We start from the raw sequence: 70,372 nt of genomic DNA on the forward strand, positions 1-70,372 counted from the left end.
GTTTCAAAGGTGATGGCTTCTGGCTCTTTCGGGTAATTAAACTGAGTTTCTCCTCTAAAGAGGTTGTACTGCAGATTAAGAAAATGGCATATTAGAAACTAATAATAAGGCAAAATTATGAACAGCTACTTTTTGTGTCTGAGGTAGGCTTTAAGGCAAAGCTGGGGACTGAGATACCCAAGCTGGCTGGCACAGCAAGTTTGCATGCATCCTGCCAACCCTCTTCCCATGCAAAATGGGGTGGCTGTGCCCCAGCTGCCTCCTGGCAGCAACGCACAACCAGTAGTAACTGCTAAAACCTGTCAAGATGTCACCTGCAAAAGCGTTATCCGGCTTAGCTAAAACTGTGCCAAGGACCAGCTAACATATACTGAGTATGGAAAACTCTGTTGCTGCTTCTTTGCCGTTTACTGCTGTAAATGTAGCCCTTGGGTGTTTGGTATCCGACATGGTCTCTGCAGCTGTGGTGCTCCAGAGAATAATGCCTAATCGATCAAGCACTTGCCTGCTTTTCCTTCTGGCCATCAGATCCTTGCATCAGATCATCCTAGATTGGCTGTCACTTTACAATATTGTAAAATTATTGTATAAACTAACTGAATTGCTGCCAGTAAGATGAAAAGTATACTGATAATTAATGACAGGGTGATGTTGAAGTGCCTCCTTACCTTGTGGTAACGAGCCACCAGTTTCCCCTCTGGGTCAAAGACGACATCGGTGTTGTACTGATAGTGACCATCACTGGGGCAGCCGGGATCACTGGAATTACAGGGCTTCTTGTCCCCAATATTTGCAACAACATAGATGGAGTTATTCTTGGCCATGCAGCTGAGTCGTTCCTGCACTGGTGCTGGGGCAAATCTAAAGCATTTTTGGTGAAATTAAAAAAAAAAGGGAAAAAAATTATGAGTTTAAGTTCCGATGTGGACAAAACACAACCAAAATTACTATTCCACTAACTGCATATCCCTAGGTACAGGAAAAGGGATTGATAGATCAAATCATAGTTTCTGTTCATTTTCTTCTCTGTTCATAGAATCATTTTAAACTGCTAATCTCTTTTAGCTTTAAAAATGGTTTCCCTGCATTCTTCTTTCTTGTACACTTAAAAATTTTATTTTCTGTGTGGGTATAATTCCCAGCTAACACACATACAAACACATGGACGGTTTCAGAAAACAAGGGAGTCAATAAATCAGTACACAGACATAAACTTGGAATAACTTAAAAAAAAACCAAAACATTTTCAGGTACATCTAAGCCTTGGTTTCAAAAGACCTCTTTAGCCTTTTTAAGACTCTTCACCCTGTTTAAGGAACCTGCTCATAAGCCTTTAGTAAAAAGTGGCCACAGCATTTTCAGAGCTGAGAACTCCTGAAATCTATATTCATAAGTCTTCAAAAGAGAAGAATATGAAAGTTTATGTTAAAGAAGAACTTGGTCCTCTTGGTATCCCCTTCCGACACACAGTCAGAGCAACCCTCTGTAATGCAGCAGACTGTGCAAGTGGCTGGATTTCTAAAAGGTACTTCTTTCAGATCTAGAGAAATATTTTGTGCAATTTCATTTAGAAAACACCCAGCCACATGAACTGAGGACTGAATCACTTTATCTAATCTATGCATCTGACATGATAATAGAGTTATAGAAGATTTTCACAATTGATTTGAAGTGATAAAGTTTTACGTGTTTTAAAAATAATTATTTTGCCTAGAATTTCCTCGTTTTCCTCCTTTTGCAGTTTGGAAAAGTGAGACTATCTCAATGCTTTTTACCTTGCGTATTCCCATTACCATCTAATTAAGAGTTCTTTTTGATGCATTTCATTTCTGTGCTACTTAGGATTTTTAAAAGATGAATAAAAAATCTGCAGTTCTTAGACATTTATTACTAGCAGCTCATGAGACACTAGACTGAAACCACCTAAATCACTGCAGAAGGAATCACCTTGTGGGGTCAGTGCAGGGAATCCAGTTCACTGATGGATCAGGGATATCCTCCAGGTAGGGGTAGATGGATTCTCTTGTGAAACGCCAGCCATAAATGCCATCTTCAGGAGTCACAATGATGTGGGCACCCTGACAAAACAGGCTCCATTAAGAATTCATGCATCAACAGATACCCAGGAGGGTCATCAGGAGCAGAAAACACTCAGTAACAATGCTCACAATACACCTGGTACCTGCTGGGCAGCTTCCTTGATGGCCCCTTCCAAGACATCCATGTTTTTGTTCATGAGGGCCAAAGCATTATCAGGAGAAACAGGCTCATCCGTGGCATCTGGTAGGATGACGGTGTGCTCATAGACCGCTGCGATGAAGGTGTCAGAGGCCAGGGTCTGCAGGACACCAAGTGCCAGCACCACGGTGTGCAGAAGAGGCTGGGAAGGGAGCATGGCTGGTGCCTTGCAGCTCCTGAATCAGGCAGGGGAAATATAAACCAGATAGAAAGAGGAGGAGCAAAGACTAACAAGTTTGCTTTGGAAATAACCTTCTGTTGAGTAATCTGAGAAGGTACAATATAGTCCTGCCAACAATCAGGACATTTAGTTACAGTAAGAAGAAAAAGAAACATTCCTGGGAAGTTAATCTCTTTTCCAGTTTGAAATGCTGTAAAAAAAAGGTGAACAAAAGGCTAAGAGGGCACATCTGAAGGCATGCTGATCTACGAGGCGCTCTGTCTAAGGAGCATTTGCACACTCTGTTTTTACATCCCTCTCCAAGCTTACAAACCCATCCCAGGGCAGGTCCAGACTCCCCTGGTTAGGGCACACTACTCCATATAACCTTACTGCATGTGGCTGCCATTGGTTAAAAATTCAGCCAGTGCTGAAGGTAGAGCACCCGTGTGAGGTACAGCCCACATGCTTCTGAGTGTAGCTGGCTCATGTACACTGATGAGACATGTGGTCCTGTGACGCCTCTTGTCTTTGGCCAATGACTTATTACAGTTGTAACAGGCGCCCCGGGAATATCTTTCCTCCCAGGCTCACACTGCAACACAAACCAACCCTTGAACTGCACTGATCTCTCTGCCTAGAGCTAATATACTTGCTTGTTCTATGAGAAAGAATTAAATAAGACAGATGATTTTTTGTTTACTATTTTTGTTACAAAAGGCGTTTTTTGCACCATAAGACATTTAAAATTAATCATACAAGGCAGTTTTTTTCTCATGCAAAGCAATTTTTGTATAATATTTTGGAAATAGAATATTACTACTGTAGTTTCAGGTGCTTAATTAAAAAAAACCTTTGTTAGAAATTATAGTATGTCTGTGAGGGTAAAGGAACACAACTTGGCTAATCATTTACCACTCAGCAAGAAACGAAGGAAAATATTCTTCATCCCGACAATCTTCCTTTAAACTGTGAAGTCTTATTTTTGTCCGTCAATACCAAGGCCTCCTCAGGAGAAAACGGCACTTCAGTATTGTCTGACAAGACCATGTTGTGCTCATAGATGGCTGCAACATAGCTGTCCAAGGCACAGGCCTCCAGAGCAGACAGCACCTAAAGCACAGCAGAGGCACAAGCTTTCAGAAGCCCCATGTCTGGTGTCTGGAAGTCATCCAAGAGGAAGATGGGGGCAAGCAAAGACAAGGGCCTTTAAAATGGACAGTCTTGCACAAAACCTGGGAATTCCCCAGAGTATCAGAAAGCCGACACCGGGAGATGTAATCATCCTGCCTGGAAAGTCTCAAAACAAAAAAAGCAAGAAAGCTGCCAGCATTGAGCAATTCTGCCTTACACCGCTGACTGAGAAGTCACCACTGTGCTGCAGCTGAAGAAACATCTCGCTTGCCAGATTTACAAACGATTCAGGTGTGGCATTGCTATAGTAACACAGTTCAAGGCAAGCCTGGGTCACAGCAGGAAAACAAGTCAGAGTTTGGGAAATCTCGGGAAAGACCAGCATGGACACACTCCTGGCCAAACTCAAGAGTGTGGGGTGGAGGACAGCCCTGAGCTCAGTGTTGCTGCATGGGCACTACCTGTGCCACCCCAGCTCAGGGCTGCTCTGACTTAAGAGTTATGAAGCTTTTGGGGGCTGGTCCGCATCACAGGGGGCTTCCCACATCACAGGGGGCTGCCAGGCAAGCTGTTTGTCTGAGAAGACCTGCCAGCACACAGCTCAGTAACTGAGCTCTGAATATCTCTGGTCTTCCAAGGTCTTTTTTGGAAGAGCATCCTGATTGGGAGCCATGATTTCTAAATTTTGCTTATTGCAACCTGATTTCTTACTGCTACAGATCACTCCAGTGGAAATCTTGAAGCTAAGGCTGCACATGCACAAAAATCACTTGTACCTGGTTGTCAAAGTTGCCTACCTTCTTCAGCTCTGACTCAGCTGTCAGGTAATGAAACACTTTTTTGCTGCACTTCCCTTGCAGAAGTATTTATTGTTATCAGTGGTTACACGCAGCCTTGTCTTCATACAGACTGAGTTGGTATGTAGATAATGGGTAGACTTGCACTGGATAACTTTCTGTATGCTTGACTCACTTCACACAACAACGCATTTCACAACAATACATGTTATGCAATCTTATAGCAAAAATAATTCAGTGCCATAATGGCTTATGCCGGTCTTCTGTAGGAAAACACACAATGTACAAATATACCTAAACCAAACCTCAACGGCCTTGAACCAAATCCTGAATTCAAAATACCATATCCAGGGTTGGGATCATATGCTACTTGCACACACATTCCCTCAGCCAGCGACTGGTATCAGCAGTGAACAAACCTGAAGGAGACACCTCTCAGCTCTGAGACTGGCCACACGCTCCCCCTGAATCACTTCTGCGTTGCAAGATGAGACCTTCTTGTGTGCCATAGCCTCCCTTAAATCCAGATCCTTTCCGTGGGAGAGAGTTGTGGTATCACCCACCAGGTTCCCAGGGGACAAGTACAGTGTCTGTGCTGAGTTTGTAGCCATGGGAGGAGGATCGCACCACATGATCGCTGACTGGAATGACGTCAGTCTGTTGTCAGATAGTGACTCCAACAGTGAACAAGCTTTTAAGAGAAGATGCCTCTAGCAGCAGTGATGTTGAGCTTCTGTGAGTCAGAGTCAGGCTGTGGCTTTTGATAAACATGTCATTATGTTAGACATGATACTATGTTATGTCACATATGAGTACCTATTAGTACCTATTTACATTTGAAAACAGAAAATGTCATATGGTGCACAGAACTGACAATCAGTACTGGAGTTTGGATAGTATTTGTACTCTCAAAGTCTCAGCAGCTCCGTAACAGAAGTACACAGGACTGAGGACCTTGAGAGCACTATGCTAAAACCAGGAATGGTGCCAGTGTGAGGGAAAGGAAGTAGAAATTAGACTAATAGGGGTCTCTGACAATTCTTAAAGACACAGCCACAGAAGATGCACATATTTATACACTCATATGCTGAAGAAAGGTCACTGGGGTCCAGCACCAGCAGCAACAAAGCACAGGTCACTGGGGGATAAGAGGAATCAAAGATATGAGCAGTGCCTTCTCACCAGGAGCAGCTGGTCTTAAGTAGAAGTCTAAACTCCCTAACCCCTAGTGCTGCAGGGCAGCACTATCTGGCATTATCATAAAGGAGAAAAGGACAAGGCTTATTTCACATATGTTGGTGTTATATGACCAGAAGGAAATAAAGAAGATGGAAGGAAGGAACTGGCAAGCAGAATACTTTGGGGCTTCAATTCCAAGTTTTGGCTCAATTGAGATTTCAAATAAATGTTCATGTTGAGTTCTGACCAAGAAGCGGTAGCGGGTTTTGTTTCGGGTTGGCTCTTTGATTGGAGTCCTTGCTCAGCCTCCATGACACACTATTCTGTGCTGCTATGTGCCACACAACATGCACCAATGGCATAAAGGCAATAAAACCAAAGCAACACACATAGGAAAAAAAAAAGTGTAAGTGGGGTAAAAGAGCTGACTTGCATAGGCCAGCATAAGTAGATGTATTTCAGAGACAAAGCATTACCAAGATTTTTCATACAGAGCATCCACAAATCACATCTTTCACTATTTTATTTACTCATAATAATCTGCAATTATAAAATATGCAATGCTCTATTTTAATAAGAATGTATCCTCTGGTCTACAATACAGATTTTCTGAGAGCTAGAAAAATAAAAATCCAGAAAACAGAGAGAGAAACACAACTGCTGTTTTCTACTAATAAAAGATTAGTAATCTTTTGATACAGAAGCAGATACTTCTCAATAAATGGTAGCAATCACATAATACTGCTGCATTATTACTAAACAAAGCACATTGAGAAGAAGCTTGTGCAACTGGAAATAAGAAACATAATTAGGATTGTTTCAGTAGAAGATGCTGTATCTCATTTTGACATAAGATTAACAGTGTACAGCTTCAGTTATGGTAAAATCATGGGAAGGGTGGTTGCTGTGGGTCCTTTGCGTACCACCGTCCAAAAAGCGTCACAGTGACGACTGGTTTTGTTGGTCTCGTCTTACTTACGAAGCGCCCATCATTCAATACCTGATCGAAAAAGGTAAGAGAAGGACATGATTAGATGATTAGAGGAGTACCCATATGAACATGATGAGAGCTCAGAAAGATGTGACAAAACAGGAAGAAGCTACGTCAGATCCTATCCGTTACTGAAACTAATGACTTCATTAAAAGGTAATTAATAGACCAGATTATTCATTATGAGCAAGTTCACTTTAGCTGTTTTGAGACAGTTTATTCTGTTACTATCCCACAGAGAACCTAGCATGACACATCTCCAGGATGTCCCAATACCTCAAACTCCCCAGGAGCCAGCTGCACCTCGCTGTACAAGACTTCTGGAAAGACATAGTTGGTGCCAAACGTGCCGCTGAGGGAGATCATCTCAAACTCAGTCTGCGCAGTCTCCACCGGCTGCCCGCATGTGTTCAGGTCTGTGCTCTTGCACTTGAGCAGCGTGCAGATCTGCAGGGAAGAGAAGACAACAACATATGTAGGAAGACAGAAACATGCCTGTAGGAAAGCCTTGTGTCATCAAAGTTAGTGTATGTCAGAGTAGGTGACAGCCACTAGATCTCTTCCACAATCTTTAAGTAACTCCTTGTTAGTTGTAGCTTATTTTTTCACCCCTTGATCTGACTGGGGGTGTTCCAGACCTGCATTGCCTTAGTAGTTAGAAATCAACTGTTTCTGGCGTAAGTGCTGCCAGAGTACCTTATTTCATCCCTGAAGCCCAGTCCTGTCACTTCCACTAATTCTTCCAATTGCCAGTTCTTTTGTTTGAAGGGTTGCTTTCCCACGGGTCTCTGTAAGATGAGTTTGTGAATGGAAATTTTAGGCAAATGAAGCAAAGTCCTCCTCATGGGTATGTTGTGCAACTGCACACATAGGTCCTCTTACTGGTATTTGTACATGTTGCTAAGGAATATTCATTAGATGGATTGGTAGCCCACGGGAAATCTGAACTTGATTTTCTCCATCCAACTCCTGGTGAATATATGTCAAGGTGATGAAGTTAGCGTCCCCTGTTACAGTTTTGTGTTAGTAGTTGCAGCACATAGAGGAAAAGAGGAATGACAATATTTTCCTTTTGTCCTTAGAATTAAGTGTCCAGCTGCTAAATGTTTACGGACATCATGAAGAAATACAAAATAGGACTAGCACTCCTCTGCAGATTCAAAGGATGTTGGCTGTTTTTGCTAACAGGTGATGGAGGAGTCTTTTTATTTGTATCAGATATTGGAGAAGAGAAGAATTACATTTGCAAACATCAGAAGTATTATTAATCAGCAAATATGCTATTGTGTTGAAATGCAAATAAGCAGAGATATAAAGAATAAATTTATGTCAGTATGTTCTGAGGCAATGAAAAAAATACTGAGGAAAAAAGGAAGAGTAGAAATTCTTGTCTTCTCTAGAAAATTCGGTATTTGTAGAGACCATCTGGCAGCTGACACAATAACTCAAATTTTCTGAGTCAGTTCACCAAGAAGTGAATTTGTTCAGTCTGCCTTCTTAAATGTATTAGATGAGCTGTTTGCTGGTTAAGACCTCCCCCCATGTCCTGGAGTCTGTACCACTTGATATGCAAAGGCTCTGTTGACAGACAGAAATAAGTAACTAAAAAAAGAATAGTCTGCTGGTGCAGTAACTTAATTATGAAGGCAAAGAAGGTTTTCTAATATGGCTTTAAGAAAATTCAACCAAGATGTAACACACTGTCTTCCCAAATATTTGATTAAAAGAGAGGAAGAGTGGACATTTCCTGTCAAAGTCACATGCCATTTCAGTACACTTCATTGCTATGATTTCAGTAACGACAAAAAAATAACATCTCTGTGACTCTCAATTACCAGAGCGTCTCATAAAGATAGACATGATCAACTGATTTTTTAACAGCACATGTTTGATGAAGACTACAGAGGAGATTCAGAACCCTTACCAGAGATGGTCACAAAAGAGGACCTAAATTTAGCAAATGTTGCACACCTTAAAAAAATAGTGGGCACACAAGACCTCTCCACTGCATTTGTTGGATTTACAGGTAAGCAAGCTTGGATGCTTTAGCAAGTAATTTGCATTGCTGACAAATAGGACACCAGGACTCCAGAATATAAGAAAGTCATTGCCTTTTTTCCCCACAGGACTGAAGGTTCCTCTGTGAAAAGAAGCTTCCCAAAACAAGTACCCACCTCCAAAGAACCATTACCTGAAGATAGTATTGTCCTTCAACAACATGAAGCCCGTCAAAAGCACCCAGCACATAAACTTCATCTTCTTGTTTCCCTGCCATCTCATAGCTCAAGTGACAGCAGAGGTCTTTCTGGCAAACAGTGAGACTCCCTTCATGCTTAGTGAGCTCAGTGAAAGTGAACCGATCGTGGAAGATGAGTCCTTCGAAATCATGGTCATCTGGTGAGAATCTTTTGACACTTGAAGCGTATAAGCTCCAGTTGACAGCAGGTGGGGAGGCAGGAGAAAGATGAGGGTGTGAATCAAGTTCAGCAATGAGGAGATGACCATCCTCAGTTTTCATATTGTAGTAGTATTTTCTGGCTCTGTCTGGTGCATAAATACCGCTCCCTGAAGAAACAACAATGGTCAGTCCAAAATTACTAAATCCAATCCATTCATATTGTCCTTTTAGTGGTCTCTACTGCTAGATTATCCACAATTTTATAAATATTACAGAAATTTTAGTCTCATGAAATGTGACCATTAGCAGCTCAGTACATATAGCTCATGCTTCAGCAAAAAAATAGCATTTATTTTCCCAGGTGAGGTCTGCTCAGTGTAGCCAAAAGCAGAGTATATTATGTTACGGTTGTGTTTATGGCCTCCCCAGTTCTCTTTTCTCCTGTATCCAATGGAGTTCCTTGAGAATTCCTTTATTCTCAGCTAATTGTTGTAAAAGGACCATCCACCAATTAAGATCATCCAAACCACAACACAAGCAAGTATCACAGGCCCGTCCTGGTGAACACAGAAGGAGATGGCAACTGTCCAGCCCTGTTTACACTGATTCCTTCCCATATGGGGAATTCACACCTGACCAGTGGCAAGCAACAGAGGGGAATCAAAGATCTGTCATACTCATCACTGCCAATGAGCCATATAAAACACACATAAAACAGTAGCCTGTCAGCCATTTCAAATGAAAAACCCCAAGCCAATGCTGTGCTTTCATCTAGAAAATTAGTGCTACACTCTTAAAAGAAAATGTAGACTTCTTAGCAATGTTACTGCAACATGCTTTTACCATGTTTCCACAACTGTATTAAATAAAGCTGTAAATAAGCCTTTCATTTGGCCAGAAAAAATGGAGCCATGTACATGGTTTACAAGTACAGTTACAGTTTGGCATTCGATCACAGGCTTAGAGGTGGAGAGGAAAAGAGCCTAAGTTTCAGAAGTTTCCACACAGGTAGAAGCAACAGTAACTTACTACTCATTTAGAGGCATTAAAAGAAAGAAAGGAAAATTCTAAGAAGATAGGGAGAAGAGAAGAAAACACCACAAGTTTTGCTGTGCCTTCTGTGGTACCGCTAAGTTTGTCAGGTTTAAAATTTGGTGACTAGACTCTTCACCTTCCAGATAAACACATTATATTCCTCTGCAAAATCACCCTGCAGAACAAGGAGTGAAGATTCATGGTTATACAGACTTTTCAGACAGAGCAGGAATTAATTACCTGTCATAGACTTGCTGGTGCGGTGTGTATTGGCAGCTAGGAAGTTGACACCCATGCCCATAGCCCAGGCAGAGTGAAACTCAACCGCAGTCAGAAAGGGCAGGACGTTCATCCAAGCCGTCGGGAAAAGAACGGTGTCCACCTGCAACTCACTCACCAGGACCACAGCAGGCTCGTGGAAAAGGACATCGAAGCAAGTGAAAATGCCAAACCTCCCAAAAGGGGTTTCAAAGGTGATGGCTTCTGGCTCTTTTGGGTAATTAAACTGAGTTTCTGACATGAATAGATTATACTGTAGCAGGAGGAAGAAAAGAGAAACCAGTTAAAGGCACGTACCACAATATCCTGGAGTAATTCCCTAAAATTTTTCAGAATGACAAGAGATATTTTTAAGCTGTGTTCAAAGCCTTCACATTTAGGAAGTCAGGCTAAAATTATATCATCACCATAGTGCTCAAAAGGTGGATATGGGGAGACACATACTGCCCTAGGTTCTTAGGGACATGGTTTAGTGCTAGAGTTAGGTTAGGTTATGGTTGGACTCAATGAACCTGAGGGTCTCTTCCAACTGAAATGATTCTATGCTTCTAGCAAGTTGGCTGCTTTCCTGCCTACAATCCACAGGTCTGTTGGTGTCATCCACCTGCAACTCCCACAACAATAATTTCCAGTCTCTCCACCCAGTTTATAATTCTGGTGACCCGAAAGACACACAGAAGAGAATAATGAAGAGGAGCATGGAGGGTCTGGTGCCAAGAGAAAAGACTGGTGACCTTGGTGTGGAGATGCACAGGAGTGTAAGCCCACAGCACCAGCAGGAAGCACGAGACAGTAGAGGGTGACCACAGAGCAGAGAAGAAAACAAAGGCAGTGCTGATGGGAAAAGGCAGATGATCTTGGCCAACAGAAGTTTGCAAGAAGTTTGCAACATTCTCAGCTTTACAACATTTTCATTCTCCCTTCACATTCACCTTTACTAAGAGTCCTTTAATCTCCAGGTGGCCTGGACAATAAACACATGTCACTGAGCCAAAAAGTAGGTTCAAGTTTGCTGAACTTGTAACTCGGTGCCTGGGCCATGCCAAGTTGATGCACAGGGGACCAGCCTGCCCGGTATCAGTGTCCACCTCACCCAGTTTGCTCACAAATAAAAGTCTCAGCATAATCTCTGAAGAACTAGGTGAAATACTGGGGACAATGTGCATTAAATAAACAACTGACTTAATTCTAGCCACATCGACATACTATCCAGCACATGACCTGCAAACAACTTTGATGAACCTTGCTGGTAGGTACATAAAATTGAAAGAATATACTTTAATTGGGTACAAATGTTTCAATGCCCTCATTTTATACCCAGCATGGGTTTATCCAGGTAATTCCCATTATGCAAAAACTGTGCTGAAATATGATCAGAAAAAAAAAAGGGGGGGGGAGGAGCTTATCTTCCTTAAACCAGACTATTCATGAAAGACAAGATACAGACGAATATTTTAAAATCCTGGAATATGAAGGTTTAGTCTGGTGAAAAGCTGGAGTTGAAAACTAGAGCTGCTAAAGCAGCAGAGTTTCCAGTAATAGGGAGCTATTGAACAATGAAATGAGGAAGTCAACCAAAAACATAAGCTGCTAAATTGGACCTGTGGAATCATTTTTTTATTCCAGTCTATTTTGAGAACTAAAATGCAAATTTGGGGTCAACACTTCACAGCAACATAGATATTCTTTAAAATTTTAAATAGAAGCAAAAATCTGCCGTGGGACAATGACTGGCATTTAATTCTCTTGCCAAATGGAGACATTTTGGAAGTAGTGGAAAAAAAGCTCCTGACTTTCCAAGGTCACTTCACCTTGTGGTAACGAGCCACCAGTTTCCCCTCTGGGTCAAAGACGACATCGGTGTTGTACTGATAGCGACCGTCTCTGGGGCAACGGGGATCACTGGAGTTACATGGCTTCTTGTCCCCGATGTTTGCAACGACATAGATGGAGTTATTCCTGGCCATGCAGCTGAGCCGTTCCTGCACTGGTGCTGGGGCAAATCTAATGTATTTTAGAGAAAAGAAAAAAGAAAAATACTAACAAAGCTGCGCTGTCAGTGGTGTTGATCACTGGAGTGCCATCCTGCAGTCATGGCAGGGCAAGCAGGTACACAAGGTGGCTGCAGGACACACTGTGGCCACTTCCCACACACTGGGGCAGGTCCTGGAGCCTTCCCATCAGCCTTTGGAGGGACACACTGCCCCTGGGCTGCCTGCCAGCAACCCTTGCCTCCCAGAATGTGCTCTGCAGCAAACAGATAATCCTGGGAAATGGCAGGAGAGAAACTGTACCCATATCAGGCCAAAAAGAGAGCAGATATTCCCTGCGTGAGGTGGTGGTGCATATGGCTTTGCAAGGTGTGCAGGGGCCACACAGGAGGACCATCATGCAGGATACATATGCAGTGCCAAGAAACAGAGCATGCCAGCTTGTGATGGCAGGCGTTATATTCCCACTAGCTACTAATGAGAACCCTGATCTAGAGCAGTGGAGAGACACACACAGAACACCTTCACAGAAACTGTGTGAAGAACTGGAATAAAGACCTGCTTAGACATGCTGCCAGCCCACATACACTGAAAGTCTCTGTATTGTAGCTACTCAGGACTCAGTAAAATGTCACACATTCTGCACTTCTCCGCATTCTGAATCTTCAAGACCATTGAGGAATTACATCCTCACTGATACAATAACACACTTTAAGAACCTCATGATTGAGGAGATGGAGCCGTGGTGAAAAAGGCAGACCACAGCTGTAGTTCTGTGGCTGAGCACTTACTGCATGCTGCATGGACCTAAAGTCCAGCACTTTAGGTTAGCTTGTCCCTGCTGGAACATGATGCTTGAATGACAGATCATGTTCTACAGCACAGAGACTACAGCAATTCAGACTTTATCTTAACTGTGAAAAATTAAGATTAAAAGTTTGGACTTTGACTACTGACCTCATCAATTCTGTTACTAGCTTCTCAGAAACCAGTTCTTGACTGTCCACAAAAATGGTATGTGTGCTTTTGTTTGAACACAGCACTTGTAAAAACAAAACAAAACAAACAAATAAAAACTAGTGTTAAGAGTTTGCAATCAGTTCTATTCAAAATTGTGTGAAAAAACTGAAAGCATGAGAAGCAGCATATTCTGACACCAAAGCTTTTCCAAGTGCATAAAAAGATGTCTCCTCTACATTCAGTAACACAAATTCTGTATATTGGTTGAATTTCTCCTTAATTAAAAAAAAATAATTAACAAGGTGGACTCCCTTGTCAATCAGTCATGGACATGCTATATATTTTATTACACAACTTGCCTTGATCTGCAACTTTAATTGAAACTTACCCTCATGTCAAAAGCATTAGTAGTTCTTAAACATTTATTAGGAGCAACTCATGACTCCTTAAGACATGAGACTGAAACCACCTAAATCACTGCAGAAGGAATCACCTTGTGGGGTCAGTGCAGGGAATCCAGTTCACTGATGGATCAGGGATATCCTCCAGGTAGGGGTAGATGGATTCTCTTGTGAAACGCCAGCCATAAATGCCATCTTCAGGAGTCACAATGATGTGGGCACCCTGACAAAACAGGCTGCATTAAGAATTCATGCATCAACAGATACCCAGGAGGGTCATCAGAAGCAGAAAACACTCAGTAACAATGCTCACAATACACCTGGTACCTGCTGGGCAGCTTCCTTGATGGCTCCTTCCAAGACATCCATGTTTTTGTTCATGAGGGCCAAAGCATTGTCAGGAGAAACAGGCTTGTAAGTGGCATCTGGTAGGATGACGGCGTGCTCATAGACCGCTGCAATGAAGGTGTCGGAGGCCAGGGTCTGAAGGGCAGCAAGTGCCAGCACGGCACCGTGCAGGAGAGGCTGGGAGGGGAGCATGGCTGGTGCCTTGCAGCTCCTGCAGTGCTCTGAGTCAGGGACAAATGGTGCAAAAGGATCATGCATAGAAAAGTGGGTCAAAGTTTAACTTTGAAGTAAGAAGGAAGTGTTGATCTGTTAAAACATTACTTCGGAATCAGGAGTTGCTGGTGACATAAAGGAAAGTTTAACAGTACACAGTAGAGATGTCGCAACTCAGTGAGACTAAAAAGCTGAGAGATGCCAAGAGTAATTGTGCCAGTGGAAAAATAAACAAATGGCTAGAAAGAATGGCCCAATTTTTTGTTATTTTACTTTTCTATTGACTGATTGCAATAGATTTTTGCTATTAATATTTTGGCTCAGCTCTGATACTTAAAGTGACAGGTGGATGTGTAACCCCTTGAACTAATCACTGAAGTATGAGTGGCAAAACTGAGGGTCTTAAAAACCGTTTGCTTTATTCTGGTGTCTTCATATTCACCAGTTCCTATGCTATCTGCCATTATGTGCATCTTCCTTGCCAGAGTTTTTTAAGACCAAAATCATTACATTAGCATCTCACTGCACTCAGATTTAATACACTTAACACACCAGCAACATAACAGATCCTTGCATTTATACCAGGGGTTCTCCCTGTCACTTCTGTTTAGCTGTACATCACATTCCAATAGCCTTCCACCAGAAAATATATATTTGGAGGAAATAACTTCCTCTGAAATCAGGCAGGTAAGCCAACAGCGGAGCCATTAGCTGAGTACCTCATTGCGCAGCTGCCACTTGCCTTAAGCAAAGGGCAGGCAAGGTCACCAAGTGCAGCAACATCCCTGCTCCTCTGCTCACCCTTCCTGTTCCGGGGAACATGCTGTGTTTTGAGAAGCCTTCATTTTTAATATTTTAGTTCAGTTTGAATGCATCTTTCTGCTTTTGACATCCTGATATTTGCAGTATTCTCATTTGGAAAAGATTTTCTGAATAGTGGGAAGCAGAACAGGCTGCCTACCCTCAGCCTACAACAGACTGTCACTGCAGAGCTTACTCTACAATATCTCAACAGAAATGTTGTGGGTGGATACAAGCACCAGAGAGCTCCCTGCAAGAGTAGTGCTGACCAAGCATTTCAACCATTAGGAAGATTGATTTACATCTGGTAACGTTCACCTCTGTAAGTACTTCTCTACATACATACATCTCTACTTCTCTAGGTACACCATGCTCATTTAGGAGCCTTAAATATAAACCTTTAGGAGGCTGCAATAGAGATTTCAGTGATAACTGAAGTAAAGTAGCTTAGAAGCCTTTTCCCCTGCCCTGTTTTTCTTATCAAATGAAATACGGCTTGAGTCACCTTAACTGAGGTTAGGGGAGGGAGGAAGCAGTAAATGCTTCCATTTAGCAACAACTAGAAAAATGGCCCAGAAATAGGACTACAATGGCAGGGCTGACCAAAAATATTACAAGCGCAGGGGCTGAGCACTGCCCCACAAAGTTCAAGTCATGCTGTCAGGACAGGGGGTCTCCTGTACTATGATGGGATAGAGGGATCCCTGTCTGCCTCTTTTCCAGCTGGCACAACTGCGTGCAGAGCTGGGCATTCACCCAGGAACAAGAAACTAACTCCAGTTAAACGAACCAGCGTGCTGGATAAAACTTAGTGAAACTACAGCGGTCTGGGATATTCATGGCTGTGGGAAATGGAAGAGGAAGCTTATCCTAGAGCTCTCTCTGCTTTTCACAGCTCCATCCTCCCAGTCCACTGTCCCCACTCTCCTCCTGCACTCTCCCTGGCAGAGGACAGGGGTTATCTGAGGACTTACTTTTGTGAAACAGGATGCAATTTGATGCTAAATCAGCTTCGCTGTAGAGGTAAGTCCGTCTCCAGATTGTGGTCCTGCTCCTTTCCTTGTGCTACGAGGGGCCGCATGGAAAACTACTTATTCAAAGGGCTAATCTTGCACGGAGAAGCCTGTGTGAAGAGTCACACCTGCAACCATGCAAAGCAGTGAGGACAGGCAGTCAGGGGTGAGGAAATCAGAAGCCAGTCATTTTTAGCAACAGCACATACTTATGTTGTTTAGCTGTAACACGACACCATGTCCTAGGGCACAGGTATAATTGTAGAGATACAGTACTTTTTCTCCACAAACAAGTGAAGTATTTCCCATTTCTTCTATCATACGAATAGTAGAGCATTACAATTTAATACATTTACAGACTAAAATTTTGTGTTTACAACGTTGATTTTGTTTAAAACCAACATATTTTGCATTCCACAAGTCTATTCTTTTATTGTATCGGTCAGATTAGATGTGAACAGTGCTTTTATTTCTAAACAAACATGCAGAACAAGCAACAGAATTAACGGTACGTAAAAATCTTAGCAGCACCACCCAAAGTAATGCAGTCCACTTGCTTAGAAAGTACAGTCTGCAGTGCCTGTACCTGCACACATGTAAGGGCATTCAATCTCAAGCTGTTCGCCAGCCTTTCCCAACACTTACCTGTACAGTCCAGACTCTCCTTTGCATCAGCATGAGTAACCATTTCACGGGGAGACAGATACGCTCCGGAAAAATTGCTCATTTTGAGATTTTTTTTTATGGATCCACCTGACTGCTTGAAAAAGGTGGCACAATTTCCTCAATAGTTTTGTGAAAAGGAAATTTTCTGCACCCTGAAACTGTGGACAGAAAGATTCAAATAGTCTCCCTCAACTATAAGTTAGGGGATGGCATGACAACACATTACACTGCATGATGAGTTGAGTAACTGTTCTTGAAGTAACAGTGTTTTGAGGCATGCTTTCTTTTTCAAAATAAAGAACTTAATAAAGAACTTAAAATTCAACCATCAGCCTTCAAAGGTTCTGTTAATCTCTGGTTTAGAAAAGGGTGTATTCTAAGACGGGGTAGAAGAGTGTTCTAATACTGTACCAGAAATATTAAAAATTGGCTGGCCATATCCCACTGCAACATGCCTGAATCCTACAGCACAAAAGTCAGAGGAATTTATTTTCAGTTGTCCCGAGGGAAATCAAGGTCAAGCCTATGACAATCAAAAGCTATGCTATAAAAACACATACAGAATTGCCTAGCAGAATAATTTATTTTTGCTGCAAAATCAAGTCAACAAATCGATACAATGACTATATTGTTAGATAAAGCACCTTGAGAAAAAGAATGTCATTATAATTATGGGTTTAACATTAATTAACATGAATTAACATTATGACTAATTATGATTAGTGCTGTAGAAACAAGCACATGAGATCTTAAAGGATCTGCAGTGAACTCATGGTGAAGCTTGCTGTGTGTGTGGAGGGTCCTTTTCATACCATCTCCCAAAGAGCGTTACACTTAAAACTGGCTTTGAGGTATTACTCCAACTTATCAGACGTGCATCAGTTAGCACCTAGTTATAGAAAAATAAAATAAATAGAAACATCAGCAAAGCAGTACTGTTGTATGACAAACACAAAGTTACATAATCATTAATGCTGACCTCACTGGTAGATGTAGCAGCTCACTTGGAGCTACCACAAAGTCTGAGAAAAACTACATTTCTGTCTTAAGCAAGATATTGTTCTAGGGAATTTGAAGGGACAGGGAAGAAGGGAATCAGCAAACTGTACCTGCTGCATGAATGCAACCAGGAAAATCAGGTAGAAATAAAGCTACCCTGAACTCATACCAGCTACTGAAATACAGGACACTGAGAACTCCCAACTTGCTCCTGTGTCTTGCAGTGGTTTCTCGACACTTGTCTTACGAGTCTGACAACTCACAAGTGTGTCCCATTACCTCAAACTCCCCCAGGGCCAGCTGCACTCTGCTGTACAAGACTTCCGGAAAGAGATAGTTGGTGCCAAACATGCCACTGAAGGAAATAATCTCAAACTTGGTCTGCGCGGTCTCCACCGGCTGCCCTTGCACTTGAGCAGTGTGCAGATCTGTGGAGAGGAAGACACTGAAAGGCAGAATACTGCTAAGCTTTCAACAATCAAGAGCTGGATTTGATGGTAAGAAAAGCTGTCATCATGAAGAAATTATCCAGTATATCTACTCATTTATTTGTGCCAAGAGAATTTATAGGTGGCACTCGAAACTTTGTAAAAATAGAGTTCTTTGACAGCATCACAGCAAAGCACTGTATCTGTTTGTACACGTGTTTACAAGTTACTTGTACATTCATGCATAATATGTATACATTTGGTCACAGATGTGGAATAGTTTGAGACCTGTGTAAGTTACTTCAGCTCTGGCTGAGTTTCCTAAAAAACTGAAGCCATGCTTATTTGCCTACTCTAGTGGGAATACTCTAAATATACAGAGAAAAGATATAAAGATATGGCACACCAAAAAAAGCCTAACAGTGAAATTTAAGAGAACTAATACACTGTCCAGCCATGCAAATACAAGGGTTGTATCTGTATTTAGTTTCTTCATTTTGTTAGATAAGCACATGTAGGAGAATCACATCAGCACAACGACACAATCCACTGAGTAGGAAACAGTTCTCTGTTGTGACAAGAGCATCCCTATGAAGACAGGGAGAACTCTGATCCTCTCTCCCTTTTGTAGACATATATGGAAACCTCCTTGAAGTGTCATAGCACAGAATCAACTCAGGATCTTGACTTTCAGCATTTATAACATAGACAGAGAAGCACAACCAACACTCGTAATGAAGTTAAAATACATAATGAAGAAAACAAATCTTTTCAGAGGGACCTAAAAAAACGCCTCCTTTTAAACCCCTTCAGTCAAAAATGAGACAAATGCAAATGGGCTGCAAAGAGAGTCTTGCAGCCTTCCCACTGTCCAGATAAGAAGAGAAAAACTTTACCTGCAAATAATACTCTCCTTCAACGACATGTAGCCCATCAAAGGCAACCAAAACATAAATGTCGTCTTTCTGCACCTCTGCCATCTTGTAACTCAGATGGCAACAGAGGTCCTGCTGGCAAATGGTACAATTTCCCTCAGGTTCAGCGAGCTCCGTGAAGGAGAAGAGATCATGGTAAATGACCCCACTGAAATTGTGGCCATTTGATGGAAGTTGTTGGATCCTGCTGGCATACAATTTCCAATTAACAGCAGCAGGATAGTCATGGGTGTGAACTCAGTTCTGTCAACAAAAGATGACCATTTTCTGTTTTTGTATTATAATAATATGCTCTTGGACCACCTGGGGCATAAATACCGCTCCCTGCAAACACATAACACCAGAAAGCTTTTAATCTGAAAGCAAGTGCATCATATAAGTAAGCAGTCTTAACTAATTAAACACGTGCCAAATTTTATTCTAATGTTTACCGGCTTGTTTTGAACCTAAATTAAATCTTCATGGACTATAATCCTAACCTAATGCTTTTTGCATTCAATGTAAAGTAGATCAAACTCTGATGTTTCATGTATTCTAAGTGACGAGATTAGCATGCTAATTATATGTATTTATATATTATTTAAGTGCCTGAAGCTATAGATTCCTCATTGGGTTTAGTTGCATCAGAAATCAGTATTTCTGATTAAAATGAATGGTAACACTGTCAAGTCAAAAAAATCTGTAAGGAAAATATATTACCAAAAGTCACATCTTTATACAAGCCCTCTAAATAAATACATAAGCCTTTAAATCCCAGAGTAAAACCTAACCTTAAAGAATATGAATTGTGTAACACAGGGTCACCAATGACTAAGAACTAAAGGAACAGCCCATATTTGCTTTTATTTGGAAGGCAAAGTTTAGGACCACATTTTAGCAACACCAGTAAGTTCCTCTCACTTCTGCAAGCAAATATCCACAAAACCTGTGCTTGACTGCTCAGGAAAACTATACAGTAAAAATATAGAGTGCAAAGAAAAGTTGCCACAAGGTCTCCAAGCCAGAAGCAATGCTTGCAGGACTCACAAGACCATTTATCAGAGTTAGGTTTCCACCTAGTGGGGAAAAAAAAGTTTGCGCCTTCACATGACCAAAACATTGATAAACACTAGGGTCAGAAGATGAAGAATCACATCCATAAACTCTCAGGACTGATCATTTAACAAGTAGAGGTGGTATAGTCAACTTAAGCATTTCTGAATTCTTGTATATCACATTTTGATTTCCTTTTTATCTGTAAAAGTTCTCTTGTCCTAACCCTGTTGACTTCTGTATGCATGCCTAAAGCTGACAGGAATTTCTGCTCAGGTCAACTGCACTACATAGCTATACGTGTTGCCCACATGAAGAAGACCAATTAGAGCAATATCACATTACCTGTCATATCTAAAGTGGAGTTGCATGTATTTGCTGAAAGAAAGTTGACACCCATTCCCATGGCCCATGCTGAGTAAAACTGGACTGCCGACAACAGTGGAAGGGTGTTAACTCAAGCAGTTGGGAACAGAATGGTGTCAACCTGAAATGTGCTTGCCAAGATTACAGCTGGGTCATGATAGAGTATGCCTGCACAAGTGAAAATGCCAAAGTAGCCAAAGGATGTACTGAAAGTCACAAATTCTGGATCCTTGGGGTAATTAAACCCCAAGTGAAGTCAAGCACAAATATCCATGGTTCTGATTTATACCAGTAAGGAGGATTTGGTTTTAGTTAGCAAGAGTTTAGGACATGAATGTTACTTCCTATTGAGAAGCAGTAAAAACAGAGGGTTTATTGAGTTTTAATTAATTTCCTTAAATTACTGGCTATTAAATTCAGAATAGCAGGAATTGAGATATCTTAAGGCAGTGGCTTTTACCTGCCCTCTGACACCTACTGTATAATGACTCTATGGCCAAATACATGTAAGCCTGGGAAGCAGCTTCTGTTTCATATCTTTAATCATCTGAGCATCATGCACTTCCTGAACACTATAAAATCCTCTTACCTTGTGATAACGAGCCACCAGTTTCCCTTTTGAGTCAAAGACCACATTGGTATTGTACTGATAGCGGCCATCACTTGGGCACCTTGGATCACTGGAATTACAGGGCTTCATGTCTCCCATATTTGCAACCACATAGATGGAGTTATTCCTTGCCAGACAGCTCAGTCTTTCCAGCAGAGGTGAGGGACCAAACCTAAACAACAGGGAAGGAAGGAAGGAAGAAAGGAAAGGAAACATCAAAACCAGTCAATCCATAGAAATGCCGGCACTAAGAATACAGATTACAAGAATCATAGGTTTAAGTTAGTCATATCTGATACAAGACTATCCTTTTCTGTTATTCAACAAACGGCAGTAGTTTTGTGCTCCAAAGATTAATGTGCTGAAACTATGGCTACACCTCACACTAACTGAGAAAGGAACACAGGGGTTTCCTTGCAGTCAAAGTGAACCTTTGCACCTTCAGGTATTCCTTCTGCTGTCAGCATGTGGCACAGCACTGATGTAACACTGACATATGGGCTAATCTCAGCTTTCTGCTTCAGCTCTTGACAGAATAAAAAAAGCTACCAGTCATGATTTAAAAACTCATATTTGAAATTGTGCAGTATTGCCTTTCAGTAATAGCTGTTATTTTTTTCACAAATATTCCTAATTCTCCTGTATCTTAAACATTCTTTACAACATGCATGGAATACATTACTGAAATGTAGATTTTTTAAAGTTTTTGTTTTTCTTTTAAACAAATCTCAACCTTTATAAGTACACTAACTAAAATCAAAGCAGTAACAGTGAGAAAAAAATGACAGAGGAAAATGATGAAGGAAATTGTCTGAAGCTATTTATGACAACTACATGATTTTTAACCTGCCTTCACTTCACCGCAGTTGTTCCAAGACATTTAAAACTATCAAAAACCACTCCTAAAGGTTCTCGTCTTTCCCATCAGACTCTTACCCCCTGCACAGCAGGAATGCTACCTTCCAGGATCTACACATGGAATCCAGTCCACCTGTGAGTCTGGGATATCCTCAAGATAAGGATATATTGTTTCCCTTGTGAGGACCCAGCCGTAAATGCCATCTTCAGGAGTTACAATTATATGAGCACCCTGGTATCAACATACAAAACCAAAACACATCATCAAGAAAATGAATAACTTGCAAAATAACTTTGAATAACTTTGCAAAATTAACATCTCTAATTCTGTCATTAATACCTGTCTGGCTGCCTCTTTGATAACCACTTCCAAAATGGCCATATTTTTTCCATCAACACCAAGGCATCCTCAGGAGAAACTGGCACTTCAGTGTCCTCGGACAAGACCATGTTGTGCTCATAGATGGCTGCAACATAGCTGTCCAAGGCACAGGCCTCCAGAGCAGACAGCACCTAAAGCGCAGCAGAGGCACAAGCTTTCAGAAGCCCCATGTCTGGTGTCCGGATGTCACCCAAGAGGAAGATGGGGGCAAGCAAAGACAGGGGCCTTTAAAAGGAACAGTCTTGCATAAAACCCGGGAATTCCCCAAAGTATCCAAAAGCTGACACCAGAAGATGTAATCACCCTGCCCAGAAAGTCTTGAAACATCAAAGGCAAGAGAGCTGCCAGCATTGAGTAATTCTGCCTTACACCACTGACTCAGAAGTCACCACTGCGCTGCAGCTGCCGAAGAAACACTTCACCTGGCAGATCTGCAAACGATTCAGGCATGGCATTGCTGTAGTAACACAAAGCTGGCTTGTTTTTCTGCTGTGTCCTGGGCACTGCCTGTGCCACCCCAGCTCAGGGCTGCTTCAATCTAACCAAGTGTAGTTTGGCTGTACCTGCTACAGTCCCTGCTCACCACAGCTTCACTGTACAACTGTGTTGGTAACAGTAGATGGGGATTTAGACCTGGCACCACACGAGACAAGTACAGCACTAGACAGGAGGTTGTTAAGTTTCCCATAGGAGATCCCACTGCTCTGTTTTAATCCTGGTTCCAGAAAACATGGATAATCAAGGCTGGAGAACATGCAAATTGATTTGAACAACAAACCTGGAAGCAAAGATTCCTCTTCAGGATTCTTTCACCTCCATTGGGTATGAAAAAGAATGAAGAGGAAAGATGTGTTGCCAGAAAGCTAGAGTGGTTAGTTAAGCCTATCTACTTTCTGCTGGAGGTCTGGTGAAGTTCATGCATTGGAGGACAGCTCATTAATTGCAATGACATTTGTGCTGGTAATCCCAGCCCCTTCAAGTCCCAACAGCAAAAGTAAAGTAAGTGAACAAGTCATTCCACAAAGAGCTAATTAAGTCTCACATCCACAGATCTGCATCTTGTGCACCTTGTATCTACCTCCAGACCTTTTAGCTCCTTCTCACCTGGCTCAGCATTGGCACTGGCATTTTGTAATAGGTTGAGCTGTACATTCCCAGTTTCAGGAAAGTCTAACACCAGATACAAAAGGAAAGAGAGCTATTGCCAGGACATTCCCAGGGGAAGCCTGCCCTTTGGTACCCTGATGCTTCACAGTTTCGCTGGCTACAAGAGCAGTTCTTGCTAGTTCCCCAAAAAGAGCTCTGGCAGAGAAAGAAGTATTTCTCATGTAAATTCCAGTAGCTACTCACAAAAGAAATAGTTTGGAAATTGTTAGGGCTAGACCATTTTTCTTAGGGAAAAATGGGTTCCACAGAGAATCCCTCCTAGGACCTTGTTCTGGGCTAAATTGAAAGACTTTCAACAAAACCGAGGTCAAGAAGTGAGCATGAGTTTGCCAGGCATGCCTTTGTCTCAGTTCTCCTTGAGGGATTTGTTTGCTGAGCATCTGGAGAAGGTGAGGAGATTATTTTTTATTTCCCATTGTTGGAAAATAGTAGCCCTAGACTTTTGATAAATCTACTGTTGCAATGGCAATTAGTACAAACATTCCAGCTGGCATTTATTAGTAAAACAGATCTCACACACACACAAAGCTGAGTCCTAATATACAATACAAACATACATATGTCTGTGCATGTATGTATACACACATACACACACAACGCCAAGTCTCCTCCAGGGCTGACGAAGTCTTCTCTTCATTAACTTGGCCTCTTGTTTTCAGGCACTTTCAAGATAATACAAGTGCTGGTAAACACAAAGATCTTTAGACTCTTGTTGTCTAAGAAAATTCACAGAACTTAGGAAAAAAAAGTTTCTTTACTGAAAACAATTTTGTGCTTAATGCTGTCATTTCAAATTCTGTTTTGAACATTTTATGTCATTGAAGTATTACAAGATAAGGTACTTTCTTTTAAAAACATGGAAAATTATAGTAGCAAAATAGTAGCTCTACCCAAGAATAATGCACAGCAGGTTCACATATAGAAACCAGACGTTTGAAAACATACCTCTTCACATACAGTGGTGCACTGTACATGGAACACAATTAAACGGGCTGACATCTGAGAGTTACTCATCACTTCAGCCAATCCACATGAGGTCTCCCCAAAAGAAAGGCAGTCAGTGTTTAGTGTTTCAAAACACACAGCTACAATTAAACCACAGCTGGCTATTCACTACAGGATCACATATTCCAGCTCTGTTAATAATCATGGAACAGAACCATAGAATTGTTCTGGTTGGAAAAGACCTTTAAGATCATCAAGTCCAACTGTTAACCTAATACTGCCAAGTCCATCTCTAAACCATGCTCCTAAGAACCTCATCTACATGTCTTTTAAACACCTCCAGGGATGATGACTGAAGTCCACTCATCTCAGCACTAGGTTAAACCACAATAGTAAAAAGAGAATTGAAAGTATTCCTGGCTATGTTTCATTGCCCATCAGATGACTTCTTTCTTCATTATTACCAGGAGGATTTCGCAGGCTGGAACTGGAACTGTTTGCACAAAGAAAGGAACAGGAAGGAAGAAACCAGTTTAATATTCTCTAGATACTTCTATGCAATACCGACATTATAGCACGTAAAGCCACACATTATGTGGAAAGAACTGTGTGGACCACTGGATTTGGTACCCCACTGTTGCACAGAACCACGTAGTATTGCTTCCATACCTATCATTTCACAGAAAATTTTGGTTTGGAAGCGACATTTAAAGGTCATCTTGTCCAATCCCTTGCAGTAAGCATAGACATCTTAGAATCATAGTATCATAGAATAATTTTGGTTGCAAAACCAAAAGATCAGCATGTCCAGCTGTTAACCTACCACTGTAACTCAACCATGTCCCTAAGCAGCTTATCTATGAGTCTTTTAAACACCTCCAGGGATGGTCATTCAACCAGATCTTCAACTAGATCAAGTTGCTCAAAGTCCTGTCAAACCTGACCTTCAATGTTTCCAGGGATCCTGTTCCAGTGTTTCCCCACCCTCATTGTAAAAATTTTCATCCTTATGTCTAGTCTGAATCTCCCTTCTTTTAGTTTAAAACCATTACTCCTTGTTCCATCACAACAGGCCCTGCTAGAAGTCTGTCCTTATCTTTCTTATAAGCCCCCTTTAAGTACTGAAAGGCCACAATAAAATCTCCCTGCAGACTTCTCCAGGCTGAACAACCCCAACTCTCTCAGCCTGACCTTACAGGAGAGGTTTTCCAGGCTTCTGATCATTTTTGTGGCCTTCCTCTGGAGCCTCTCCAACAGGTCCATGTCTTTCCCCTACTGACAGCTCCAGAGATGGATGCAGGTGGGGTCTCATCAGAGCAGAGCAGAGCAGAGGGACAGAATCACCTCCCTTGACCTGCTGGCTACAATCCTTTAGATGCAGCCCAAGATAAGATTTGCCTTCTGGGCTGCAAGTGCCCATTGCCAGCTCATGTCCAATCTTTTATCCACCAGTACCCCAAAGTCCTTCTCCACAGGGTTACTCTCAATCCCTTCATGCCCCAGCCTGTATTGATACTGTGGGTTGCCCTGACTCAGGCGCAGGACCTTGCACTTGGCCTTGTTGAACCTCATGAGGTTTGCATGGGCCCACTTTTCAAGCTTGTCCAGGTCCCTCTGGATGGCATCCCGTCCCTCAGGTGTGTCAACCACACCACTCAGCTTCATGTCATCTGCAAACTTGCTGAGGGTGCACTCATCCCACTGTCTATGTCACTGGTGAAGATATCAAACAACACTGGTCCCAATACAGAACCCTGAGGGATACTGCTTGTTACTGATCTCCATCTGGACATCGAGACATTGACCACTACCTTCTGGATGCAACCACCCAGCCAATTCCAGCTCACAGACACCCTCCTGGAGGAATCATCAGTAAGGCTTGCTCATTAATGCCACAGCCCTCTTGCTTGTACAAAACAGGCACTGCCTGGTTTAGGTCTCTGTTTAGGCCAGCAGGGCTTTAGGAAAGCATACAGACAAAGTATTTAAGCTGTAGTTTTACTGCTTATCTTGTCATTCATTATCAGGTTGATAGTGAGGAAAAAATGGAAGCACAGCTTTCAAAGGTTTGGCTTTATATGGCTGCAAGTAAAATAAATAAAAAATATCTCAGCATACCTTCTCCTTGTTGCCTCAGTGATATAGAATACTGCAGTAACAAGACCCTTTGAAGAAACAGTCAGTTACAATTGTTATAATAAGGTTATGCAAAAGCTCATAATTGCAATAGATATAAAAAGCAAAAAATGTGTAATTACTTACAGTTAACAGTGCCCATCCTCCTTGGATGGCTGAGGCCCATTCAAAACCCAGCTTTTCAGTTAGAAATCCTCCCAGAGTTGGACCTGTAAATGCCCTGCAAAAAATCAAAATGAGGTATTGGCATCCCAAACAAAAAAGATAACATATCATATTCTCAGACAACTTTTTTATTGTGTTTTGTTGCCTCCTTCCTCTGATTCTCTCTCATCTGTCAAAGAGATTGTCTTCTACAGACCTAACTTTCCTATAATCCACAATAAGTACTAATTCTTTGTTTGTCATGGCCCCAGTAATTCTTTGTTTGTCATGGCCCCAGTAAACCTGTCTAGTTACCTCTTCAGCCACAAACAGGATCCATATCAGAAAGCTGAATGCACTTTTTTCTGTATCTGGAATGGCTTAGAGGTCCCATTTAGGACCATGTTCTAACAGGACATCTACACCAATCAATTCTACCATAAAAGAAACAGACTCTCATCCCTCAAAATGTAAACCTTCCAAATGTCAAGGCAAAATACTGATGGATATAGACAGATGGGAAGGCACACTGTGACAGACGTGGTCACTGCGAGGTTGAGCTGTATGTAACTGCCCTGCACCTTCATGCCTGCCTAAGAAGGCCATGAAAGGTTATGTAACTGCTGTCACTTTATAAAACATTTTACATTATAAGCTACCTCACTACAGAAAGGGACAAAACTGCATAAAACCAGAGAGATTTCCTGGAAGCAAGTCACATAATAAAACCATGTTTGATAACAGCATAAAACTGTGGTTTGGTAACTTCATAAAACCTATATCTGTACTGAACTCTACACCAAATAAACAGGACAGCTAGAACATCAATTAGCTTGGAAAAATGGTGCAAATTCACACCACTGAAACCCCCCTGAAGGCACAGAGGACTCCAGAGACAGATAAAAAAATCCTGGAAATGAATGTCAATAGGGGAACTCTGTAACTTCACACTGAGTGACAACTCTGAAGCTTCACTCAGCTAGTAGTACCTTTCACTTATTTCTGTGATGACCACTGGATAATAAACACAAATACACTCTGCTAAGCTATGCAAACACAAACTCTAAATAATGGCTGTGGCTGAAAGAGAAGATTCTACCTTAAGCTGTCCCAGACAAAAGGAGGAAATGTGAAAAATGAAAAAGGGAAAAGAGAATTAGTCAGGAGCAGATACCATGTGGGTAGACTTAGCTTAATAAATATATTAGGGTCCACCTCTCTCTATATTAAGCTTTTAATATTTCAGTCTCAACAAAAATAATCACACAGAAGTGCATGCTAACATCCACTTAATCACTGCAGCTTTTGATATGCAGGGCTATATCACAGTATCACAGTATGTTTGGGATTGGAAGGGACCTCAAAAGATCATCTAATCCAATCCCCCTGCTGGAGCAGGAACACCTAGGTGAGGTCGCACAGGAACATGTCCAGGCGGGTTTTGAACGTCTCCAGAGAAGGAGACTCCACAACCTCCCTGGGCAGCCTGTTCCAGTGCTCTGTCACCCTCACTGAGAAGAAGTTTTTTCTCAAATTTAAGTGGAACCTCTTGTGTTCCAGCTTGATCCCATTACCCCTTGTCCTATCATTGTTGGCCACCGAGAAGAGCCTGGCTCCATCCTCATGGCACTCACCCTTTATATATTTATAAACATTAATGAGGTCCCCCCTTAGTCTCCTCTTCTCCAAACTAAAGAGACCCAGCTCCCTCAGCCTTTCTTCATAAGGGAGGTGCTCCACTCCCTTAATCATCTTGGTTGCCCTACGCTGGACCCCCTCCAGCAGTTCCCTGTCCTTCTTGAACTGAGGGGCCCAGAACTGGACACAATATTCCAGATGTGGTCTCACCAGGGCGGAGTAGAGGGGAAGGAGGACCTCTCTCGATCTACTAGCCACTCCCCTTCTAATACACCCCAGGATGCCATTGGCCTTCCTGGCCACAAGGGCACAGTGCTGGCTCATGGTCATCCTGTTGTCCACCAGGACCCCCAGGTCCCTTTCCCCTACACTGCTAATATGTAATTTCCCAACCTATACTGGAACCTGGGGTTGTTCCTGCCCAGATGCAGGACTCTACACTTTCCCTTGTTAAATTTCATCAGGTTATATTTCAAGGAAGACAAGTTCAGAGTCCGTTCCTTTGTTGGGTAAAAAGCTTTGCTAAAATATGTCCATGAAGCACCTGTTTAGCAAGAACCTCTTGAATCAAGGTCAACACAAGGGCTGCAATGCAAGACTTCTGGTCATAACGCAGCAAGATTTCATGTGGCAATAGCGCAAAACAACCAGACACTCCTAGCTTACAAATACGTGGCCATGTACCTACCCAAGGGACCACGTGGCATTGAAGAGCCCAGACACCAGCCCCAGCAGACTCAGACCTTCTTCAAATCCATTCTCACTGCAAAAAGACAGACCAGTTAGGGTAGTATAATAAAATATTGTGTTTCAGCCTATAGCCTTCCCTATAGAGAGTTTTTTACCCTCCTTTCAATTTACTACCAACATAAACAGTTAACAAGCAAAAGAGTACAGTGGAATCATGTCTGTTTAGTCAGGACTTTGTTCTTCACTGCCTCTCTGAAGGACTGCAGTTTTGCTCGTCACCTCTGATGTGACAGGTGGCTTTTAAGAAGACCTTGTTCCAAGAAGAACACACTAATAAGAGTAAATCAAGACCCTTTGAGGTCATTGCTGCCAAGCCACATTACAGACCTTGTACTTTGAGCAAGTACGACTCCTGTAGATGCAGCTGTTAAAGCAAATGCAGCCTGAAAATTCAGTGAAAGATGCTTGCTATGAATTGCCTTCAGAAGCTGAAATAAATCCCATGTATATGAAATCACACACAGGTCACCCCATGCTATGGGTCCCACAGTCTGGTGGACTTCAATGTATCCATAGTACTGAGATAAACAACATTTACAAAATTATATTTGGAGTATAATGACTGGGCTGCTCAGTCAGAAAAAACTAAGACAACAAAAGTAACAGAAACATTTTAGTGTTACTTGTTGCCTTTGTCTCAAAGAAGAGGCCAAAAGCCACACCAAAACCCCATTTCATATTCACCGCTGAAAATCAGTTGCAGTTTCCTACTGTCAGTAACATGAAATATGTGTTGGACTGAGTTACTTACTATGCACAGTGCAGTATCTCTGGAAACACTGGGATAGCACTCATGCCAATGGAAAACCCAAGCAAAACCAGCATTAGCACAAACATCCACAGCTGACTGAAAAAGAGGCATTTAAAAGAAGTTAGCTGCTGAAGACTCTTTTCAAATAAAGAGCCCATTTGAGTGAAGGCTGTTATATCAGCTCTCTGTGACTGACCAGAAAATAAGATTACTTGAAGCCAAAAAGAACTCTGACTGAACTCTAAGACTTGAAAATACAGTTCTATGCTTAAAGAAAAACAAAGAAAAAAAAGCAACCCACCCACAACAATCTTTGTACAAGAATCTGAAAATCCTGTGTTCAAATTAAATATTTCCTCATCAAATATAGCTCATTTTAATAGGAACACATAGAAAAGAGGTAGACAGGTGAGCATAACTCAGCAATACCTATGTCCAAGCTCCAGACATGGTTTGTTGCGCAAGTGAAGGATTTGTAACTAAAATTCTGTAGCCTAATAACCAAATAGACTTAGTTAAAGAATGTTGAATATTTTTCTGATTTATTTTTCTCACCAACTCAAATGTACTATATCGCCAGTTTCAAATCTTTAAAAATCTTCTTTAAAAATTAGAAGTCAAGGAAGAGTTTACTAATTCTGCACATCAGGAAGCCTATAATCATCTCTAACAGAGTATATAACACAGGACAAAAGGACTGTACAGCTGTTCTGTAAATGTAGCTGAGTGTTTTGCTGTGATTTAACTTGAGAGATATGCCAACACAGGGTTCAGGTGCAACATGCATTGTCTTACTTAGCTAGCTGAAAATAAAGCTATAACCTGGCATTCTCCTCAGTAATCTATATATGGAGAGAAGAAAAATCAATACTGCTGTACAGCCATGCAAATGAAGCCCATAATTAAGAAACACTGATGAAACAGAGAACACTGGAAAATAAAACAGAAAGAGAGCTTTGTTTTGCTGCAATCAAAATGACACAGAATTTGAAGGAAAGAAAAATAAAAAGCAGCATTCTTCCCACCACACACATTAACATGAGCAAACACACTAACAGTAAAAAGTAAATGGATCTATTTTACAAAGCTGTAATATCTCAATTTTCAGATGCTTCCACTGATTTATATTCAAAGCCTCATGTTTAAAAGAAAGAGAAAAACAAACACACACAAACAAACAAAAAAACAACAAAACGACAAAAAAAAACACAAACCAACAAACCCCTGTTTCATGCTCAGAGGTGCTAATTATAGACTTGTGGACATATATAGCTGTGGTCATGATACATATCACAAAAACATCGCATAAAGGGACAGGTTCAAGAAGAGGCAGTTCTGTACCTTTCAATGTGCAGCACGGGAGCAGGTCCTAACATGAAAAAGGACACTGCTGTCATTAAGCTTCCAATTACCAGCAACCACTTCCTGAGGTACTGTGAAAGAAAAGGAAGAAGTGCATAATTTAAAGATGTGAATTTGCAATGTAACTTTTTTGTCTTTCTTAATACCTCTCTTCTAAATCTTCGCCTTCTGAAAAGTATGTGTCCTGTAAAGAACATCACTACACACAAACTAGGAATTTACAATTCCTCTGTCAGTTCTGAACACCATGAAGAAATGCTGAATTCATGTTTCCTTGCCACCAATGCAATCCCTGGCAGCTGCTGCTTAATACAGAAATTCTTCAGGACACTGAGTAAGGGTGCTTTTCTGTTAGCAAAGTATTTTATATCTTACTCTTCTTTAGTATAAGAAATATAATGTAGCATTGCATGTAATTCTCATGTACAAAGGCCACTATTAGTTTGTGTTGGGGGAAAAAAAAAAACGTGTCAGAAAACCGGTATTGTCCTTCATTCAAAGTATTCAAAGTGTAAGTTTCTTTGATCAATTAGCAGTGGTTGTAAACCAGTCAGTTTTGGGTATATCACTGTCAAAGTCTTTCTATGGTGTAGTTAAGAGCTAGAGAACAATAGTCAGTCGGTGTGATGATGTAATTTGGATATTACCCTTTTTAAGAGACAAACTCAATACAGCTAACCTGAACAATTTTACTCCTCTTCTCAAAAGCTGATAGAATTAGATGTGAATAAAAACATGAATAATTGGGACATGTTTTCCTACACTCCATTCCATATTGGCTGGAACTAGATTGTGCTGAGTCCACCGGAAAAGCTCAATACATTCCAACTGCAGGATACTTGTCTGACATCCTTTACTATTTTGGACATTACCTGGACCTTGCAAAAGAGACCTTCAAGCGGGCAGTATTCAGTGCACATGCAAGGTCATGAAAGACAAAGCCCAGGCCTACCTCCATTGCTTCAATATGAGAAGTCTTCCAGTTTTAACTAAATGCACAGAGTGCTTGACAACCCTGCAGAAACAGCAGAGTAGTACTCACTGGCAGTTTGTCACTTAGGAATCCAAGGAGGGGAGAAGCCAGGGAGTACGAGAGCGCCAAACCAAGGAATACCAAGCCCACATAACCAGCTGGGAGTTTGAACTATTGGAAGACAAAACACAAAACCAAACCATATACGCCACATTAATTACAGGACAATCCAAGAATTACATTTTAGGTCAAAATACTGAAATGCATGATTTTAAGTATCTTACTGATACCATACAGAGGCTTTTCAAGTATTTGATGTCAACAGCAGAGCTTCGGTTTCCTTCACTTATATTTCTAGGCATGGAATGAAAACACTTGACATAAATGTACTCAGAAAAGCCTGAATTATCTCAGGAGGAAAGATTATTCTATGCCCCTATGCCAGCACACTGGATTCTAACATGAATACTGGCACATTTGAAACACACTTCAAACACTGGAATATAGATGGATTTAGTCTTTACTTATCCCATCCAATTATATTTCCACTTAGAAAAGCATAAATACAGTAGTCAGCCACTGTTAATCAGTGCATCTTAATCTAAGTAGTGCTATAAAACACAACTCTGGCTTTTCAACCAAAGGAGGATTTTTATGAGTAAGAGGCCTTTTGAAAAACCCTGAGGTCTATATTCTCCTAATGCAATCACATTTCTGTATTGAAACAAAATGTGTAAGGAACCAAAAGCATACTACTTTCCAAGTGAGTGCTTTAACTACCAGTTAGAAGGAATTCCAAGATATTTCATGTGCCATGAGCTATGTAAATATTCACTATTTCCTTGCCATATTGCAGGCACATGATAGTAACTCTAACTTAGTGATTAGAACACCTAGCCAATTAGGTTAAAACCCTTTCATGGCAAGTAGCTCTTAGCACAGAGCAAAGGGAAAGCAGAAGAGCCACACCAGTGTAGAATATTCTACAGTGGGATAATCACAAAACCCTCCTGGGTGGTGGAACACATACATTCACATCTCCTTTAATGGCAGAGGTTAGCCGCAAGTTACCTCCACCCTGGAGGAGTGCTCTACATGCTGGACTAGACAGAGGGAAAGTAGGAGCACCACAACATTTGAAATGCTATTCCCTGGAAAAACAATTAATAAATAAACCACTCAAAAAGCATTGCTTAATTTCACACAGGAACAGCATCATAAACTGTTTACTTCAAATTCATTACCATAAACACCATGGGGAAAATAAATAAAAGCAATTAAGTAGGAAACAAATTAATAAATACTAAATTAAATTAAAAATAAATAAATAAAACAGCATTTGTTTTTTTAATGAGTGAGTGAAGGAGTCACCTGGCAGGCTACATAGTTGAAATCAGTTTATCCACTAAATATCCACATCAAGAGATACAAGCTGTAAATGACTGGTGCAATTTTACAGAATTTGCTTTCAGAAAGGAGGAAAAAGTCCCTAGTCTACAAAACCAGCCATCATGCCCTGTTCAGAGAAGGCACTCTGCAGGTGAAAGCCAATTAAGTGGAAAAAACATGTGTTTTAAAGGCCCTATATTTCCTCATTCTCAAAGTTACAGAGACCCAGCCACAACAGATGGTGTAAACAGAAGCTGTGATTTGTCAATACCATGGAAATCAAGTTATCTGGAAATCAAATTATTAACAGCTAATCAGAGCAGTGTATTTTGATAAGGCTTCATTTTGTTTGGGATATTTAAACCACATTTATACCCAGTTAATTACTACTTAGCAAGTCAGGTTTCCCCTGCATGTTAACAGGACTTACCTGCTTTAGGATAAATAGAGACATTGTGGGATCCAAAAAGCCCAAGCATGCACTTAGAGAAAATATAGTAAGACAGAGAAGTAAGACTTTCGGCAGAAGAACTAGCTTCCAAAAGGAGTCTTTGCTAGGGACTGAATCTGTTTCAAGAAAAAAAGGAGGCAAATTGTATTACTTTCAGCAGCATAAGCTCATGGTTGATCTTCTTGCTTCAGAAAATAAATCAGTATCTCCCTTTTTCTAGTCCTTTTACTCTTGTTATCTAACAAATGAAAGTCAATAGTAGACCATTATGTACTACACTATTTTTTATATCAAAACCTCAAATTTGAGAGGTGAATAAAAGAAGAGTAGACAGGTTAGATTCCAATACTGCAAATCCCCAGCTTAAAAAAGAACAAAAGTATGTACTACTCCCAATTACATGAAAGTACAGCTACTTCTCCACTAGCCCTTACACAATGAAAATCTCAACTTAAAACAAACACAATCAACAATTCATATTGAAAGAAACATGCTTTGAGAGTAAAATAAAAAGACTGCTATTCATCAGTTCAGATTTGTCCAAATTTTTAAGCAACCAGTCATGTGGATCTCCTATGTGTTCAATTTGTTTGTTTGTTCAGTTCTTTCAGATGTCATGGTTACGTGTCATTTCTAAGTCATGCTTTCCTCCAATGCTGATGGTACTCTACTAGTCAAATATGGTCTCAAAGTATACATGGAACTAACTTTCATTCATTAGCATCCACCAGCTCAGAGCTAACATTTATTTATTGTAGTTTCAAATTGGCGAGTAATGTCATGAGTCCATAGAATTTCCAAGCTTGTGGAGGTGGTGGGGAGGCCAGTAGTAGCAGCACATGGTTAACGACTAAGTTTCTTCCACAAGACAGCATACATGAGGTTATTCTCCAAGGTTTTCATATTTAATAGGAAAAAAGAAAACAAATACCCACTGTGTTTAAAAGTCGCTTTTTAAATAGAAAAGACTATCAGAACTGTAACCTTGCAATTATGATCTTGTGTGAAGATTTATCTTTAAGTTAACTTTATGTCCAAACAGGTCTACCTAAAATGTAATAAAATTTATGACCTCCAGCACTTTAGTTAAACATCCCATTTATTAATTTTAACATTACTTCACATTAATCAGATCTTGAACCATTCAGTACAAATAAACCCGTTCTGTTCACCCTATGATTCTGCTTTTCCCCCCCACTATTAACCTCACAAACCTGTCAAGTTACTTTGTTCAAGGTGGAAAAAAAAATAGATATCTATCTCCAGCTTTTCTTCAACTAGCTGCAATAACAAACTGACACTAAGATGATACAACTGATACTTTACAAGCCCTGAAACTAAAGAGACAAAACAAAAATCTATCTTGGTTCACTTTCACACAGGGTTCTTAGTGTTTGCAGAGATGGGCATGAGATGTTGGATTCATTCCAGGCCATCTGCACGCATTAATTTCACATTAAAACAAGAGCCTGATCAAGATCACAAGTTGATTCAGCTGAAGCCTTCCCTTCTGAGTGGGATAAGACTCCAGAAACTGATATTTTCCTACAACACAGTTATATATGTGAGAAATAAAGGTGAGTGAAGGAAGCAGGAAGAAGGGTGCTTACCGTATTTTGGTAATATGCACATATTCACAGGCACCAAGGTCAACACTATGCATCCCAGTGTAATGAAAGGGATCTCATAACCAAATGATTGATACAAAAAGCCACCTAAAGGTGGGCCCAGCACCAGTCCAAGTCCTGTAAAAATTTCAAGGCTGCCCTAAAGGTGGAAAAATAAAGCAAGAAAAAAAATAAATAAATAAATAAAAATCAACCAACTCGGATGGGTCATTATGCCATGGGATGAGGTACATGTTAAAGCTTTCTGTCCATAACTGACCACTCGAATTTACTGACTAGGGGTAGGAGACAACAGTGAAACCACAGTGGGGATAACTCAGATTATATTAGCTATAATTTCATAATCTGCCACCTTTTATAAGATAATAATTTTCAAAAGTACAATAATACAGTTACACTTAAATGTTGTGTTTAATCATAGTTACCACTGTCAACATTGGCCTCAATACTTGACTAATCAGTGTTTAGACCACCCCCTTTTAACAAGTAGTAGCTGGTGGTAATCACTGCTTACAGTTAAAGTTTTGCTAACTTTTTGGTATAGGGATTCATCCTCATCTGTAATTTTACTGATACAAGTCAGAGTGGCCCAAGAGTGGGCACAGTCAGCAATATGCAAGTTCTTCACCATAGGTCAGTCTAGGGTCCCAGCCTTTTCCTTTCCTAGGAAAAGGAATAATTAGCAACAGCATAGGACTAGCAAGTCCTTAAAAACTGTTCTAGATAGATTTGAGACATTTTGGTAAACTCCAACACATAGAAGGCTCATGAGTCAACATAACTGCATCCAAATAATGCTTTTACTTGTGTTTCTTACCAACCATAACAAATATTTATGACTGGTGGGACTTCAAGTTAGGCTGTACATCATTTAGCCCCTCTAAGTTAATGAATTATTAATTATTGGGGAGGGAGAGAAGCTGAGGCTTTGCATTACTGTAGATCAGGGGAGAATAAGGTAAACCTGATATTGTAAAAAAACTGATATTGCTTTTGTTCTGAAGCTCATACCTCCTCCAATAGAGCGATCATGTTGACAGATGCTGAACTTTTCACTTCAGCAAGGCTGATATGTCTACATTTAATAACTTCCCCAATCATGCTCTAGGGTACCCAAAGGGTAAAAGGTGGGCTGAAAACTGGTACCAAAAGGGTAAGGAGAGAAAAAGTATTTCTCAGTATCCAGCACTACCAAGAAGGGCAATGGAAAACAATGTTAAAAATCCCTCATCCATTCCTTCAGGCTTTATGATTTTACCATAGGAGGCACCTTGCTTTAAGTAATCGACTCTTCCTTCTGCCCCCTGCCTCTGTCATGAGCAGAGCTCACAGGAACAAGAACTCTCCATCCTGTCTGTTTAAGGACAGTAGCTCTACATGAATGAATCTGAAAAGCATTTATTCTCATGCAGAACAAGATATCAGAGTATATAATATGGCAGACCAATTTTTAAAAGTGATCTGTCTTCTGACAGCACCCTTTCTAGATTTTAAACAAAGGTAGCTACCACACCACAGCTGTGTAGTGGTTTTGATCCTGGTCTTGAGGTGACCTTCATCCCCACATACCATTTTCAGCTCTGCTCAGGTTTATTGTGCTGCCACCACAGAATTTAATTTATTTTAAAGTCATCTTATATGACAGATAACTAAGTCCCTTTAAGTCAAGGTTACTCTACTTACCTATTAAGTTACATTTTAAATCATGCAAACAGCAAACTTTAGCCTTACTGACTGAATATATCCAAAACAACTACAATGTATAACCTGCTTTCCAAAGAAACTGCCAGCTGCTCACTGTAGATGCAATTTAGTCATTTTTTGCTACTTCGGAGGTCATCTTTTTAGAGACATTTATTTATAGAAGTAATTATGCAGCTTAGCAACAATATTAATAAAAGCACTATTTCAATATTATTAAATGTTCTGAAGGATTTTCTTAACATTTGTTCACTCATTAAAGTTTAACCCAGTTATTTCTGTCAGGCTATATTTGACTTAAAAACAGAATTTCTTGGGAAAAAAAAAAAAAAGCAGTATGTTATTATATACAAAACTTCTTTTTTTTCCTAACACCATAAAACACAAACAAATAAGGGTAATATCTCTAATTGAAATGAGTCGTTGATGGCCAGATTTCAAGACGTTCTAGCTCTCCTCATGCATCGCTTGCATCAATAGATTAGAAAAATAAAATAGTTTCCAGTTTTGCATCTTTCATTCATTTAAATCAACAGTATTTGAATGAATTAATCAAATTTACTGAATCAACCCACAAGGATTCTTAGTATCCATGTAGTAGTAGTCACTAAAAGTTGTATTAGTATTTTAATAGTCTGATTTCAACTGAAGAGATAACTATTGCCATCAATCCTCAGCTGTTTTCACAACATAAGCAACTGACACATACTGCTTAATTTATATCTAATCGGAGTTGTGCTAAGGTCTAAACTTGTTCCAGGACTGTGATTCCAGATTACAAACATTGTGTTTATTTCAAATATGCCCTGCATATGACACAGCAGATTTTTTCCACCTAGTTTTAGGCTGCCTACTGACAATTTATCATATTGCAGGTACCTAGCTGTAATGTTGTTTTTTGCACTTACCAGGACAGTAGCTATATTATTGGGAAATGCCTTTGCAAGGATTGAAGATGATGCTGTCATTGCTGCTGCAAAACCTACTGCATCCATTGCTCTTACTAAAAAGCACAAACCAATGAACATTGGCCCACTTGGCACCTTGTCCAACATTCTGAAAACAAAGCAAACAAACCACCACTTAAATGGAGAACTCTGAGGATGCAGCAAGTCATCTACAGAAGGCCCTGAAGCATAATTTCTTACTTATTAAAAGACCGAGCTATGAGACACTCAATGCTTTCAGTTGCCACATCTTTCTGAAAAGCATCAGTGAAGTCACACAAACTCTACCAAACTATTTCTGGCAGCTTTCCCCTTTTTCCCTTTCATTGGTGGTAGAAAGAGCACAAAAAAATCTAACCTGTGAAAAACTCCAAAGCCATCTTCTGTTGTATTTCACAGCTTTTCCAAGAACTGTGCAAGGACTTCAATGCAATGAGTTACAACTACCTAGTAAGAGCTTCCTTCCTTGTTAATAAAACTTTTATTTTGCTAAAATGAGTGGCTTAGCTTCTCTGCCTGCCAGGTAAAGCTTCTCGTTTGCACTCCATATTTTTAAGAAAAGAATAATTAAAACATTATGCATAAATAATTCTGTTATTGCTGCACTTTGACAGACTTACTGCTGTTCATCAACTATGGTAGTTATTTCAATATGTAGAATCTTCCTCCTTTGCTTTCAAAGTACTAAATAAGCTTTGAAAACTACTGATAGGGACAAGCGTTCATTCTGCTTTACATGGGACAGTTGAAAAATAAAGACGCAAAAAGTTACGTGACCTAACCAACACCCAAAACATGCCCAAGAGTTTCCACTTTTATTTTGTGTCCATCTTTTCATGCGGATGACAATGATTACACGACAAATACAACAAAACCAATCAAAAAAATTTACTCACCCAAACAGAATGGTCACACATCCTGAAACAAACATCCCTGCCACAAACATGAATTTTGCTCCAATATGTGTAAGCTGTAAATTAAATACCATTTTACATATTATTAGTTCAAGCCTAAATCAAAAGTCTTTCAAAGTAATTTACTGTTAAGAAATCAAAACATCATGGGCATATGTGACTAAAAGATCTGGAGATACTGCTCCTGCTGGTTTGCCTTCATGCAATACTGAACCTAAAAATATTCTAAACGGTTAAGTGACTTAACCCAGTTTTCAGAACGGTAAGACAATGCTGCAGTTAACCATTTCACAGTGCCATGCTGCAGCTTCTGCAGAGCAGCAGTTTACAGCAGCGTTCCTCGCTATAAACAAACAGAAAGTAATGCATACCCCCTCCAGCAGTGCCACTGATGCCAAGTCAGCAATATCTGGCTCAGGAGCGTCAGTAGAACCCGATTTTAAAGCAAACTTATCACAACCCTTAATAGCACAAAGCTTTGGCATAGGAAGCATGGTAGCTTCAGGCTTCTCCATTCATTATGAGGCAAAGGACCCCCACCTTCCTTCATTTAAGACTCAATCACCAGGGTGAAGGACAACAAGAACCACTCCATAAAGCTAACTCAATCCTGTAACAAATTAACTCTGAGCTTCTAATTCTGTTCTGTAACTTCCCCTAAGAGAAGCAGGTATTTCGGTCTCTTTTCTTATTCAGGTCTGGACAAAGTTCCTGTGTTTCAACCATCATTACCAAAGCCCATATTTTGCAGAGTTTCACTGAAACCATCAGGATTTCTGATTGCTGGACTGTCCACTGCTATTGGTGCTCACTTCACCCAGCTGCAGTGAGGATGGTGTGCTCATCCTCTCTCCCCTGGCACAATACTTTGGTGAGGCTCATGCCATAATCACAGGCATCATAACTGGACTTACTAAAGGCACTTGTGTGACACCTTGATGAGCCACCTCACCACCAGAGAAAATCATCCACCACGGGGTCAGCAAAGACACTGCAGCAACCCCAACTTAGGGTATGATCTTCAGTAGCCCTAGCCAAAAATGCATGTACAGCAGTGCTCCAGCATATAAACAAACTGCTATATAATTTATTAGTAATTTCTCCAGCATGAGAAAAGTCCTGAATCAGTGGGAAAACTGAAGTTGCAAGAACTGGAGACACTTATCTAATATTGCTATGTAATGAAGTGGAAACCAAGTTAAGCAGCCAAGAGTCATTACAGGAGGAAATGTTAAGCAAAAGACAACATACCAGAAAAGAAGGGGTGCAGCTAACTAAAGAAAAAAAAAAACAAAACACAAACAAACAAAAACAAAAACAGAAAAACAAACAAACAAACAAAAAACCAAACCCATACACCTTAAGAAGGCAAACAAAATATATAAATAAGTGCAGTAACTAAAATGGGGGGGTAGGGAGAAAGGAGGTAAAAGAAAGGAGAATTGTTCAGCAGATTACTCTGAAGCAAACAGAACAGTTAACGAGATAAAACAAAACAGCTGGATGTCCACCACCCTATGCCACCCTCAAGTGCTGTAGAAGAGTAACTTTTAAGTTGTACTGACGAGACATAGACCAGATTTCAACTGAATGGCCAGGTTCCAGTTACTGCAGACACAAGCCTGCAGCAGTGCCACTGAAGAGAGACATTGCTTTTCTCAGCCTCAGAGAACTGTCTTCATATACAAACCCATATCATCACAGAAATAAGTTACAGCTTCAATCATACTTACATAATTTCCCAAGACTAAAGATGACAAGAAATTGACCAAAGCAAAACATCCAAAAATCAGGCCAACAACACTGTTACTGGCACCCTTTTTTTCTGCCTGCAAAGAAGATCACAACTGTGTAAAGACGGAGGCAAATTCTTGAGGTAACGTGCATGCCTTGTACATTTCAATTTTTTTAAATTCTCCATCAGTGCAGTTACAAAATATTTTCCTTTCTCAAAGGCAGTAAGGGCTCATAAGGTAACAACATAGCAATTTTAAGACATGTTGCACTTCTGTTTAAGCTATACATAATCAAAGGAAAAGCAATAGTCATTCCTCAAGGAACAGAAACACGGTGCTGTTTGCTGAACTATTGAACAGGTCACCAGACTTTATACAGGTGGCTTCAGCTGGCATGCAAAAGAGCTACCTACAGAGCTTTGATCCCTTGCATGCTGAGAGGGCAGTGAGCCGAGATACCTCTTATCTTCACTGTATCATGCTTTCCCATAAAAAGCACCAAGCAAATTTTTGACTTATCCAACTGGCAAAACACACTTAGGTACAAGCAGTACATAAGAATATTTAGAGCAAAAATAATTTTAACATTTCTTTGTTAATACTTCGGAACAACTTAGTCATTAGAGAAATGGATTTCTGCTGCAAAAGCACCATGACCTTTTTTTTTTTTTCATCCTGTATTAAAACACTGTATTCACCCAACGTAAGCAGAGATATTTCATTCTCCCCTCAGTTGATGGGTCAGGAAGTTTAATGCAGTGAATGAAGGCCCAGCATGAGTTAACAGAGAGATAGCTATAAATAAAAAGTCATTTAGTGGCTAAGGCACTGAAATACAAGCCAGGACACAGGCAGCTTTAATCTCGGCTCTACTACCAAACTGCTATGCAACACTATTCTCCAAAACTATTTCACTTCTCCAAGCATTTGTTTCAACTTCTATCTCATACCATTGGCTTGCTGTCTTCTCTGCAGCCACAGGGAAGATTAATTAGTACATGGACAGGATCCAGGTCACCGTTACATACACTCTAGCCTATTTTAGCCAACATCAGGCTATCACTATGAATTCCCACAACTGAGAAGACTCCCGCAGAGCTTACAGATAGCCATACATGTGCCACAGTGTTCAAGATCCTTTTAAAAGTTTCAACATGCAAAAAACAATCTAAAGGGCAGCTGGCTAAATTGTTGGTTTACCTCTGAAGGGAAAAAGGGTCCCAGGATTGAATAGCATATCATTGAACTGAAGTTTATAGAAGCTGTTGCAGCCATTGTAAATAGCTGTTCTCTCGTAAGCCTTCTTGATTCTGTACCAGGTGCTTCTGGCATACTATCATCTTAAAATGCAAAAGAAAAAAACCAAAAGTTACAAACTGACAGAATTAGAATTTTCAAATCAGGTTTGAAAATTAACACCCCATAAAACTTTTACCCTCCCAGCTCTGAGGAACTCAATCAAGCCACACAGCTTTTCCTCCTCGTACAGGAGGGCAGACTTTGCCGTAAAGGCGGCACCTTACCTGCCCGCGGCCACCCCGACAGCGCACGGGCTTTTCCAAGAGCGGCCCCGCCGCGCTTCCAGCCCGGCACCAGGCGCGTCCCCCGGGGCGCACAGCGGCCGTGCGACCGCACACCTGCCGGGGACAGCCCGGTACGGCACCGCAGGAGCCAGCCTCGGGGAGAAACCCGCCCGCACGCCCGCTCCTTTGCCCAGCGCAGGCTCCGGCGCTGCGGAGCCGCCCTTCAGCGCCGGCCCAGACGCAGTAGGCAGAGCCCGCGGCGCGGCAGCTGTACCCCGACCTCCGCCACAGAAACACAGAGCGTTCCCCGCCTCCCACCTGAGGGACGCCGGCTCCTCGCACCCTCCGCCGCCCGGCTGCCCATGGGGGAAGGAGCGTCGCGCCCGCAACGGACGGCGCGGTGCGACACGTTCCGCCGTCCGGGCTGACAGCGCACCGGGACCGCGCCACCCCCGGCCGCCCCCACTGAGCATGCTCGGCCTGCGGGGGCGGTCGCAGCGCTCGGCGCCTCGCCGGCCGCGTCTGCTTTGGGCCCCGCCAGGAGGCAGCGGGAGAGCGGCTGGGGGTGCCGTGCCCAGCGGGGATTGCCAGCCCGGGCGGGGAGAGCACCCAGGGTGACAGCAGGCGCCGGGCTTTGGGCAGTCTGATGATAACGTGGTGGCTCTCAGGGTACGCTGCACACCTGGCACATCTTGGTACAGCGGCTGCAACGAGTTACAGGTGAAGAAATCCAAGCAGGTAAGAGGACAAAGCTGTCACAAGAACAAGTGCTATTTGCTGAATACAACTGTACCTCACCTCGACATAAGAAAGACGTTTCCGACAAGTGGAACTGTACGTGTTATAGAAAAGCCTCATGATTGAAGTGTAAATCCCAAGTGTATTAAAACACTAGCTCAGTTTATGAATGTTACTGTGACTGCTAGGGACTGTTGAGAGCTGGCATCAGGGACCCAAGGGGTACATCCCACAAAGTTTGTGTGGTAAAGGAGTCATCAGCTCCAGGGACTCTGTATTGCTACAGCTGACTAACCCAATTACATTTCCTGAAAACTTAACCACTTTGGACCAACTTGACTAAGATTCTTCAGGCATTGCTGGGAGTTACTGTAGGATTGCTGATTTGCCTTGTAAGCATAAGCATCCATTTATTTTAAAAAGAACTTTAACACCTCTTTCTTCCATACCAAACAGAGATTTAGGATAGCTTCTTAGGACTGGTAGGACAAACAAGATCACTGATGATCCTCACAGCCTCCAGCAAGTTACAGGAGCCATAAAACAGTAACAGAAGAGCTGAATGACAAAGTTGTCACAAGAATTAATAGCTACAAACTGTCCAGGAGTAAATACAAGCTGGCTATGAGGAAGAGGTGATATCACTTGTGCCTTTGGCACAAGTTCCTGTCATGAAGGGAAGAAAATGATGAAGGAGCTGGAAGGAGCTGGAAACTTCACCAAAATGTGATAAAAGACAGAACACGAAGAGAAAAATTTGTAATTACTTCTTGGGCCGGCTTACTTCTTATGAACAGCTTCCTTCAGGACATACTGAAATGCTCAGCATATGTGGGAATATGTAGTCCTTGTTATTGTTCTGTATATTTGTAGAGGTCTTAGAAGTGCTTTTGCATTACAATCCAGAAATTACTTAGCCAGTGCTTATTTGCATCATATTACTATTTCTTTTGCCAGAAGTCACAGTGGCTGCACACAGGTATATGAAAAGAGTTTAAAATTACTCTAATGTAACCACATGATAACCACATCCTTTGAGAGTCTAGTGCAGAATCTGTAGAAGGCAATGAAGCCAGCAAATTTTTGTTCAGTTATCATGACATCAAGGTCTTTCTTCTTTCCAAATTTGTACCAAAATGCTATAGCCTGGCCTTTCTCTGAGACCCCAGAATGGTCTCACCATACTTCCTCCAGGGTAAAAATAGCATGCCCTCCACAAAAAATATTTATGATACAGAACACGTTGTCCGGACTGTGTGACCAGGAAATTAATAAGATAATTGTTTAGGAAGAGTAGGGTGAAATGTGCGTTGGTGTTATTTGCAAGAAGGCTTCCAACTCCGTGTTCCACAGGGCTGAGAAATCATGTCTGTTTTGGAATGAAAATGAGATAATTCTATCTTGTGACATTAGCAATCTAATCATAGCACATGCCTGAGCTTTGTATTTCTAGAAACAGATGCCAGAGGGAAATAAGTTTTGCAAGGATTGTTCAGAACTGAAATTCAGAACGGATCGTTCGGAGTTTGTTAGTGTCATGGACCTTTCTTGGCAGTTTGTAATACTGACACTGACACTTTCACCTGCCTACCTGGCTGCCTCACCGTACTGTGTCACTCTCTGAACTACTCGTTATCCAGTTCCTGAGTCTCCAAAGTTTACAACAGAGCGCTTAAGCTGTCATTGAGTCTGGCATTTTGAAGAAAAGATAGATCATGGTTGCCAGGGTGAGTACAGGATGAAGATAAAGGGTACCACAGCAAGAGATGAGGACAGAAATAGAGAAAGCAAAAAGGAGCAGGAAGAGGATGACTGTGACAGAGTGAACCATCGTACCTTCACTGCAGTACTACTGCTCTTCTGAAAAAGCCCCCAAGTTCAGTTGCCACTTTGATCATAGAGGAGAAAAAAGAGGAAGGCTGCCATGCTAGAAATGGGAGTCAAGGAACTGAATGGAGAGCACAGAGGGTGGTAGCTATAACCAAAGGATTTTTAAATATATGCAGCGAGGTTTTCAGGCACTGAACAACTGGGCACTGAACAGGCCGCCCAGGGAAGTTGTTGAGTCACCGTCCCTGAAGGTGTTTAAAAGATGTGTAGGTGAGGTTCTTAGAGACACGGTTTAGAGGTGGACTTGCCAGTGTTAGATGAACAGTTGGACTTGATGATCTTAAAGGCCTTTTCCAAGCAAAACGATTCTATGATTCTACGTTTCTAAGATGATGAGTCTGAATGGATTGCCCAGAACAGCTGGCTGGTGAGAATCCAAATTCTTGATCATCATGAGACAGCAGCTTATGGTTACTCTTTCTCTCCTCAAATCCAAGTTTATAGACAGCATGTGATGTTGTTTATAGTATCAGCAAATCCTGAGAGGACAGAGTTCCTTTGGTGGGGCTGGCTGCTCAGCGAAACACCAGGCCGCCATTTACACTGACACCATGTCAGCCCTCAGGCAGCCCAGGCAGACTCCAGCTCGTTTTCTAGCACTCCGCTTGTTACACCAATCACCCACTCTCGAGTGGACCAGAAGTGCTGTCTTAGCACCAGACTGCAGTCCTTGGCTTAAACATATCATACCCCATGACTGTATACCAGCATTTAAATTGCAGGATGCTAAATGGTCATCATAACTCTAACAGAAAATACAGAGGTTAAGAAACTCACTACTCTTTGTAGAAACCTAGACAGAAAGGTGTCGTAGGTGGAGTAGTAGCAACAGTGTGCAGAGCACCCACATGAACGCTGAGCTCACATTAACACACTGTGCAGTGGAGTGACTTTTCAAACAGGATCACACACTTCCATTAATTATTACACACAAATACATATACCTACTCTGCTATATCAACATTTCAACACAGAGTTCAGTGCTAATGCAAACCTATCCTCTACATATAAATAACTTTTATCTTAGCACAGGGTTGTTTTCTTGTAACTGTGCTAGGAAAACTATTCTTGCATATTCTACTTCTAGAATGTTAGATTATAATTTAACTGCGATTATCAATTTTGCTGTAATACAAATCTTTCAGATGTGCATATTTCCACCTCCTGAACACAATATATATTGCACTTATTCAGTGATATTGGTATGTATTATGTCTGGCTAAGTACTTCTTGTTATCCTTTGATGGCCCTGATAATGGTTTATTGTTCCATCCAGTACAAGAACTCCTCTATAGACTGGGCATCTTTGGGGCTTTTTAAGGGGTATGAAAAGATTAAGTGATATATGGATATAAGCATATGGGAATATAGCAGAAGAATGGGGAGGAGGATCATTGTAAATACACTGAAGTGACCACACCTGAGGTGTAGAAAAAACACATACATCACACAAATTGTTTTACTGATCTTGTGTGCTCGGCAAGTAGAACCTCTATGTTAGATAACATAGGCCTGGGAGAAACTCTAAGGCACCTTATCATTATGTTTGAGATTCCTGCTTCTTTGTGAGAAAGACTGCAAGCCTGCACCTGCTTGAAGCCTTGAAATACAGGCGAATACAGCAGGCCCAGTGATCTTCTACCAGAGCTGAATTCTGCAGTGCCTGCATCCCTGCTTGTGTCACCTCTGCCTGGGAGCTTAGGTGCTTCTTTGGAGACCCCCTTGCTAGTGAAGTAACTAAAATAAATTTGCTCTTTGCAATTGCATTCGTGGCCTCTGGCTATTTTTGTGACATGTCTGTGTTGGCTTACATTATAAGGAAGAACATTCTCCCTGGGGGGAGGGAAAGAAAGTGGGCATTATAATTTATTTGTGTTTGCATGCTTTATGGAATCTGAGCAACATGAAGGAAATTATATTTTCAGATTCTGAATCCAATTCTGGCAGAAGGATGGGAGAAATCAGGAGCAAATGTCCCACAGGTGCTGCTATTCGAGAGTCTCTGTCTCAGGGTTGCAGTGGACAAGTTCATGGTTTCATGCAATAGCTGGAGGTGACCGTATTCACCTTGGAGCTGTCGGCATGAGTAACAGGCAGTGCTGTCCCTACTGGCTTTGCCCTTGGTAGATCAGAGTGCAGGCAGAGGAGTGCCCCCACACAACACTTCTGTCTCTGTGACTTTTTCAGAGGGCTGTGGTTAGCTCCCTCTAGATATCTGTAATGTAAAAGCTATGTACTTGACTGCCTCAGAACTGCATCAGCAAGGAGAGAGACAGCTGGAGCCTGGGAGCGCTGCAGCCGCAGCCCGCCAGCCATTTCCCCGACCAGGCTCAGCCTTTCCCTGGCTCAGAAAGGTTGTGCTGGCTGTGGGGCAGTTCTGAGCAAAAGGAGTGGTTTCCACTTTCCCTCTCTGCCTTCTCCTGCCTTCCTCAGCCATGGTGGGTCACTGTGTGGTCAGTGCCTCCTCACCACCTGAATTAAGCCTGCAGCCTGCCCCTTGACCATACCAGGTAGATCAAAGGAGGACACTGTAGAAAAGGTGTCTGACAACGTTGGTGCCAAATGTGTTCCGTTGCATTAGCCACACACCATGGCTATCAATATCTGCTACTTATTTTTGTTATGTTTTCTCACTATGTTCTTTTTTGCAAAGATATCAATATGTGGACCACCAAACAGTCAAATTGTCAAGTCTGAAACAGATGGGATGGACAAAAGCCCATGTCAGACTGCCAGCACGTGAGCAGGTAACACATTTGAAATGTGGCTGTGCTGCAGCCCTCATTAATGTTTGTAAATATGTAAAGGGTGAGTGTCATGATGATGGAGCCAGGCTCTTCTCAGTGACAACCAACGATAAGACAAGGGGCAATGGGTGGAAACTGGAACACGGGAGGTTCCACTTAAATATGAAAAGAAACTTCTTCTCAGTAAGGGTGGCAGACACTGGAACAGGCTGCCCAGGGGGGTTGTGGTGTCTCCTTCTCTTCAGACATTCAAAACCCACCTGGATACCTTCCTGTGTAACCTCATCTAGGTGTTCCTGCCCCGGCAGGGGGATTGGACTAGATGATCTCTTGGCGTCCCTTCCAATCCCTGACATTCCGTGTGGCGGCCGTGCCGCACATGCACACAACAGCTGAGCCACCTGTCAGTGCCCACACACACATAGCCTACGGGAGCACCTGACGGGGATGGGAATGTGAGGTTGCACTTTTTAGATTTCTCAGTTGCAGTCAAGTGCTGTAACGCCCCCTGACTGACGGCAAGGGATTTCAGCAATGTTTGCTCCCTCTAGGTTGCAAGGCATTGAGCAACGGTGCCATCTAACGCCGCTTTAGCAGCAACAGGTGCACTTGCTGCCGTGGGGAAGACGATGAGACCCACCCCAGGTGGTCCCTGGGCCCCCTTGGCCGGCTGGTGAAGTCGGATTTCCTCCCAAGGAGGCCGCGCTCGCTGCGGGTTGAGGAGACCCCGCGGCCCCGCCGCCGTCTCCATAGCTACGCAGGGCCTGACGCTCGGCGGTCGAGGAGAGGGATCAGGCAGCGCGGCGGACAGCCCCGCGCTCACGCGGGCTGGGGTCCTCGTATCCTATAAAAGCCTGAGGCGGAAGGCCCGCCCTCTCTTTCGCGTGCGGCCGGCGGTGCAGCCGGGGTGAGTATGGGTGTAGCGCTGGGGCCTATCGTGCTGAATCCCCGCCGTCGGCGGGGCATCGCGGCGGGAGGGGGTCGGGCCGGGGTCCCGGTGCGGCCGGCGCCACTCACCGGGGCGGCCTGTGTCTGTATTTGCAGCAGGAACCCGGGCGGGGACATCACCCACCGAGAGCGCCATGGCCGAGGAAGGGTGAGCGGGGCCGGGGCCGCTGGGGGTGGCGGGCGGAGGGGCCGCGTCTCGGAGGGCCGCGCTGCTCCGTGTCGGGCCTTGCAGTTACTGCCGCGCGGGCCCTGCCATGGGGCTGCCGCCTTCTTCCTGCTGGGGAGAGGCTCCGTGCTCGGCGTGGGGCATGGCTGTGGGGTGGCTGTGTGCAGAGCTTCCCCTCTCGGGGGGGCAGCGCGGAGGGAGCACAGCTGGCCGGCTTGCCTGGAGGACCTAATCTCGTAGTTTCCTTCAAGTTCGTCTCTTTACGCTTTTTCCTTTCACTTTGTTCTTCAGCTTCCTTTTCTAATGGATCTTTTAATGAGTGCATGCTTGTAGGTGAAGCTCATGCTAATAGTTGTAAGAGCAATTTCTGTGTTCTCTTTAGCATTACTGCTGGAGGTGTAATGGATGTTAACACTGCCCTGCAAGAAGTGCTGAAGACTGCACTTATCCATGATGGCTTAGCTCGTGGTATTCGTGAAGCAGCCAAAGCCCTGGACAAGTAAGTGTTTTCCCTTTTTGTCTATGGTGAATTGCAAAACTGGGTGAGCTATGTTGAGCACACACAGTGCTAACTTTGTCCAGAGGTTTATTAGAAAGATTTTGCAAGAACATGTTTTTCTGCTAATGAGTTTTGTGTTTTGCTGTCTGTTTTGGAGTCTTTAACTATGATCTTAAAATACAGATGCTAAATTCAGTGACTCAGGAATAACAACATCTACTGTATTAGGTTCTGTCTTTTTGTGGCCCCAGTGCTATTGAATTTTCATGAAGGGTAGTTTTGTGAAGAAAATTGAATGGTGCTTTTGGTATGTGGAAGTATAGGGCTCAAAATCCTTGTGTTTTAGGAAGTGATAAACTCTCCTCAAAACTTTCTGAGTTTTTAATTGGGGGGGGGTTAGTTTGTGTGTCAGACTTAACCTGGAAGAGTTGGTTCAAGTTTTATGAAGAAAAACTGAAATTCATAGCTTGCCTTCAGTTTTTTGCTAGCTTCTTGGGTTTGTGTTGCAGCTGTAAATAGTTGCTTTGGTACAATATCTAAACCATTTTAAGTGTGTCATATGTGCCAACCATAGTAATTAGTTATAGGCTTCTTTCCAGGCTGAAGTGCTATATATATGTGTATATATACACATAAATACACACCTGTGTATGTCTGTTTTTATGCACATGCCTCTAAGACTGCGCTGAAGTGTAATGCTGCAGTGTTTGAGTGATGACTCAGCAATTTGTCGGATACCCCTTCACTCTTCTTATGAGTGAGAATAGCAGTCTGACAAACCTGTACGCAAAAAAACTCCTAAGACAAGGTACCAAATAATGGAAAAGGAATACAACTGAGGTGACTGACAAGTAGTTTGTAAGAGTTATTTTGAGTTGAGCTACACTTTCATATGCTGTGTGTTACGAGGATGATATATGTACAAGGTTTATATACCTTTGTGTGTGATGGCTTTTGCTTGGAAATGTTTCTGAAACATTCTGGTGAAACTCATGATGAAGAAGCCCACAGATAAAGCTGACTTTGTTTGCAGTGGTTAAATTACATTAGGCTAAGCATAGAAGACCTATACAGCTCTCTTTGTTGTCAGGTATCCCTTTGGTATTCTTAACATTGTACCACAGTATACAAAGAGCCTAATTAGAATTGGGGCCCTGTCATAACAGCTTCTTTGAACGTAAGTAGAAAAGATTGTTCTGAAGAGCTTACAACAACTTGACTTGGAAATTGAAACTTTTAATTATTAAAATATTCTAATGTTAAATTACTGTATGCTGAGGTAAGCAAGAAAAAGTAACTTGTAACTTTGTTTGCTTTCTAACAATGACACTAGTTCTTTATGGGACCTGTTGTTGATCTAGTCATTACACCTTTTTCCAAAGACTGGGAATTTTTTAGTGGGATTTTTAAAAGCTTTAAAAACTGGAATGGAATCTGTTAATAAAGCTAGCAATGTATGAGTAGTCTTGTTACATATAGGAAAAACATAAAAAGTAGTAGATAACCTAAAAAGTATATTTAGTATTTCAAAACCATGTGTTGTCTCAAACCCAAAAGTTAAACTTGGGAAGTGGCTGTCTAGAAACGCATGTACTTAGTTTTGTTCTTTGTGGTTTTGGTTATTAAAGTTTGAACAGCACCTGAAGTTACATTTGTCAGTTGTCATTTTTTTTAGACGCCAAGCCCATCTTTGTGTTCTGGCTTCAAATTGTGATGAACCCACGTATGTAAAGTTAGTTGAAGCACTTTGTGCAGAACATCAGATCAACTTAATAAAGGTGAGTGTCAGAACTTCAGACACAGGTTTGAAACAGTTGTCCCACTTACAATATAAGCTGCTTCTTTCAGCATATAGAGAGCTGAAGCTTTGAAAATCTGTGCTGTCATTCTGCATATGGCTCTTCTAAGCAAAATTTTGCTTAGCAGCAGAAATTGTTTTAGTTCTATGTGGTTGTCATAAAAGCAGTACAAAAACTGTGGATGTAAATGGATGTGTATCAGGTCTTTAAGAGAGTTCAAATGAATTTTTATGTCGTGTATAACAAGAAATAGAACTAATGCTGCAAGTGGTTGTATGCCGCGATGAAGAGCATAAAAGGGGTCTTAATGTCGCTTTTCTTTCAAGATAAAGTACTTACAAGCTGTACAATGATGATACTTTGGCTCCCTCTACTGATACCTGTGAGGAAAGCAGCCATCCGTTACCCAATGCTTCTGAGAGTACAGCAGCTTTTTTGCTGAACCCAGTTATGTCAGAAATGGCTAGTTCTAATGTGATGCAATGTTTTACACAGGTTGATGACAACAAGAAACTGGGCGAATGGGTAGGTCTCTGCAAGATCGACAGGGAAGGAAAGCCTCGCAAAGTGGTGGGCTGCAGCTGTGTGGTTGTCAAAGTAAGATGATGCTAATCATATTGTAGCTTTTTTCTTGACTTTTGAAAATAAGCAATAAAGATAAGGTTGCTTTAGATGAGGGACTACTAAATAGAGCTCTTAGCTTTTTTTTTTGAACAGTTGCTTTCCATTGTTGTGAAAACCTAACTGCTTCTCTGTTATGTATTTCCTTCCATGTTTATTTAAAATACTGATATTAATTTGTAAGTTAATGGTTGTGTCCTTAAAGGATCTATGCCCACTTGCCAGTAAGCATTTAAAGAAAGATATTTTGACAAGAAGAGATGAAGTTTTGCCTCAGAAAAAAAATGCCAGTTCAATGTATCTGCTCAATTTGAAAATGTTTTGCAGAGCACATTTTGAAATGACACTGGTAAAGTAAAGCCACCGTACGAGCCTTGAAGACATTGTTGTCTTTGAGGTCCCAAGAGATGGCTACATCTTTAGAGTAAAGCCTAATGCCTTCTGCCTGTGTGTTCATACTTCTGCTGCTGTTTCATATACTTTGCTTGGATCCAAGCAAAAATGAAGAATTGGTTTGAATCCATACCAATAGGTGTTAAACTTGAACAGAAGAGTCTTTTATTAGAAAATGAAAGCAACTGGCAGATTGCTTGAGGCTACCTGTATGGAATTTTGGGAGTATTTAGGAATGGCTTGAGAAAAGGTGTCAGGATTTCAGTTGTCCTTTTAAAAATAGGTTGTAAAATTGTGGAAGAGTCTGTATGTTCCTAATGGGGTTATCTTATGTTACAGGACTACGGCAAGGAATCTCAGGCCAAAGATGTCATCGAGGAGTACTTCAAGTGCAAGAAATGAATGAAAAATAAATTTTGAACTTGACTAGTGTGTGTGTGATTAATGAGTGGGTATCTGCAGAATAGTTATTTGAACTGCAATGGATAATGTCAGAAGACAAAAGAACTATGCAGATCTTGGTGTAGTTTGCTAGTATGTTATCTCTGTCAGCTGGCTAAAAAGATAACAGCAATCCTTGCCATTTGTATTGTAGGGTGCTTTTATTGCATGTTCCTGCCCCAGAGGTTACCAACTTGTGGAATTTAGCACAGCCTCTCAGTTGCCAGTGCTGGTGGTTGGTTTGACAGTGCTTAGGCCTGTACTTCTGCAGAGATTCTGAGTAACTTATTAGGGAAAATCTGAATTACTGCTGCATCTGTGATGAAAATTTGGCTCCCTCTACTGAAGCAAATGAGGAGAATGGCCTTAACCGTTACCCAATTCTTCTGAGATGTTGCAGGAATTTCTAAAATGCCATTTATTCAGAGAACTTGACACAAGGTGTTTTGTTGGGGTTTTTCCCTCCCCTTACTCAGTTCTGAAGCAAACTGTGGGTAGAATTTAGCTTATTTTAAGTGTCATTTTGTACTTCTAATTCTGTAGGAGTTCTAAGTAGTCAAAGTAGCCAGTAGAGTTCTCACCACTCAGACGAGGCAATGTTGAACTGTGACTTGCCCAGTGTCTTGGTTTGCCTAGCAGTTGAATGAGGTGTGATACTTGTGTTTTTGACAAGTTTTTTTTTTTTACTTTTTGACAATAAGGTGGGATTGAGACTGGAATTCAAGTTTACCTTCTGCAAGTTGTTATATATGTCTTACATTTTCTGTGGAGCAGCTCTAAAGAGTCATAAGGAATTGCTCAATTATGTTTATAAGTAGGATGTAAATGTGAGTATATAGGATTGGGCACCTGTAGATTGAGGAGATGGGAATGTATTATCAGTTTCGTTCTTGGGCTCTTGAGCTTGAATATTCATTATGGTTTGTTACCCCCCTTTTTTTTTTTATCTGCAGTCATTCATGTAGTGTAGAGGCAGGTATCTTCTCCAGATGCTGGGCTCAGATGCACTTGCCTTACAACTCTCATGAAACCTCTTGAAGTGTCTCTTGGTTTTGGCCCTGTTAGCTTTCTAGTAGCTGGATCTGGGTGACCTGGATTTTTTCAGAAGCTCCTGAAGTAATCTTTTCAGGTGTACTTAATGAAGGAGTCACCTGTTCAAACTCTGGTTAAAACCAAGAAATGTATCCTTGTAAGAATATTCTTTTTTAAATGGAGTTGAAAGACTTTGACTGTTGAAAAACTAATTCTCAGTTGAGTTTAGCTAGTAATGTTGAGTAGTTTACTCTCTTGCATATGGAAGCACACCAAAGGACACTTCATCTTTTGTCCGAAGAAGCTTCATCTTCCAAGAATTTTGGATAAAATAAACTATGGTATTTGTGGTTTGTATTTTTATATCGTTTTCAGCTACATTTTAGAGAAAGGATTGCCTGAAATGGTGGTAGTGTTTGCAGTCTAATAGGATTTATGATTTGTTTTTCCTTGGCTGGCCGTTTTATCAGTTATATTCACAAAGAGAATTGGGATCCAAAACTGGAGCTCAGTACCTGGGTTCCATGATCTGTGTGTTGCTGAGGATGAAAATTATTTCTTCACTGAACATGCTTCTGTACCATAGCATTTTTTTACCTCCTAGTAGTAAAGCCATCTTAATTCCTTACATGTGTGAATGCAGGGTAAGAAACACGTGATCAGGTAAGCTCTTCTATGGTAGTGGGTGAAGGTTTCTTTTTAAAAAGATGAAATCCATAGACTTGCATTGTCAAATTTGAGGAAGTCTTTTCTAAGCCTCTGCAAGCAAACTGAGCTTTTCCAGATGATTGGGTTTTGGGTTAAAATACAGATTTGACTTTTTTTTTTTTCTATCACAATGACCCGGGAGAATGGAGTAGAGCATGGTATCACACTACGCTGTCTATTTTGTGATGTGAAGTGCCAACACTAACATACCGAAGTTTCAGAGGGGACTCTTTCCTGGTTTGCTATTGGGGGTGGGGTGGGGGATGGGAAGGAGAAATAGGAATGGAATCAGTGAAAGAGGAAATGTTTATGTCCAGGTGAAGTGTAATTCTGAGATTATGATCCTGAAGTTAAAGGAAAAGGATTATTGCTGAAAAGAGTAAAAATAAAGGTGATAAGCTGTTGCTTTAATAAAATTCTGTAGATATTGTCTGGCTTTTACTTTAGCTCCATACTCTAAGGATGTGGAAGTCTGTTTACCTTGTGTGTTGAATATCTGAATTTGTTCCCCTTTGCACTTCCCTCAATATTATTTTATGGAGAAAGCTAATTCAAAGTAATAAGCTGCATTCCAGTATCACTGGATTTCCTGTCCAGCTATCAATGGTAGAGTATCTCTTGCCTCAGTGGGATTGTGTTTTAGGAACAACGTCATAGTTGTGAAGTTATGGCCTACAAGTGGAAGAGCATCTGTCCATAAGGCTAAGACAATCTACAGCAATGTGAGGAGGTAATTTTCTAGTTCAGCTCATATTTACTTACAGTGTTTCAGAGGAAGATGTGTGAGAAATAGGATATGTTGGGCAAAGAAAAATGTTCTGTGAGCATTCACAACTTAGGAGATGTTTGCAGTAAGTTAACATTTGTTTAGTTAGGCTAGAATAGTACAAGAGCACCAGTTTCAGATTCACGCTAAATGTAGGCAAGTTACCTTTTCATGGATTGGAAGTTAGTATGCTTTTTATTTTTGACAGAAGCAGGGAAATTCCTTATAGCAAGGTTTGTGTTTTGTGGGCTTTTTTTATAAGCTATTAATACATATATGGGGAGATGAACACTGAATCTGTAGTTGTGTGAGACTTAAGAATTGTGACCACATTATGAATTGATACGTTTAGCCAAGTTATTGTCTTTGAATTTGAATTTTACATATTTGAAACCTGCAGATAATCTGGAAAATAAGAGTCCAGCACACTTAACTGTTCAACTTCACAGAGTATTATATTTAATGCATTTTAACTTATTTGCAGAGGGTGGTGTAGGGGATGGGGAATGTATCTTCGTTATGCATTTCCTCTTAATTGCTATCAGTTTCCTTAGGAAAAGGGGGTTCAAACAAGGAGAACTGGAGTCCAGGAACAAGTTTGTTAGGCAGTATTTATTTTGCAACAATGGAAAGATACCTCAATATAAGTTCAGGGATATTATTTCTTTAAATAAGTCACCTGATCATTTTACATGGCAATGAACACTAATAGTAGGGACTGGCAACTCTTCAAGCCCAGGGTTTTTTCCCTGGGACAGAACCAACTTTGCCTAAATATTTTCACCAGAAGGAAGTGGGTTGAGATCTTAATTTTCTGATCAAAATGCTTAGGTATCAAGTTAGGGCTTTTCATGTAATGTTTAATTTCTTAGAAGTGACCTTAGAACCTCTACAGGGGTCAGCGTTGGGGAACTGACTGACTCAGTTTACTGTATACTTACCCTACCTTATTCTTTTTAAAGATTATTGATAGTCTTTATTTTCAAAAATTCCTGAGAACTAAATTCCATTCTAAAGTTTCTGGTTCACCTTAATATTTTCTGAAGGTTATTTTGTTTTTTATTCAGGTTGGCTGAGAAGTGATTGCTAGTCCTTCATACTGGAAGACTTGGCATATGCTTCTCTGACATCTGCTTTGTAGACTAAAAAGACCTGGTTTATTCACACTTTCTTGATAGATGGTATTTTTGTTTTGCTGTAAAAGATTTATTGATGAGTTATGCAGGATTTCAGATGATTTCAGAGTAGACTTTGGGTTACTGTTTACATAGCCATCACCCTAATAATACCTGTTACCCATCCTCTTAACAGAGGTGGTTGGACAGTGTTAAACATGGGACTGGGAGTTAAAGGCTTGGGAGTTAGGGGTTCCAGGGCTGACCTTGATGTTTCCTCCGCTGATCATATTTAATGTCACTTGCAGGTTTTCCTTGTTGTGATACAGGGATAATGCAGGACGGTTTGCTTGATGGTGCATGTTTTGTGGCTTTTGCTTGGCAGAAGCAGCAGAATGGATTTCTTTTTTCTGGACTAAAACACCAGTTTAGTGGTTTTGCATGGATTGGTAGCCCTTTCCAAGCCTAAATTTCTATGCTTCTATGTGAAGTAGAAAGCTAACCAAGCGCTTTGAAGAAATGCTAGTAAGTCATTGTGAAGGTGCTAAGTACAGACTTCTGGACAGTATTGGAAGAACATCCTATGTGAGATTCAAAATAAAATATCTTGAACAGTTAAGCTCGTTTTGTTTTGGAACCACCTGCATCACGCTGTCTGGAACTGCTTTTCTGTCTCTTGTACATTTTACCTTAGATAATAAACCTGAGCATCTGGATGCTGCCAGCAGTAGCAGCACATACTTGCGCAGCTCCTGTTTTGATGGAGTTGTGGCCCCAACTGTGGCTCCTGTAGGGGAGTTGGTTATACCTGCCCTCCATACACCTTTTGCAGTATCACAAATGTCAGGGGATCAGGGCTTGTCAGTAACAAATCCCCATGCTGCACAAGCGCTTCTGCAGGCTCCAACTGTTGCTTTGGAGAACATTGTTTAGTCTGCCTACTTTGCCAGGAGAAAAGTATATATTCCAGTCTTATTTAATACAAAAAGTATTTTATGGAGGGTGAGCACTAATCCCACATGAAGAAAAATATATTTAGTATTAAAACACATGGTATTCATTACACTTTCTCTTACAAATAAACGTAATCCCCAGTATTTTCTGACTAATGTTCCTGATTTAGAATTTACTCTACCTCTTCGATTCTGTTCATTGTTCGTGCTACAGAAGCTGGAGAACCCAGCTGCAAGCCAGTGCCCCTTCTGTATCCATGTGGCTGAAACTGGTGCAAATATGGTCCCTAAGATATGCTGCCTTTTCTGGGGGCTTCATGAAGGTCTCATCCAGTGAAGTAAAGGAACTCTGAAGAATACATGCATTTATCAGTCATCTTTAGAGGTGATGTGTTTGTGATGTGAAGCCTCAGTAGGAGTTTTAATTTGTTATGCCATTGAACCAGATACTGGGTGTTGGATGAGCAGGGTTGTGGCTTGATTTATGTAGCCTGAAGGAAAATAGAGGAAATGGCAATTTTCTCAATAGGTTCAGATAATTAATATTAGACAGTTAAGTGAATATACAAGATATTTTTTTCAGGCATTGGTCAGCAAGTTTGAGAGTCTTCTTAACAAATTGAGCAGATGATGTGTGCTGTTGTATATAATGATCCTACACACGTTCTTAATTTTATCATGCCTTGGCATTAAAGGCTCACTCACAAAAATCCTAAATCCACATTAACTGCTTCATGTAGGTGACCAGTTGTAAATTATGATACCATCTTTTATGGCAATAAAACACTATACAAGTAGCTGAACTTTCAGCCACTGGTAGCTCTGCTTCCTCCAGTTCCAAAAAAGTCTGGATCATGTAATATTATATGAGAGAGTGAAAACAAATTTGGAAATCACTGACTTGCAGAAGTTTTTCTCCTCTTCTAATTCAGTAACAATTGGGGAGAATTTCATAGTACTTAAACAAAAGTATTTAAAATATTTTCACTGAGGCCTGTGCGAGTAATATGGTGTTGCATAAAATGGGAATGCTTTCTATGAGTAAAGTAATAACTACACTTTTCAAAAATTTACGGACTGGTAAGAGTGTTTTGGTTTTTTTTTTAAACCCAATGTTTAATGGTCACATAATATTCTATATTGCTGAAGGATTATTAGGCACAAAGCAGTTACATAGAAATATAAATCCACAAGGGGAAAAATATTCATGTACAAATCAACCTAGCTGTTTCGCTTATCTGATCGGAAGTTTATTATCTCTAAGTAGTCCCCCAGCTCAGTAAATGTCAGGAATCTGTTCATCTTTGCTGCAGCCTGACTCAGGTTAGTGTCTGTCGGATAAGTTTTACTGTTTAAAGCACAGCCATAGAGTTTGTATGTCAATACTCTTCAAAACCACCAATGCGTAAGCGGTCAGGTATTCTTTTCTAAAAGCAATGAAATAATAGGCATTTAGGTCAGTGCCTGGCATGCCAAGTTCCTGCCCTGTAAAATTTTACAATCAAGTTATGAAACTGGAAAAATGTATTTTATGCTGACATGCAGAAAAATGTTTATTAAAGCAAATTTCCTGTTTTCATACTAAAAAAAATTGTAATTCCAGTATGCTTCATTTTTTCCTTTTTTTTTTTTTTTTAATGGTTCTAAGACGTTTTCCACAGTGAGAGAGTTCAAATCCCTGTTAAAATAAGCTTTACATTTTGAGGACAGAAAAAAGCCATGGCCCCTAAATAAACTTTTATATTGATTGTATTGTTAGCAGTCAGTGTGTTGGTTAACATAATACAGATGCTTAGGACAGGTTTAGGAAGGCAAATAGGGTGAAAAAAAAATGAAATATTTCTAGTTTTAAGAGTATGCATTTAAGGGAATGGAGGTCATGTTTTCTAGAACCCCTCCACAAAAAAATGAAACACCCTCAGATATCCATATATATAGAAGTGTTTGTATGTCAATACAAGCTATGGTATATATTCTCTTTTTCATCTATTTATTTGAATGGACAATATTCAAGTAACACCCTTCAGCTTCGCTTTTTTCAGGGCAGCAAAATACAATGTTTGTCAGCACATGTACAATAAATGTCTTTATGTGCATGGAATTTAGCAAGCTACTGTACTTTTAAAAACATATAAATTATATATGAATTTCTGCAGAGGCTGCCTTTTACCCTTCCTTCCATGAATATGTTTTATATCCAAATCAAAATCTCAGCTAGTTCTGACTCTTCCCTCATGGCTGCCTGTGTTAAACTTGGCAAGATGGCTTTTAGAATTGCCTTTTAAGACCAGCATGTCTTGATCCTTTTCTGAGTATTGTGAATAGCAATATAATTCTCTCTGACCCTCAGGCCTATTTACGTGTCCTCTTCAAAGGAAAGCAAGTTGGGCTATATGTGCCTCTTCTACTTGAAATTATGCAAAAATGTACCTAAGAATGCTGTTTGGGCATGAGCTATGAGTTATTGTTACATATATTCAGAAGAGAAGAAAAACTTTTGGCTGTATTGGCTTACAGCCAAGAAACAGGGACAGAATTGCAGTTCCTCTGTTAACTTATGATAAAATCCATCATGTTGTTACTGACTGAGCTAGTATGATTGTGAATATAGATAATATTAGCTAGTCCTTCCCATGGGATCCTAGTTACATTGTTTTATTGCTTATTTTCCATGGCCTGAAATTATTCCTAGTGGATGATCCATCTCAGATATTTTGATTTTTTTTTTTTTTCAACTTAAAGCAATGTAACTGTTTCTGAGACTTGTTTAGTATAAGTTGTTTGGCAAAGGGTTGTTGTTTGTTTGTTTTGTTTTTTATCCCCAATTAATTTATTAAAATATTTGCATTGGGAAGTTCAAGTGTTTCCATTCATGGACTTCAGATATAATAGGAAAGGGTGGGGGGAGGAGGAGAACTTGCAGATGGTCAAGGGGGAGGACTGGATGTGTAGGAAAGAAAAAGCGATCGGTAGTTAGGCAGACTGGTCAACATAATTAATAGTAGGTGGAGACAGAGCAGGAATAGCAAGAGGCCAAGTCAATGAGACACAGAATCTGGTACTGTCTTAGCACGGGTTTCTTGCCAATAATTATCCATGAAGGGAGTGGTGAAGTATGTTTGACTCAGCCACTTTCCTGGGCAGCCTGTACCAGCGTTTGATAAGCCTTTCTGTGCATAAATTTTTCCTGATACCCAGTCTAAACCCCATATGATATTGTTTCTGCAGTTGTCTTACATAATTTGAAGACAAAGCAAACCAGCAGACCCTAAAGATTGTCCAGGGCTTTACTGTGAAGAAGGCTGTTGTGTATGGAAAAAAACCCTGGGATTGTGGTTAAAAATTATAGAATCACAAAATGTCCTGAGTTGGAAAGGAACCACAAGGATCATTGAGTCCAAATCCTATCCCAGCACAAGACAACCCCACAGTTCATGCCAAGTGTCTGAGGGCATTGTCCATTCTCTTCTTGAACACTGTCAGGCTTGGGCCTGTGACACCTCCCTGGGGAGCCTGTTCCAGTGCTCCACCGCCCTCTGGGTGAAGAATCTTTTCCTAATGTCCAACCTGAACCTCTGCTGGCATTTCCTCCGGCCACTCCCTTGGCTTCTGTTATTGATCACTAAAGAGTTTGGCACCTGCTCTTCCTCCTTCCCTTATGAGGAAGCTGTAGACCATGATGAGGTTTCCTCTTAGTCTCCTCCAGGCTGAACAAACCAAGTGAGTTCCTATGTGGAGGTTGCCAAGTCACTTAGAAACTTTCACAATGGGTGATTTATGGTGTTTTATTTTTTTTTATTTCCTGGGTGCAAGAACTTGCCTATGCCTTGTTCTGTAGAAATGCTGAACATACACAGCTATTGCAATTTTGCTTTAAGCACAGAAAGCTGCAAAGAATGTTGTGGGTTTGTTTGTTTATTTTTAAATAAAGTTTAAACGAGTCTCAGATTGGCTAGCTAGCTTGTGAATTATTGTTTCCCAAAGCATGGAATGGGGAAATAATCCTCTTTGTGACGATGAAGGCAAATCCATATTGGGGTTAGGCTGGTGTGCCAGCCGCGGGCTGTATGCAGCACATTACGCCGGGGCTGTACAGACAGCCGCGGCCAGGCCTGCGAGGGTGTCCCTCTCGGGCCCCGGCACTCGCCCCTCGGCGGGCAGCTCCGGAGCCTCCCCGCCGCGTCCTGCCCTCCGCTCCCGGCAGCGCTTCCCCGGCGCGGCAGGAGGTGGCACCCGTGCTACGGGTACGGGGCCACGGGCAAGAGACGGGAGCAGGCCCGGCAGGCGCCGGGCTCCCCGGGCCGGAGTTACAGGGGCAGGTGCTGCGGTGATCCCAGCAAGCTGCCGACATAGGAAACAAATGTGAAATGAAACTCTTTAATGCCTTTGAATGCTGTCGATTTCTATGCGTGTTTTCCAGTATTGTAGCCTTGTAAAACCCAAGTCGGTCAGATGTTTAGGCTTTTACAGCATGTAGAAATGTGTTTGCATAAACCAAAGGACTTTGTTGTACAGCTGCGACTCCTTTAATCTGTTTTTCTCGGAGTTGTACCGCACAGAGCACACACTCTTGTCTGCTTTCTTTCACTGAGATATTCCATGAACAAGGTACAGACTTACAGAGCTTTGGGGATATGTTTAAGTCGTCAATTGTTTGGAAGTTCACTTTATACATTGTAAGTAGCACTGTCTATGAGACTAGAGAATACCAGTGTCAAATTAAACACTCAAAGGGCAATATAGGCTTAAGAGCCAAGATAGGTGAAGTATTTTTTTTCTTTTTCTCTTTTTTTTTTTCATCTCCCCACTGCCTCCAGCGTCTGATGTATTACGCTGTTCAAAGCATTTCACTATGCTTATATTGTATTCACACATATGCAATGTATTTGAAACATTCCTACCAAGGAGATTGTGGTAAAAACTGTAATGTGCAGCTTGCTGGGTTTCATTGTAAAGTAATATAATCTCCACATGTGCGAAGGCCAATGCAATATTTTATTTTTTGCCTACCCCAGGGAATGTGATATTAAATTTATCAGCTGAAGTATTTGAATGAGAACTCATAAATATTTTTTGAGGTGCATCAGTGGTGTACATGGGGAGGGAGAAGATGTGCAGGACTGGGTAAAAAGGAAGTAGTCCATACTTTTCATCCTCCTCTGTGACATAACAGCTATGCCTTGGCCTTCAGATGGGGTACTGGTAAATTTCCTCGGTGACTGAAAACAAGTTTTAAGTTGGGAGGAATTTGTTAGTCACTGATTTTTCTTGGTGATTGTAGTTATTAACTCTGTAGTACATGGACTTCATGTTGGATACAGAGCTCCAGATGCCTTTGTGGGAGAGGAGAGGGATCTCCAAAAGAGAGGTATTGTTCTGAAGACATTTCAAACGCACAGGAGGACCTTTTGAACTGCCCATTTTGTCCACTGCTCTGTGATTGTAGGCACCCTTACTGGGCAAGGTACTACCAAATTTTGGAAGGAGTCTGTGCACTGCATTGATGTAGCTGTCAGTCTTCCAAGGCTTAAACAAGTATCTCTGTATGGCATTATCCTGTGTTGTTGTGTGATCTAGTCTCTTGTCTGGAGTTAATTTGGGCATCTCCAAAACAACTCTGTGGTGCTGTAGAGTAATCGAAGCCATGCTGAGTTAGCACTTCTTTGTCATCATTGGCTCAGTGTTGAGCTGCAGCCAAGATTGCCCATATCAGGAAGGGTACGGAGAACATGACCAAAGGTGACATTTTGCCACTGCAGAAAATATTCTTGCCTCCATATCCTGAATAGTGCATACAAGTGGTCTCTGCATCTCAAGAAGACTGTAGATTTTTCTTAAAAAAAAAAAAAAAGGAAAAAAAAGAAAAAAGAAAAAAGGTTTGGGGAAGGACTTCTAAAACTATTAAGGGGAAGTGATAGCAGGCTTGTTGTCTCAGTTCAGTTTGGAGAGAAAGCTGAGCTGGGATGAAGCTGATTTACAAAATCAAGAAGGCAATGCAAAAGAGGAGTGCTAAACTTGTTTACCAAATTCTACAACAGCAGATCAGGGAACATGCATTGAAACTGATAGGTTGTAATTTAAAACAGGTTTTTGAAAGTGCCTTTCTTCAAAGCATGTGGTAAATTTCTACAGCTTGCTGTTGCAAGGAAGTGTGGAGTCAGAACACATCAAGAGGTTCAAAATGGATTAGGCAAATTAATAGATAAAAGGTGCAAACCAGATACTATTGTGGATAGGCAGCAATGTTCCCTCTGACGTCTGAAATCTAATAGCAGAATGCAGGAAGAACATGAGGATTGGACCTCAGATAGTGGCTTGTTTCACATGCTCTCCCTAAGCAACTTCTGCAACAGCCACCATGGGAGACAGAAAACTGGGTGATGGACAGTGGTCTCACTCCATGGGGCATTCCTGCTAGGAAAAGATATGATGGACATGCTCCCAAGAGTGCTAAAAAAGACCAAATGGATGCCTACGACCTCAGATTTCATGGTCACAGTCATAAAAAGGTACAAAAGGAATCATTAGCACTTGCAGATAAAGCAAGAAAGAAGGAGGTGGCTACTTCAGTCCTTGGAAATCAAGGAGCTAGACTTTTTCAGGAATCTGCCTGATTAGCAGCTGGCTCAAAACTGAACGCTAGCAGAGGCTGAAGGTGGGTCTGGATGACAGGTTAGGTGAAAGAAGCAATAAGACTTGTTGCTGTCATTTAAGTTGAGAATATTAGAACTGTGAACATACCTAATCCAGCTAACATTCTACATACTTGTGGGTAATCTTATTAAAAAGTTTTTGTTTGTTTGTTTGTTTTTTCCATCTGAGCTTGCTTTGGTCTTGCAGTGAAGCATCTCCCTTATGAGGGAGCTGGGTCTCTTTAGTTTGGAGGAGACTGAGGGGTGACCTTACTAATTTTTACAAATATACAAAGGGTGATTGTCATGAAAATGGAGCCAGGCTCTTCTCGGTGACAGCCAACGGTAGGACAAGGGGTAATGGGCTCAAACTGGAACACAAGAGGTTCCACTTAAATTTAAGGTTCCACTTAAATTTCCACTTTAAATTTAAATTTAAACTTCTGCACAGTGAGGGTAACAGGACACTGGAACAGGCTGCCCAGGGGTGTTGTGGAGTCTCCTACTCTGGAGACTTTCAAAACCTGCGTGGACGCCTTCCTATGTAACCTCATCTAGGTGTTCCTGCTCTGGCAGGGGCATTGGACTAGATGATCTTTTGAGGTCCCTTCCAATCCCAAACATTCTGTGATTCTGTGATTCTGTGTCTTTGTTATCTTGGGAATTACATTGCTGTGGTGCACTTCACTCAGAACTACTTATTGAGCCAGCTCAAACTGAAGTCAGTCCAGGGCTGAATTTGACACACAACAGTTATTGCCCTGCAAGTATTTTGTACAACAGGATGGGGTATTTCCATGGGTTGAAAGGGGTTTTGTGTGTGTGTTTTGATTTTGTTTGTTTAATTGTTGTTGTTTTGGGTTTTGTTTGTTTGTTTTCCTGCTCCCTAGAGACAGGTTAGACATCAGCTTTTCTCTCTCCATTGTATTTCATCCAGAAGAAAAGGTGAGCTGGTGCTTTTTTGGTGTAATAGTGAGACAGCACTTGGTACTTCAGAAAGCATTTCTCCCTTTCGTCTAAAATAGCCCATGTGCACTGGTTTCTCTGGCACACTGCAAAGTTCACCGGTTCTCTTAAGTGTTTTCTGAGAGGAACAGAATTATGAAGGTGGTGAAAGGGTGAATAGGGGTAAGGATTTATTTGTTTTTTCTTTCTTAGCTGTTGTTGGCTTGAGATGTGAGGAGTGAAGCTAAATTTGTAATTTGTAAGGACTGTATTTTAAAATATTTGCCAGTTGCTCCAGATAATAAAATAGGGATTTTTATCCAGAGGAGAAGAAACGAAAATAAACAAACATGGATCTTTTTCACCTAATTTACGATGTGCAAATATGGTTCCTCCTCAACCTGCATAATTAACTCTCTTCAGTCAAGAGTGACCATCTTGATTACATCTTCTATCAATAAAAAGCCACGAAACCTTTTTTTCATAGGAGAAAAGAAGTCCAACAATATCAGATGACTGCAGTGTAGATTGTTTTGCCATTTGCACCATGATTTTAACCATATTACACCCACTATATAAATTACAGTACCCCACCTTTAACATCATGGTCAGATTTAGTATAGACAGTTTAATGGAAATTACCTTACTCTTACCAACTTTAAACCAAGTAGAGCTGGAAAGGTTTTTTCTATGGGCATAATACTACTTGTTCCAACAGGTGCTGGTTATGATACAGCTTTGTTTTCTGACCGTGTGGATGTATCAAGAGGGATTAGAAAGATTTGTTTAAAATGTGGCATTTGATTAACATTTTTGAAAACCAATTTTCTTCTTTTAGAAACACTTAGTGGCTTAAGTGCTTATTGAAGATAGTTGATTCCCAAAGGAAAAGGTGCAGCAGTTTTGTGTTAAGGTCTCTGTTCAGACCTATTATCCCAGCCTCAGAAATGTGTTTTCACTAACCTAAGAGTGTGATAAGCTGGAGGAGAGGGTGCACAATTAGACATCTGGCAGTGGTTCCACTGGAGCTGCTGTGCTGGGGTTGTGGTCAGGGTTCATGAAGTGAGGTGTTCTTTCGAGTCTATCATGTCTCAGCTACTTTACGATCTCTGGAGGGTCCAAGGCAGAGTTTCTACGAGCTGTGCCTTGGTGTTCACCAGATAGTACATATGCTACAGATGTTTTAGGCTGATCACCTGAAGCTTATGATAACTACAACACGTGGTATGTTTTGGATGATCTCAATAGTAGGTCTAGTATCTTATTTCTGGGGCATTTTTGCTGCATGAAGCAATAAATTCAATTCTGTCATCATTAGGCAGGTGTTTATATGTACTGCAAGACTTTAATCTCTCTCAAGGGAACAAAATACTTTAGGGCCCATTCTACAGTTTGGCATTTGTTTTGCATCTCTGGCATGTTGCTGTTCCTTTCTATGCCAGGAGGGCAAGCATGATTTTATGGTTAGGACATGGGTCTTGGACAGTTTCCCAGCTTTGCCAGTGATGACTGTGAAACCTGGAGCTAATCTGCCCCTCAGCTCACCAACTACAAAGAGTGTAGCATGTTTTTTTATTTCTGCTGTGTGTTTCATCTACTTAGTTTGGAAACTCTTTAGGATGTAGACTCTGTTGTGTTAGATGTATGCATCATGGATCACAGTCCTGGACAGCCCTGTACACAAAATCCCAGGTAATAATGGAACGGAAGTTTAATCTACAGAATCTTTGGTAAAGAGTCCCCCAACATACAAATGACTTGCCATCATCTTGTACTTTGATAGTCATATGATGTGCTGACTAGAGATACATGGTCGTGGTGTGACTACTGTAATGTTTTGGCTTGGGAGAGCATCAGTGTGTACCAACTCTATTTTCCTAAAATAGGTTTTTGTACATGGTGAGCTGATTTGTAATTGGCTCATGAATTAATTTTGTTCAGACCTACCCAAGTCCCACCCACATGATGCCTCTCTGGTTCCAGCAGGGAGTCGCGATGGTCCCTCATGTTCTCCATCTCCAAGGGACTGACTGTTTCTGGTTGCAGTGGTTCCCAGCCCTGAAGGCAGTTTGCAGCATCTGAATGGCCTGAAAAATCTGGAGTCTGCTCATTGATAGTTGTTAAGCAGTCATTAGGGAAACTTTGTGCTGAACCTTGGTGAAAATTACTTGGGTAGCCGTGAGAAATTTCACAAAACAGAGAACGGAGTGGAAGGAAATGCCTTAAAGATGCTTTGAATAGAGAGCTTAGAAGCCTAGTAGCTCTTATCATCAGAAAAAGACCTCAGGGAAGAAGAGAATAGCATTTTAAGAGTTTTGGATCCTAGGAGAAAAGTCATAAAGAAATTCAGCAGGTTTTCACAAGATAACTTTTCTATGCTACATAGACTTCAAACAGCCTAGCCATAAAGGCAATGTTAAAACAACTATCTCAAGGAATTGTGGTCAACTGAAAAAAACAAATGTTTCCAAGTAAGCTTGCCTTATTTAGACAGTATGGTAGGATAACATTAAAGCAAACAGAAAGACTATGAGAACTCCAAACAAATCTGTACAGCTTTAAACATGAGCTAACTGATTGTATGCATAAAGTCAAGACAGCAGCTACCATTTCCATTAAGCAGTTAATGTTTTCTTTTAGCTATACTTTAAAAAAAAAGTTCCATTAGATTAAGATAATATTATTTGCTTTACTCTTGAAAACATTTACAAATTCATTATATTATTAAATGTATTATATTCTAATACTTCAGAAATCTGTGCTGATGCGAAGGAGAAATTTCTGCACTTTTCTATGCAACTTTTAGTTTGTTTATTTAAGGAAAAACTCCCCATAATCTGAATGTGTTTTTCCTGAGTAGTCTAGAAAAATAAAATTGTTTCCTTTCCTGACTCCCCCACTGAATGTGTTGTAGGTGCAAATGTCCACACACGTGGGTTTCCCTCCCTGAAGGAGGTAATGTACTTGCAGATGATCATGTTATCTGTGCTCATTTATTTTTTAACTTTAATAATAATGTCAGAGTTTCACACTGATTTGTTCTTAAAAACCTGAATTTCTTAAGGATTTTTAAATGTGCAGTACTTTAATTGGGCATGTTTTTATTCTAGCAAACGAATGTCCATTTTATTAACTGGTTTTTGTGTTAGGAAATTTCTTTAGTAGTGATTTTCTCTTCTGAACTAGTCCAGCCCTCTCAATCTCTCTGTTAGTAGTGTCCCCCCATCCCAGCTGAAGGTAGACCTGTGCACCCAGGAATGCTAAAGTCTTGGCGCAAGAAGGAGAGGAGGCAGGAGAGATCCTGATCTGTTGCTTAGTGTATACAGGTCTGAACTGGGAAATGGGGAGAGAGAAGTTTCATCCCTGAAGTCCAGGTAATTTCTTGGGACTTTGTTTTGGGGCTTTTTTTCGTCAATGACTCTCTTAAAAAAAAAATGCAGAAGCAGTCCATAGGACAAAATGCCAGGAATGCTATTGACTTCTCTGTGGGAAGCATCCTGATCTCTCCCTTGTTGTCTCTGTTTATGACTTCAAGACTGGTTTATCAAACCTATGTATCAACAAGCTACAGTTATCACTCTGACTCTCCTTATTGCCAATGGAAACAAACAAAAAAAAATGTAGGTCACTTAATTTCCTGTTAAAGTAGGTATTTAAAATGGTCAGTGAAATGAACCATTGCAGATGGAACCTCTGATGACTGACCTAGATGTCTGCATACATCTGGTGCAGGGACCCTTATGGTGCTACCTCAGGCCAGGTCAGGGTCAGAGTCCCCTACTTAAGTAGCCCTGACTTAATATGTTACAGAAAAAGCCTGAGTTGAATGACCTTTAGTTTTATTTTTCCAGGTTTTTTCTGCTCCACTCTTAATAGTAGCCACTAATATCTGTAAATTCTTCAAATTTGATAAAAATGGGGAGATTCTCTCTCCTTAAAACATTAAAAATACAGGAATTCCCACAGAGAAAGAAGTGTGTTGTGCTCTGTTAGTGAGCTGTATGTGGGCGAAGACATTGGAAGAGGATCAAAGGTGGGGTCAGTGCTTAAAAATAGTCTGTACACAGCACCAAATGGCTGCTTTTCCCTGACCACAACCACCTAAGAACTGTTCAAAGTTGCAGTTTTGCTCTCAGCATGCAAGCTGAATATAACCCAAAGCTCAAATTGCAGTCCATGAGACTGCAAACCCACATGGCCAGTCAGGTATGCTGAAAGTCAGCTAAACAAATCCCAGTAAATACGAGCATGCTGTAACTACACCTACTTTTAAAGGAAGAACTGACAAGCAGCTTTTCACAGTCAGGCCCTTCATCTGCACTGGTTTTGGTGGAAGGTGATATGGAAACTCTTAAATCCAATTTGGAGATTATTTAGTCCTAGAAATAAAATTATTTGGAGTGAAAACACCTGATAGAACAGAAGAACCTTGCCACCTCTTCCACAGCATGTTAATTCAGTATGGTATGTTTTAAAAAGTCATGCTTAGGGCATTTCCTCCCCTGGAAAACTTTAAAGACATAGAAGATGCTTGGTTTCTCCTCCCTTTGTAATAAGGAATTAGAACTGTGTGCCCACCTTTTGCACAAACCAGCTTGGAGTTGTATCTGGCTGTAGTAATATATAATATGGGCAAAACTACACGTATCTAACCCTAGGAAAGATGCACAATTTTGCTTTCACTGAACATAGGAAACAGAGCAACCCTAAGAAGTGCCCGACAGGTAGGGTCTAAACACTTTTCACTCTAGATAGATGCCGAGATCACCGTGGTATAGGGAAGATGCAGCTCTGATCCAGCGGTGATCCCTATGAAGGGAAGAAGGAACAAAGAGCTAAAGGGCACTTGCTGCATGGCTGTACCTCTTCCAGGTGACACCACCTTCTAGTTGTGTTCAGCAATGCCAACTGCAAATTGCCCAACAATTCTGGTAGGTGTATCTGTGCTACATATCTGCCCTAGGGTCTGAGTTCCCCAGTCTTAATTTTATACTTCCTGATTAATTTCTTCTGAATTATTTAATTCGTCAATCCTGGGTAAACAAATTATTATTAGCTCTATTACAGTACTGATGCTGTCAATAAAGCTTGTAGCATTCCCGATTCAGCTGTGGCTCATGTCTCTGGGTTTTGGCAGAGGGTGTGTTCTGTACCCCCTTTTATGTCATCACCAACAAGGTAACTACTAAGAGCACTTGTATGCATAGGAACAGTCCCTGAGTGCAACCTGGTAAAACTGCAGGGCCGTGTCTCCCTTTGGAGCAGGAAATCATTCAGCTGACAGTATTATAAAACATCACATAGTTATTGAGTGTTTTTCCAGTAATTTTTTGGTACTTGGCACAAAACATCATAACTGACATACACACATTTTCTTTTGTGTGTGTATATAGTGTAACTTCCATTAAAGTTTCATTACATTTACAAAAGGGATTCTATAAAAAAATTATTCCAAATTTATTCTTTTAATGGCTTCAGATCAAATTTTCCTACTGTAAGAAATATTTTTAAAAATTGACAGTGTTGCAGATCCCACCTGGAATCAGGTTGCATTCTTTCTGTGCTGCATTTCTAATGAGGATGATTTAATTACTTAGCTGACAATGCTAT

The 70,372-nt window shown here is 41.1% G+C and overlaps 4 protein-coding genes, 4 non-coding genes and 1 pseudogene across 11 annotated transcripts in view; 5 read left to right on the forward strand and 4 right to left on the reverse strand.

The window, feature by feature from the left end:
* The window catches only part of LOC102083923 (pantetheinase), a 7,010-nt gene extending 4,571 nt beyond the window's left edge, over positions 1–2,439 (reverse strand). The window contains exons 1-4 of the mRNA XM_005509427.3: positions 2,183–2,439; positions 1,948–2,078; positions 669–861; positions 1–68 (exon numbers count right to left, since the gene is read on the reverse strand). The exon at positions 1–68 is cut by the window's left edge and continues 224 nt beyond it. Of these exons, the coding sequence (XP_005509484.1) occupies positions 1–68; positions 669–861; positions 1,948–2,078; positions 2,183–2,395 (605 nt within the window). The 5' untranslated portion in view covers positions 2,396–2,439. The remainder of the gene's footprint in view (positions 69–668; positions 862–1,947; positions 2,079–2,182) is intronic.
* A 3,574-nt stretch (positions 2,440–6,013) lies between these two features.
* Positions 6,014–16,588, reverse strand: LOC102093091 (pantetheinase). The gene is made up of 8 exons (XM_065057001.1): positions 15,900–16,588; positions 13,891–14,132; positions 13,656–13,786; positions 12,023–12,215; positions 10,173–10,464; positions 8,691–9,064; positions 6,776–6,946; positions 6,014–6,508 (listed from the first exon to the last, which is right to left on the reverse strand). Exons 2-8 carry the CDS (start codon positions 14,101–14,103, stop codon positions 6,395–6,397), a joined length of 1,488 nt encoding a protein of 495 aa, XP_064913073.1. The 5' UTR covers positions 14,104–14,132; positions 15,900–16,588; the 3' UTR covers positions 6,014–6,394.
* Positions 15,918–23,613, reverse strand: LOC135579055 (pantetheinase-like; annotated as a pseudogene).
* A 237-nt stretch (positions 23,614–23,850) lies between these two features.
* Positions 23,851–42,836, reverse strand: SLC18B1 (solute carrier family 18 member B1). 3 transcript variants are annotated; one of them, XM_005509390.3, is made up of 14 exons: positions 42,688–42,829; positions 42,047–42,186; positions 40,844–40,939; positions 39,093–39,166; positions 38,158–38,305; positions 35,531–35,687; positions 33,900–34,036; positions 32,150–32,251; positions 31,087–31,178; positions 29,746–29,841; positions 28,933–29,007; positions 26,589–26,682; positions 26,445–26,491; positions 23,851–24,819 (listed from the first exon to the last, which is right to left on the reverse strand). In XM_005509390.3, the coding sequence occupies exons 1-14, from the start codon at positions 42,731–42,733 to the stop codon at positions 24,747–24,749; spliced, it is 1,377 nt and encodes a 458-aa protein (XP_005509447.1). In that variant the 5' UTR covers positions 42,734–42,829; the 3' UTR covers positions 23,851–24,746. The 3 variants fall into 3 exon arrangements, with proteins under 3 accessions (XP_005509447.1, XP_021152832.1, XP_021152833.1); XM_021297157.2 differs by lacking the exon at positions 42,688–42,829 and adding an exon at positions 42,370–42,390; XM_021297158.2 differs by lacking the exon at positions 26,445–26,491 and having other exon boundaries at positions 42,688–42,836.
* Positions 42,837–48,323: 5,487 nt separating this feature from the next.
* On the forward strand, positions 48,324–52,596 carry RPS12 (ribosomal protein S12). Of its 2 annotated transcripts, none has more exons than XM_065057004.1 (6): positions 48,324–48,651; positions 48,789–48,840; positions 49,241–49,357; positions 51,033–51,135; positions 51,652–51,753; positions 52,510–52,596. In XM_065057004.1, exons 2-6 carry the CDS (start codon positions 48,827–48,829, stop codon positions 52,570–52,572), a joined length of 399 nt encoding a protein of 132 aa, XP_064913076.1. In that variant the 5' UTR covers positions 48,324–48,651; positions 48,789–48,826; the 3' UTR covers positions 52,573–52,596. The 2 variants fall into 2 exon arrangements, with proteins under 2 accessions (XP_064913076.1, XP_064913077.1); XM_065057005.1 differs by having other exon boundaries at positions 48,482–48,651; positions 48,792–48,840.
* Positions 50,063–50,137, forward strand: LOC135579258 (small nucleolar RNA SNORD101). Its single transcript, XR_010471981.1, has one exon. It is a non-coding gene; the product is annotated as a small nucleolar RNA SNORD101 (small nucleolar RNA).
* LOC135579275 (small nucleolar RNA SNORD100) lies at positions 51,498–51,584 on the forward strand. The gene has a single exon (XR_010471996.1). It is a non-coding gene; the product is annotated as a small nucleolar RNA SNORD100 (small nucleolar RNA).
* Positions 52,062–52,196, forward strand: LOC135579274 (small nucleolar RNA SNORA33). Its single transcript, XR_010471995.1, has one exon. It is a non-coding gene; the product is annotated as a small nucleolar RNA SNORA33 (small nucleolar RNA).
* Positions 52,597–52,922: 326 nt separating the features above from the next.
* Positions 52,923–53,007, forward strand: LOC135579276 (small nucleolar RNA SNORD100). The gene has a single exon (XR_010471997.1). It is a non-coding gene; the product is annotated as a small nucleolar RNA SNORD100 (small nucleolar RNA).
* Positions 53,008–70,372: the final 17,365 nt, after the last annotated feature.

Source organism: Columba livia, chromosome 3 (genome assembly GCF_036013475.1).
Source record: "Columba livia isolate bColLiv1 breed racing homer chromosome 3, bColLiv1.pat.W.v2, whole genome shotgun sequence".
Lineage (NCBI taxonomy): Eukaryota > Metazoa > Chordata > Aves > Columbiformes > Columbidae > Columba > Columba livia.

Bases quoted from the DNA above. Each gene is read 5' to 3' on its own strand.
- LOC102093091 (XM_065057001.1), bottom strand. From the start codon at position 14,103: ATGCTCCCCTCCCAGCCTCTCCTGCACGGTGCCGTGCTGGCACTTGCT. The intron at 10,465-12,022 runs GTGAAGTGACCT...CTCCTGCTACAG, and splicing joins TGGTGGCTCGTTACCACAAG to TATAATCTATTCATGTCAGA. The intron at 6,509-6,775 runs GTATTGGGACAT...TTTTTCGATCAG, and splicing joins TGGCTCCTGGGGAGTTTGAG to GTATTGAATGATGGGCGCTT.
- SLC18B1 (XM_005509390.3), bottom strand. From the start codon at position 42,733: ATGGGCAGCCGGGCGGCGGAGGGTGCGAGGAGCCGGCGTCCCTCAG. The intron at 39,167-40,843 runs GTAAGTATGATT...TTTAATTTACAG, and splicing joins CTTTAGTCTTGGGAAATTAT to CTTACACATATTGGAGCAAA. The intron at 35,688-38,157 runs GTAAGTGCAAAA...TTCCACCTTTAG, and splicing joins ATAATATAGCTACTGTCCTG to GGCAGCCTTGAAATTTTTAC.
- RPS12 (XM_065057004.1), top strand. The intron at 51,136-51,651 runs GTGAGTGTCAGA...TGTTTTACACAG, and splicing joins ATCAGATCAACTTAATAAAG to GTTGATGACAACAAGAAACT. The intron at 51,754-52,509 runs GTAAGATGATGC...CTTATGTTACAG, and splicing joins GCAGCTGTGTGGTTGTCAAA to GACTACGGCAAGGAATCTCA.